General features: G+C 36.7%; 1 protein-coding gene across 1 annotated transcript; it reads right to left on the bottom strand.

The window, feature by feature from the left end:
* Positions 1 to 24318: 24318 nt before the first annotated feature.
* On the bottom strand, positions 24319 to 26493 carry HDGFL1 (HDGF like 1). Its single transcript, XM_019028701.4, has one exon. It carries the CDS (start codon positions 26428 to 26430, stop codon positions 25657 to 25659), a length of 774 nt encoding a protein of 257 aa, XP_018884246.3. The 5' UTR covers positions 26431 to 26493; the 3' UTR covers positions 24319 to 25656.
* Between the last annotated feature and the right edge of the window lie 45596 nt (positions 26494 to 72089).

The following is a 72089-nucleotide window of genomic DNA, read 5'->3' as shown; positions in this document are numbered from 1 at the left end:
CAGGGCAGGGCATGAACAGGTGCTGGTGGGGGCAGGAGAGGAGAAGTGTGTTATAGTCTGAGGGAGCAGAAGGCATGGCACCTTACATAGGAGCAGGCATTTATATGGAAGCATCAGAGCATACAATATGGAGGGATGCAGGAGTATAGACGTAGTTGACAGCTATAAAACTAGAGAAGGAAGTTCTAGCTCATGAAGACCTTGGAAGGGCCTGTTAAAGAGTTCGAACTATAGTATCCCACTAGCAACTGGTAACCATTAAAATGTTTTAGGCTGAGGAGAGATTTGCTCAGGATCACCATTAAGTCAGTGTTACTGGCTCAGGCAATGCTGGAGATGCTAGTAACATTCACTGATGTACAGAGCACAAATAAAAATGACAGTTTGGGAGAAAGTGGTAAATTCCATTTTGAACACAATTTTTTAATCCCTGTATTTCCATCAAGTAGCAGTTAATGGCTGTGAAGTCCAGGGGAAGGTTATGAATGATAGACAGATCTTGGAATCATCAATCATCCATTCAATAGATGTTCACTGAGTTCCTCCTATGTGCTACACCAGGTGCTAAATCTAGGCATACAACAGTGAATAAGAGGAGGCAAGGTTCCCACCATGGTGAATCATGCATGTGGATGTTCATTGAAACTCTAGGAGCACAGGAGATCACCAAGAAGGGGATGCAACTAAAATGCGTAAGGATTTAGATGGTGCTTGGTACACAGGATAAACTAGCAAGCTAAAATCTAATAGTGATAATTGCAAAACAGATAATTAGAATAAGTTGAAATGATGCCAAGTGATCTAATGCACATAAAATATCTCTTTGAAAACTGAATGACATTTTAAAAAAGCTAGCAATGTGAATTATGAATATCAAAGGGGAGGGTAGTAAGAGGCAGAGGGAATGGCTAACGTGAAGACCCTGAAATGGGAGAGAGCCTGGAAGATGATGAGAGAAACAGAGAGGACACATGAGTAACTCCTGTTGGGCTCTGAAAGCTGGGTTAATGCATTGGAGTTGTAGTCCAAATGAGAAGGGAAATTATTAGATGGTTTTAAGCAGGTAAGTGACATGATCTATATTATATATATTTTTACACATCACTCTTGCTGTTCTGTGGATAATTGATTTTGGAAGATTGAAAGCAAGGAGATGCTCTAGGAGCCTATTTCAGTCATCCAGGGAAGCAATGAATGTGTCTTGGTCTAGAAATGATTGGGTTCAGTTTATGTCTCTGAGTGAAAAAGAGCAGATTTGCTAATGAATTAAATGTAAAGAAATTTTAAAAAAGGAACAAAGAGAACTCTTAGATTGAGAGAGCAATGTGGACAGTATAGCAATTCATGAGATGCAGAAAGATATAAAAGAACAAGATACTTGAGTTTTTCAGAAACACTTATGTTTGATAATGTTTTGTTCTCCAATTACAATATTAATTGATGTCTTCTTTCTCCAACTACAATGGAAGCTACTTGAAGAAAAAGACCACAGCTCCTATCAACAAACATTTTGTTTTTTCTACCCTATTTTTCCCAGGTTTTTGATATGACAATCTGAAATGAAGAAGTGTTTACTGAATGACTGAATAAATGAAAGAATATGTTTTTATGTAGAAAATAAGGCACTGTGTTTCTGCTGCTTAATCTTACTGTGTTCCCTCAGACCATTAATCTCTACCATGAAGTACTTGGTCTTTATTCACTGAAATGGCAATAAAGACAAGTCGTAGCTCTTCCCCACACTTTTAGAAAAAGAAATATGAAAAACAAAAGAAAATTTATTTCAACAAGCTTTTCCAAGAGAGCAAATTTGCCCTAGTAGAGGCTATTGATCATCCAAGAGCTATTTGACTCCAAAAGAATGAATTTGGAGTCATTCACATTCCACATTCCATAAGTACGTTATGCTAGATATCATCTGCATGTGATTTAAACCTCACAGCATCCCAAAAGGGAGACGAAATGATAAAGATGATGATGATGATGATGATGACTGCCATTTCATAGATGTGGAAACTGAAGTTTTAGAAGAGGAAGTGACTTGCGTAAGGTCATTTAACTAATAAGGGACATGCATAGTCAGGACTCAAACCTGACAAGTCAGTGTTCATAGCTTTTGCTTTTCCACACTAAGGTTTCCAGTGACAGATATTAATAAGACTTATGTCTGAGCAGTCAAACAAGACCTATGAAAGTCCTATCCATGACTTCACTGGCATTCAATCATTTTTCTCCAGGTTTCACAAATGAGCAGATCAAGGGTTCTCCAGGAAGACCTGCCATGCATAGACACCTCTACATTAGTGCAGTCAAGGATCAGGAAACCCCTTTCTAATTTGAGCAACACACATATGAAGGTAAGGAAGTGGAGTCAAAAGTGCTGTCAGATACTTTTTTCTCCACTAAAATTAAACCCAGAACATTGAGGTGGTTGGCCCAAGGCCTTAAAGTCTGTGGTCCAATAATATAGCTGTGTATCCTTTATCCCAAATGCCTATGTTAGTCATGAGCCTCTTTGCCCATAAGAGGATATGTAGAGGCAGGAGAGAAGTCAGGTTAAAGTACTTAATAAATGGTTCCCCATGAAATTTTCTTCCTCTATCCAACAAACTGGAAAATCAGCTTTTTTTTCCTTTTAATTGATGATGCAGCACGATGTTATGGAAAAAAGATTTTTAAGAAAACCTACAACAAATTTACTCTTACTCCATTATCTTCCTTTCCTGAATCTGCCACGCTGGCTCCCCTTATTTTTTAATTTATGACAGTTCAACCCAACCCATCCTACACACACAGACACATGCACATCATTCACTTTTATGACATCACATAAACAAGGAAATAGTTCAGGCAACTTGGATTAATTTTGGGAATGGTATTGGCATTGAAGGAACCTTCTGGGTGAGGGGTTCTTACTCTTTATTGTGCCATGAAGCCCTTTTCAGTCTGGCAATTTCTACTGATCCCCTTCCCCAGATAATGTTTTTAAATTCATAAAATACATAGAATGAAGAAGAAAGCCAATTATACTGAAATTAAATTTCAAAATATAAGAAAAAAGTTAACAATGTAGTAATTAGCATTAATTATTTACTGATATGTTAAACAAAGAGATTTAGCAGTTGCTCTAATAACTACCATAATTTTCAAGTGGTGATGATCCTAAATAATCTTTAGAGTTATGTATAACAACCATAAGATGTCGTGAAAAATTTCTGTGATTCATATTGGTAACAAAATTATAGGCACCTGTAATATGTAGTTTGTCTACATTCAAAAATGAAGTAAATACTAAATTCTGTTATTGGATCACAAAACTAATAATTTTTACACATCCAGGGTCAATATTTAGGTTAAAAATTCATGTTTTAGCCTCAAAGTATTGGAGTCCTCCTACAACACTAGGAAGATCGTAAGTTAACTTACATATATCTGAACTTTGCAGTCTTCAAAGGGAGTAAGTACTGTTACCTATTTCCCAAACAGGAATAATCCGATGTCCTGCTGCAAAGTATCTTCAGCCAATTTAGACAAGAACAACTCTTAAATTATTTTTGGTGGAGAAAGTTAATCACTGAACAATTTGAGGTGAATGGAAGCTCACTATTCCTCTACAACCTTTTACCAGGTTATAATGAAAGTAAGTTTTCAGCCAAGTTCTGCTACAAATATTGAATATATTAAACTTTTTATGTGCAATCAAACCTGAAATAATTACACAAAATCTCACCTTCTGCCTGTGTAGATGCTGCAACCACCACCCTACATGAAAGTTTCACTCAAAATAGATATTAAAACATTCTGGAGGTGGGAAACTGTGACTTTTATCATACCAAGCAATCGAGAACCAGCCACAGAGCATTTAAGGAATCAAGCATCAGGGCCATCCTTGAGAAAGCTGGTTTTGAGTCTCCCTGAATTCCTACATGCTGTCCATGCAAGTCCTTGTAATATCAACAAAAAGATTTTAACTAAGTCACATCTCTGAGACAATTTTCATGTCATCTAATCAGTCAGAGTGCAGTTCTACCAGTCATGCTAAATAACAGGCCACAGGTACACTGAACAAATCCATGTCTGACATTCACTATGCTAATTAGCATATCCTCAGGTGCTGTTTAAGATATGGGGCTTTTAGTAGCCACCCTTAGAATTAGCCTTCCTCATATAATGCTAGCTACCACCATTGGAGTGTGGATTCTTGATCAGAGAAAGTGACTGGCCCTAGAATTGAAGTTCAAACTAAGTAGCACATGCTTTATATTGCATAGTATGTGTCAAAGTATTTAGAAGTAAATTATTATAGACACCATAACAGTCTCTCATTCACTTTGAATACAGCAAGTGCAACACTTTAATAAGTTCCTGATGTGGTTTGGCTGTGTCCCCACTCAAATCTCACCTTCAATTGTAATAATCCCCACATGTCAAGGGTGATGCCAGGTAGAGATAATTGAATCATAGGGGGAAGTTTCCCCCATCTGCTCTTGTGGTAGTGAATAAGTCTCACGAGATCTGATGGTTTTATACATGGGAATTCCCCTGCACAAGCTCCCTTGCCTGCCGCCATGTAAGTCATAACTTTGCTCCTCATTCGCCTTCCACCATGATTGTGAGGCATTCCCAGCCATGTGAAACTGTGAGTCAATTAAACCTCCTACCTTTATAAATTACCCAGTCTTGGGTATGTCTTTATTAGCAGCATGAGAACAGGCTAGTACAGTTCCCTCCTCAGGTGTTTCTGGATGCATGACTGAATGTTCACATGTCCCCAGATCTGCCATGTTGTCATTTTTACCTCAATTGATCATCACTGAACCTTGATGTATTTTCTCTTATCTCCCCCCATCATTCCCTCTGTCCAATCACTAATGCTTTAAAAACACTGGATTCAATTTCAGGATTGAAATAAAATTCTGCTTTAATAAACTCTTTAGTTTCTATTAATTATCTAAATTGTCTTGTTTAGTAAGAACTCAATATATTAAAGTGCAAGTTATTTATGTATTAGTTTAGTTGTGTCCTTTTGGTTCCTTACAAGGAAGGAAATTAAAAAGGTAACATTAATTCTAGTTATTATGAAAAAGTCTAAATGTTTTTTATACAGGATGCAGTAAAATGCATTAATTGTACAGGAACTAGAAAATATATGCTAGTGGCACTCACAAGTTATTACAGTCTAATTGTAGTTAATTTTATTCTCTGGGACAACTAATCTCTCGATAACATTTGCAGCAATTGATTAAAATCCACTCCTTGCTAAAATCAAGGTCTTTAGGTAATTGATGTGCTAATAGACCTGCAATTATTTGAGACTGTGCTTCCTCACAGAGAGCAAGTCAAGGAATGGATAAAGTCCAAATAATGTACCTATTTTGCAACAGAAGCTATGATAATTGCCAGGAGACAGCCTGCTTATCAGTTGTGAGAGGTTTTCATCCTTCATTAATATGTAGTTCAGTTGGACATCAGAGAAACTGGCCCCCATGGGAATATTCTCCGAATCTCCCATTATCTCATTTTCCATACACTTGGCTTGACCCACTTTTTATCTACATTCGCAGAAAGATCTGGCTTTTCACATATGAGCTTTCTAAACAATCAACTAGCCGTGAACCTGCGTCTCCAAAGCTCCATGCAGTGTCAGCTGCTGTAAATTTGGACAAGTGTGTACACCAATCAAATATTAGTTTAAATATTCCAGACTAAATATTTTAAAAGTAGACAAAATAAATATCCCAAAGTGCTAAGCTGTGAGTTTTCCATTCTGTGGCTTGTGCCCTCATGTGCTTACTGTGCAAGGCTCTCAGTTGGGGCTACACATCTTTAATGTATTCAGGCATCTGAGAGAGCCACACAACAACTCCAGATTTGTTGCACATCAGGCTGAGCTCTCTACTGAGTCTAAACTTACCCACAGAAAGATTGGGAGCAATGCTTTTAAAATTCCATTAGTGAAACAAGAACCGTTTTCTTCTATCCTGGCCAGACATGATCCAGGTGGCTAAAAGAATTGTTGTTTGCGACCAATTTTCTTTTGTTCTGGGGCTTGCGAGGGAACGTCTAAGTGGGACACAATTCTTTGCAGCCTCTGCTCTCTTTCTTTGCTCTCATAAAGAATATTCTTGTCCCTGAGTTTATAATTGAAGTTCACTAAAAATGACTCTTTACAATTATAATAGGAGGGATAAATGGGTTTATCTTTCCACTTCATCCTCATTATGGCTCAAAACAAATATCCAGTGTGGTCAATTGTAGATAAGTAACAAGAAAAACACAGCTGTTCAAGTAAAACACAGTTTCCAGGCACTACAATAATGGTTAATATACATGATGGTGCTCACTGCTCCCAGGCTCTGTGCTGAGTGCTTCACTCATATCATGTCATTTAATTCTTACAACACATAAGTACTATTTCACTTAGATGACATCCTAACAAGTACTGTTATTCTACCCATTTTACAGTTGAGTCCACTGAGGAAGGAAAAAGTTAGCTTCACTTGACTAAGTTCCCACATGGATTAAGCAGCAGACCCCAGACCAAGACCAGAACGCAATCCACTCTGATGAGAACATACTTGGATATGACCTATGCTATTTTGAATGAAATTTAGCAAGGAAGAACTGTCCATCAATCATTTTAACCAAGTTCACATTTTGTTGCCATTTAAGTTTAATTTTGTCCCAGGAAATTCATAGTGAGTGATTGTGATTACATTTTCCTCATTTTCATGCCTCTGACATTCTTGTTGAAGATGCTAATCTTGTATAAAGCTGTCTTTGGAGTTGATGATGCTGCCACTTCTCACTCCTATGGGAAATGGAGAGATGTGGTGCATAAAATAGAATAAAATGTATTAGAGCAAAATAAAACTGCTAATAAGAGTAATCACTCTAATAGATTTTAAAATCATTTTAAATCTAGTTTTAATTACCTAAATCCATCTCAGAATTACTACTGATGTGATGAGAAATTCACAAATTCTGTGCAAATTGAAAACAGAAATTACATTGTTTATTAAAATACTACTTTACTACCCCATCTCTATATTATCATATATGTAAATTTATGCATGTATACATAAATTATACATTTATACATATAAACTTGAATTTATCAGAACTACTCAATTTCATCTCCCGGTTAATAATTTAGTATGCATTAACCTTCAGTATTCACATCAAGATACATTCTCCTCTCAAACATGATAAAACGAAAGCGTTCTAAGATTATACAGAGTGTGTTTTCTAAACAAAATTCGCTTCTCGTTTTAGAAAGTTGATGTCATCAAGGCATCACCATCAAATTTAACTTCTCTACTTTTCTTTAGATAAAAATAGAGAAGAAAGCTTTCTAAGTGTGTCAGTCTAAGAAAAACTTTAATTAGAATCTCTGGCTGTTGTTTAGGTTGCATTCTACAACTTATTTCAGCTTGACAGTAGGCAGGAGACTTCCCCTTCAATTTTAGGTCGAAGCCAGAATAAAAAGTGCTTTAGAAAAAGAAAAAACTGGTTTCTGTTCTCCTAATTCCCTTCTGCCCATAAAACGAATCTATGCAGGATATTTGCAATAGCATCTCAAACCCACCTGGCTCTTCTGTATTTCTTACTTGAAGACATCAGATGGCTGACTCCACAGGAGCCTGTGGTGGATCAGAGTGGAAAACTGCAACCTGAGAGGATTGAGGGAAACCTTGCAGAGCCCCTGGGGTAGTGGTCAGGTTGGAGGTTTCACATACTCTAAATGAGAGTTGTCTTTATTTTGCTGCTCAAATCTGGTGGGCTTTCTTGCCAATGAGTTTGCTATGGACTCAAAACATTGTTATTTTGCCTGAACAATCTCTGTGGTTAATGGTTGTTGTTAGATATTGCATGAACCTCGGGTCTGAAACTCAAGATAGACTCCTGTGGATTCTCAATTTTCCTTTTAGCTAAGAGCAGAGGACCTTCAATTTATCCAGATCTGTGGTTGAGCTGTCAAAATGCCTGGTCTGAAAATGGATAGGCCTATGGCCAGGAACTTGCTGACAAGGAAACCTATAGTTGCAGGGCTCAAAACTTCTCAGATGATAGGCTATGGGAAGAAGTCAGAGGGTTCATTCAGAAGCTCCAGCTACAGATAGAAAACGCTACTCACGAAGAGGTAGATCAACCTCCTAACTGATGTCATTGTCTCCACTGGAGTAATCGTCCTCAAATGCAGTATCAATCACGCTACTCCCTTGCTGAAGATATTCAGTAACCAGACCCAATCCTAACACATTGCAGGGCCTGGGGCAAGAGTACAGATGGATACCCACAACATAGAGTTAAATCTATACAAACTATAAATCAATATAACAAGCTGATAAACAGAATATGTCCCCCTTCTGTGAAAAATATGCCTCCATACTGAAAAAATCTCAACATACATGTAAAGCTATGCTTGTTGCAGGAATGTGGTTAGGGACAAAGTAAAAATAACTAAACTGTATTATTGTACATTTCTGAGTATTCTTTTTAGAGTCTGATGATGTTAAAATGAAAAGTAAGTCACAAAAATGTATTTGTGATTATATATTCTGTAATATCAATTTTAGAAAAATTACTAATTATGTCATGTTGAAGACGTGTATATAATTAATGTTCTAGAGATAATAACGATCTAAAAGATTGAAAGTATTCAAAGTATACAAAACTGGAATATATTTTCATTGAAGATGTAAATTAAATGTAAAAAGTTATTGTTCATATTTTCAGTCTTTTCTTTCAAAATATTCAAAATTGCCTATAAAATTAAAAGGCAAAAGACAAATCATTATAAATCAAAATATTAAATAAAATATTTCAAAGTAAAGTTTAAATTTTTATGTTTAAGAATTAAATCTTTTGATATAAATAAAGCCATTTTATCATTCAACATAAAATTATGTAGTTTTATGTATATATATATGTATGCATATATTGCGTGTGTATGTGTAGGGATATATATAGAGAGAGAAAGAAATATTTTGAGTAATTATAAATATTTAACAGTGTAAAATATTTCTTAATCTTCATATGCAAAGTTTGGAAATACCACCCTAATTCTTGTCTCCTTTTTTCTACAAACTAGAACGTGAAGGGAAACAAGTAAATGGACCTCTTTTTGTCCTGTTTGGAAATTGTTCTTAGTTACGCAAGAATGCACTTCAGGCATGTTATCTGAGAATTGGTGATCAGTTAATATAAATTTTTTAAAATTTTAAATTCTCTCCACTTTTTCCCTCTTACGTTCTTCCTATTTTCGAAGCAGTGTCCATTTCCAGGGCTGGCAGTGGCATATCCATAGACCCTCACAGCGTGCGGACCTCATTCCCTCTATACACAGTGCCAGAGACGTAGAGAAGTGTTTGCCCGGGGACTAAATGTTAGTCACAAAAGCTGATGCTTGAAATGATGTGTTGAACTGGGCCAGCAATAAGTACTAAAACCTGAGTACAGATAGAAGTGGCCTTGTATTCTTTCATAACATTTTCTCCTCTTGAGACTATGAAATGCAGGCCTTCTTAAGCATGAGTCCCAGAGCAAGGGCCCCTGGAGCATGAGGCTAAGAGCAATTATGTCAATAGCTACCCTAGTCTTTACTATAAAACCCATATATTTTAAACACAACATAGAAAGTAAGACTCAATGGACAAACTCTCTCTCTCTCTTTTTTTTTCCATTTGATGCTTTCCTCATTCTCACACCTCCTCTCTAGCAAAAGGGAAGTGCTTTTATTATTATCCTTGCTTTCTCTTACATTTGGTGCTTTGAAAACATTCATCCCTTTGCTTTGAAACCCTTTCACCTCACCCCTCCCTGATGGATTGGTCATTAAAGACTCAAATCAGACATCACACATTACTGTTTCTGGGAAGCTTCCCTCTCTGACCAACCTGGATTAGGGTTCCTTCAGGATACTCCTACAGCACCCTCTGAGCTTCCTTCCACCACAGAATTACACTCAGTTGTAGTGTTCTGCCTACTAATAAGAAAACCTCTTCTAATTATGAGCCTGTTAAGGGCAGAAGCTGAATTTTATTTGATGTTTGTCATCCCTCCACCTAGTACATTGCCAGCTGATACATCATTGATGGTTCGTAATAATCTGATAAAAGAATAAACTATTAAATAAGCAAAGGCACTTAACTGTGTCAGATTGTCACCAATATGCAGATGTTATCAACTCTGTCTATATTCATCTGTTTGTCTCCAGAGAGCAAAACGCACTTGCTATGGAGTAGCACCTATGCCCTGATCAAATCCAACCAAGGCCCTGGGACGTCCCTCTAGAACACACAGAAATCCTCAGACACATATCTTGTTCAAGCTCTTCATGGGCCATCAACAAATACACTCCCCTCAATATACACAGACCTCCTTTCAAATAAAAGCCTAGCTGGATGGCATCAAGTCTTGCATATATTCGACTTACTCCTTATAAGCCTCAATTTCTTCCTTTTGTCACCACGTGTGTGAAAAGACAGCTGATGCTGGCATTCCATGCAGAGTTTTCAAAAAGGTCAACTAGCATTCATATTTCTGCTGGTGAAATTCATTCCTTCTCTTTCAAAAATTTAATGAGAAAGGACAGCTTTGTGAAATGGAGGAGCAAGAACAATATTGCTTAAATAAATTGGAATTTGCACTTTGATTACCCTGCAGTTTCTGCCATACTTTGCTGGAAATGCTCCCTGTGGTGCAGGTTTTCTCTGCAGTGACATCACCTTATGAAGCCATCCTCCATATAATTATTTCCGTCCATATTTGTAGAGGACATAGCAAGAACGTTCAGCAAAGAATACTTGATACATATAGAAAAATTTAAAACTGTGGAGTCACCAGAAGCCCCATTAAAAGGCAAATGATAGCTATTTATGCATGCCTCTGACCCCAAAGGAGGTATTTCATATTCATATTAGAAAAAAAGTCTCTTTCAAACAATGAGACTCTGGTAACAGCAAATATCCTATGCCGTGAAATAACAAACAGCGTGCATAGTTTCCGCTGCTTTTCTTGGAATAACACTTATAAAAGGTGTAGCATAAAGGCAGTAGGCATATTTTAGTCCACATCATCAAATTTAAATCCTTGTGGAACTTAGGCTCTGTCAATGCTAATACCAAGTATTGAGATTTTAAAATTTTATTTTGGCTACCCTGGTTTCCCCTTTTGATGAACTTGATTATTCATTTTAGACTATGGATTTTTTAATCCATTTTAATAAAAGCAAAAACACTAATACATAAAAGTATTAATTTTCTCACATATCAAAATAGCTCACTGAAAGACAGGATTTTTTTTTGATAATTTAAATAAAATTTTAAATGTGAAAGCTGTGGATGGGCTTTCCTGACAATTTGTGATTTACTCAGGCTGACTTTACCCATGGGGGAGACTGCAGCCTCCCACTGCTGTGAGTTAAAGGGCATGAGCAGGCTCTTTGTCTCTTGGAAAATAAAAGCTTCTACCATCTGCTCATTGAGGCTTTGATTTTGTTTTAAATGTGGAAAAACATGCATTTAACACTGCAGTTAGCGATAAGGTTCAAACTCATTCATTCATGCATTCATTCATTCAACACAACCACTCAGGGAAAGAAAAGGGTATTGGATATGAGATTAAATTCCTCACTTAATAAAACAGAAATGTAATTTTTTTTCTTTATAACCACTGTTTTCAAATCAGCTCCAAAAAATCAATCTTGCTTGCTTGTCCATTAATGTGATCTCAGTCAGATTCCATGATTTTTCAACTATAATCATTTGTGCAAAAGTCCCAGCTGACTTCACTCAGTTTAAAATTTAAGTCTACAAGCTTTGCTTTCCCTTGTCCAACATGATTCTCAACCTTGACAACCACAACTGCCTTCTCTCTCTTCTCTCTCTTCTCTCTTCTGGGCTCTGGCACCTCTGGATTGCAGCCCAGGAGGATGACTAGGACAGAAGGCAACAAGTCCTCTTATGGTGCCACTATCAGTCATCTTCAAGCTATTGCCAAAATCCCATATTGCAGGCAAATCAATACTTTTCCTTTCGGGTGAGGGGAGAACACTGTGCCCTTCCAAAGGCCCTGCAGAGGTATTGTTGCCTATGTGGCCCATGGGCATCAGTATCACCTTTTCCCACCACCCTTCCTTGGCTCAGAACCTGCCATAATACAATCTCAGTATCTTAATACTGTGGTCTCCTCACGGGGCAGGCTGACCACCTGCCTTCACAGTTCTCCCTGATGTCCCCCAACTCCCAGGGACACACATCAGATTCTCTCAAGCATGAGCTTCAATGATGTCTATTTCAGCTGCTTAAAGATCTTATTTTTATACATATATATACATTCTTAGGTGCACAGTTTTATTCTGAATGATAACATATTTAATAAAATCTCAAATGTGAAATGGGGTCAGCATTGCATATCTATATAAACAATAGGTCCTGGCCTGTATTGTATCGCATAGCAATCTAAACCAAAGGGCAAATACCCACCTACCTCCCCCCAGTTTATGTTGTGGAGAAACTGCCATTACAGCCAGATTTGTCTGGATGTGAGACACTCTTGGGGCTGAGCTTTCAGGGTTTATAGTGTGCTTTCATTTTCACGTGGCATTAATCAAGTTGACCTTCTATGATAACGCTGTCAAGAGCTGTCAGATACATATATTTTCACTTTTCTCACATTTCTCGTTACCTCACTTGAAATTTGTAACAGTAAGTGGTAGCAACTTGTTCCAGTTCTCAAAATTGGAAACTAAGTTCTGACCTCACTGGTAGGAGAATGAAATATCTCTTTTAAAATATTTTACATTTTCTGTTGTATCTAAAGAGTGACTTGCCCAACTCTGTAAGGAAAGCAAGGTCACTTTGCCCTGACGGTGATGTTTTCTACTCACTAGCATTAAGCCAAAGAGAAACCTGTCACCCTTTAGAGGTCACTATCAGAAACCAGAAATGCTGACTGTCATGGAAAACTCTATTGCTGGGATTTGAGTAATGGGTTATCCCAGTTGTGAAATAAAGCTCTGTTTGCCAGAAAAGAAACCATTACATTAAACGAGACTGCCTTGCTCAATACTTTCAGTATAGCGGGAACATTAGGCTATTGAGGTTAAAGATGTATGTTTCATACCATCACAAGAATAAGAGCCCTTACTGGCCTGTTTGAACAGAAGGGGTTTTAAATAAGTCACTCACACCTTCAGCCTTCATGAATCTTAGGCTTCGTCTGCACATGTTTAAAGAAACTTAACACTTCTTTAATTATACATTGTAAATCATATTGACCAGGAGGCAAGTAAGACATAGATTGTGGGTTAGTGTTTTTCAAATTTGGTTTAAATCATTACACTTTCTTCATTTTTCAATGGGCATTACAGCCACACTCATAATCCATCCTTAGATCTCACTAAATAGGCCTCTTCACTAATGCAAAAATATTCAAATGTTGAGCTTTTAAAATATTTCCTGTGAAGTTATAAATGTTAATCTACAGCTTTCAGAAATTCTCATACATTTCCAATGTAAATTTATAACTTGCCACCACAAAAAAAGAAAACAAAAACTTTTAACTGTTACCATCTTAGAAATGAAGGTGGAAGAATTTATCATAAACCTAGTATTAGCTAAACACTTGTAATTATGCACGTGTACAGAAATATGTCCTTCTCGAATAACAGGGCATAATTTTACATAAAAATACCTCTGTGGCTGATTCTTTAAGATTCATTGATTACTCAATGAATGTTTCCAGCGAGTTTACCTGAAAATGCTGGTAGAGTCAGTTAACAAAGGAGACACAGGGCAGAGAAATAGCTGAGTTGCTCACTATCAGGGAGAACTGGACCTAGCCCAGGGTCAGAATCACTTCCAAACTATACAAATTCTGATCATTTTCCTTGGTTCCAAAAATACTCTTCATACTTTTTTCACTTTTTTAAATGATAATTTCACTTTTATTCTCTTTATATTTAGCTTCAACTTTCATTTAACTGGTCATGAACTAAAGGAAAAACAAAAAGATTTCACGTGGTTGATAATACATTCTATATGCTAGAAAAAAACCAAAGGTATATTTATGGTTATGATAGTAAAGGCTAATTCAAAAACTTATTGATTATCCTTTCTGTGCATATTTACATTAAACTGCAATTTGATTCCAGTCCAGCCATACTTAAATTCCAGATACATTATGCTCGCATATCAATGAATAGATAAAAAAACTGAACAAAGCTTGATTTTTAATACAAGAAGAGCTTATAAGGTACACAGACATTGTCAAATGAAAGTATAAACAATTCATAAAGGTGTTAGTGATTCTACTTCGTCTACCTTAATCTTCAGCTCTGGAATTCATGGCGTGAAATTACTAATTGAGATGATCACATATTACCTTAACACGTTGTTCAATGTGGGGCATCCATTAATTTGCTGTGGCACCAGTGTTCTGTGGTTACACTGCTAAAATGATTTTTGTTTTCCTGAAATAGCATCCCTGTCTATTTCTGGCAAGCCCACTTTTAAAGCAGGGTCCAGTGGCTAATCAGTGTTAATACCTTGTGTAGAGACAATAAAAAAACCTCTGAAATGGGATTGTAGGTAAGGTAAAACTTTTACATGTCTAGATGCTGCCTCCTTGATAAGGAAACCAACACTAAGAAGTCATAGAAATGTGTCTCCCTGAGAAGTGTTTCTTGTGTGTGCAAGATTAGGCAATTCTCTATTGATTAATTTCTTCAGTAAAATAAAGTTGCTGACTTTGAAATGCCATAAGCAATATCCTTTTCATTTAATCATTTATTTATTAATTCATTAGGCATTGATTCTGTGCCTACTAAGCACCAGCCCATATACAGCATTAAATCTTAGGAGTTTATTTCAATCTATAGCTATACCCATGTATCTGAAAGAGACAGAAGACCAGAAGATTCAACTAATATTTGATGCATTTTATCAGGCTTCAGGAGCACAGCGGGGAACCAAGGTCTTTGGTGACTGACTGCATGTATAATGAGCAAGGCAGCAAGGTTAAAAACACAGCCACACAGCTACAATGAATTCAGCAAACTACATCTCACTAACACATTTGGTTTAAAAATTTTTTTTTATGAATTCTGAGCTACCTTGAATCAGTACCAGGCTCCTTCTAATTACTAACAATGACAAGTCTGCCCTCTCAGTTGAAGCTGGATGCCCCAGGCATCTTTATAGCAAAACCAACAAATGATTGGAATACTGTGATTTAAACTCAAAACCAAAGCACAGTTGGAGATTTTTTACAAGGCTGCTGTCTTATATCTAGGGTTTGTGAGATCATAGAGGATGCAGAAGGACAACCCAAGGTCAAATCTACATCTCATATACAAAAAATAAACTGGTTCCCTAATCCATTTGCCGTAGCTCACAATCTAGAGAACAATACAGGATGAATAGTAGGGTCTCTTGCACAAAGACCACGCTAGTGACCTCCAGTGCCCTGCTATGAATAATGGCCATTATTAGGGGGAGGCGGTGGCGGCAGCAGCAATATACTACTGTCTGTCCCCTGAGCCAAACTGGGGAAAGTGCAGAGAGAGCAGCCCTGCAGATATATGGTACATTAATTATTTTTGTGATATAATTCTTGGGGGCATCTATTCATTTTAACAGCTAAAATAGTCCTCCAAGAATAAAGAGGCACCTTGTCATCAACCATCTCTGACGTAGTCTTTCTTTGTTGTTGTTTTTTCAAAATTGATAAATCGGTATCCATCCTGGTCCTACAGGATCAGAAAAAAGGATTCACCAATAAGCAGCTTCTTGGAGGAGGTTCCCTTCCACTCTCGGTGATAACACATATGGCAGGCTATGACTCCATGTGACGGTCTGGGAATCATTGCAGCCCAGCATTTTTCAGCTGTTCATTATTCTTTATATTTAACCCTGAGGGACTCTCTTTAACAAGTTCATGGGGTGACCACAATCAAAGGGCCAGAGGTTTATTCTCTTGCATGGTATAGTATTTGTAGAGTTGATACAGGTGATGTTTTTTCTGAGGAGGCAAGGGTGGGACAAGAGAAAGTAGAATATGTTTTGGTTTTGTGTTTTTTATTCCACACTGAGCACTTGGAAGGTAAAATATCATTGTAATTATTCTCTCTCTTTTTTAAATCCACGGAGTCAAAAATATTATAGTATACCTGCACTGAATTCCATCTGCTTGGCATTCAAACATTTACAATAACATGACTAAAATAAAATATCAACATGACTTAACTATATTGATTATATATTTAATCAATATAAATGAATGATACTTTGTGACGTGCTCTGCTCTGTCAACTACGTAGTCATGTTGACAGTCACAAGAAATATTAGAGGGTGGATACTCAGCTACTTTAGTAATTAATGTGGCTCGAACAGCTCCGATGTGTGTCCATTCTTTTTTCTGCCTCACCACGGGACTTTAGTGTAGATTTTTTTCAAGGCTGTGACGTTCAGTCCTAATGGCAATGCCTGCTCACAGGTGAGCAGTTGGTAGGAATGCTAACAAAGTAGAAATAGCAAAACTATGGGTTTTCTCTGCATTGTGAAAGAAGGCTTTTAGCTTATCCTACATGAATCTCTTTACACAGTCTGCACTATCATTCCAACCCAGGCTTCAATTATTTATCTAAAATATTGGCATTTCAAGTTATATTTTACAAAAACCCAGGACTTCACAAGGCCTCTACTTGGAAGTCTGGATAGCATATCGAGAACACAGTAGATTTATATCTATTATACCAATTCTAAAGTCTGGCTCCTGTCATCAAACAACAATTCAGATTCTGGACCAGAAAAAAAAAATGGAGAAGGCTTCCAAAGCCTAAAATGATTTAAGAATGACAATAAATGTAATAGAGAAGTATCTCTATATGATTTAAGAAAAACTTGACCTTTAAAGGAATTGCAAAATAGAAATTTGTCTTTAGAATATTCCCCACCTGCACATACATACTTCCCTTGCTATGCATACTCCAATGTCAACCACTCAGTTTGCATTTAAAAGTCAGTGACATCAGCTATAAAGATGGGGATGGGGCAGGTGTTCAGGCAAATATGTCTACTCTGCAAAGCTTAAACTGTAGCATGCAATAACAACATGCCTCATGAATACTCCATGACATCCAGCTCATTGGCATCCAGCTACTACTAGGACTCCTGTCTCACGGGAAACTTATCTCACATGTGCACATGCTCTCAGGATGCTGAGGTATGCTGTTAACATGTGCCTAAATTGTGTTGACTTCATTACATTAAGTTAGTCAATAAAAACAGATGATGATTTGTGACGCGCTCTGCTAGGTATTGCAGAAGATTCAGAAAAACAAATTTCATGGTCCCTGTGGTTGAGTATTTTCTATTTGAGGAATTAAATGCATGCAAAATGGTAAATAAAATAAAGGTCAAATATGGTCTATATCACAATGCAAAAGATGCCACACAGGTATATATAATAAACTGGTACCAAGCAATGGCTTTCATTTCAGATGTTATAGGAGTCATGTCTCTCTCTTGGCTGGGAGGTGTGCCACTAGTAATAATTTATAAATAGTAAAGTATTTGAGATTGTGGATTATTTCTATTTTACCAATTATAATGATTCAAGGTAATCTTTATAAGGATGCCACTCTGTTTACTTACTTTCTCATGTGATGACTTACGGAGAAGGGAAAGAGAAAGCCCCAGGTGTTCACATAAACTTGGCCACCGTTATGGCTGTGTTTGAAATTGCACCACCTCCGCCTACCACTCTCTAGCCATTGCTTTGTTTTTTCCAATGGCATTTACATCTTTCTAACATCAACATAATTTCCTTATTTATTAAGTTTATTTCTAATTGCCTTTTTCCATCTGCTAAAATGGAAGCACCAAAAAGCCAGGAACTTTATTTATATTGTTTAGTAATGTATCTCAAGCCCCTAGAAGAGCATGTGGCACATAGTAAACATTCAGTAAGTGGGTGCTGTTATTATTGCTGATGCTGCACACACAGAGAAATGTTTACTGGTATGAAAGTGTCTGGGATCCTTTTCTATGCATTAAAAAGATGGAGAACCACTAATATAGGCAATAGAGCTATAAACTCACAGTACTGCAGAAATACTTTGTTCTACCAAAATGGTTGAATTTGAAATGAGCCACACACTTCCTAAGAGCAGTCTAATATACAAAGTTTAATTTTAACATAATTGAAAATATATATTCCTCACTTATTCTCTGTCACACTCTGATATGATCACATTCTGAAATGGTCTCATTTATTCATTGTCTGTCTGTCTTTCCCATGAAATATGGGCTTCAGGAGGGTAGGTAGCTTCTCTGCCTCATTCACTGCTCTGTCCCCATCCTCACAGTAGGCCCTCCTGCAATGCAGGCACACCCCCTTCCTTGTGGCAATGCTTTCTCCTCCAGTTTTCACATCTAACAACCTCCAAAATACGTGGAAGCAAAGTTATTATGTTTCTAATAGTTCAGCAGATTTTAACTTTAAAAAAAAATTAGATTCATAAAATAGGACAGTTATCTTTGTCTTTTCCTATTTCTGCTTTTCTTTTAAAAGGCTTATTGAGGCACTATCATCAAAGTATTCATTGACTAAAATCAGTGTGATGTCCCAACATCAAAGGGTAAAAACAAGGACAGAAAACAGGAGGAAAAAAAAGAATGGCAGTTGATGGGAATGCAGCCTAGATTGAAATACAGATGTGCTGAGGGTGGGTGTGTGGAGAGACTGCACCAAAAAGAGGACTAATGATTGACAAATTCTGAGCACCAGAAGAATCACAAGTGAAAGGTGGAAAGCAGGTCTTGTTGACATGTGAAGAGTAGGAAGAAAGGAGCTGAGCTGAACATATTTTTTAATGAAATGTTAAGCAGATCACCAACAGAGGTGGATAATGACTGTGATGAAGAGTTGGCCAGGGTGTGAAAAAAAAAAGAGAAAGAAAAATTAAGTGACACTTGGTAAATCACAGGAGGACGTAAAACCAGAGAGAACTTCTGGAAAGAACGGTCAAACCCTTGTAATACTCCAGTGCCTTTTAGTAATCGAGTTGGGCAGCTCATTAAAATTATGTGTGAAAGGAAAGGTACATTAGAAAAAAAGGCCAGGAAGCCAAGAAATAGCTAGAACAATATAATTACTATTTATATAGTTGGAAAAAATCAGGAATAATACAAAGCGTTCAAGGAGACACATTTAGGAAATGCCCCCTGGAAAACAGTGAATGGATCCTAGGGAAATAACAGGAGGAATAAAACTGGCCACAGGAGGGATGAGTCATGCCAAGAAAGAGGAATCTTTAAAACCAGATGTGTCTGTATAAAGTAGCTCAGCTACCAGTGAGGGAATTTAAGAAGATATTGAAGAGCAATATGAATAATTGGGAGGATAAGATTTTTAGCTCCTCTCTGCGTACGGACAGACTAAATTTAGAATTATCATATATATATATATATATCAAAACGAGGGAGCTGCTTGCATCTGGCAAAGGCTTCCAGTGTTTTCTAAATAAAGGTGATAAGTTGGGCTGCAATATATGAAATGGTAATATTAGTTCTCTGGATACACATGGAAGTGACTGGAATTAACATGTACATAGTGCCTATTTTGTGCTGGATACTATGCTTGATATTTTAACATACATGAGCACATTTGCTTCTCACAACAAAGCTGTCACATGAAAGTCATTATCACAGCTTTTAGTTCAAGGAAACAGATCACATAGCTCTTAAATAGTGGAGCCCAGGATTTAAATCTAAGATTGGATGACTCCAAAGCCAGAAACCACCAAGATGCTTCCTATATTAAAGGAAGTTGATGATAAAATATCAGAATATTAAAGAGAAAAATCACTAAAGCAGATGAATGTTGTGTTTGACATGCATATTCACACTCAGATTCAGAGGGCAAACTTGGATAATTTGATTTATCCTCCTTAGGCTTCAGCATTGCTAAGGTCTGCTACTTTGTGAGACCAACACCTATTTATAACAAAATAATCTTGTTTAATCAATGGTGCAACGTGAGTGAAAAACAATCTTTGGCTCCCCTTACCATGTTTTACTAGGCATGACAAGATTCCTCAAACTTTCCTCTTGGGGCTGGAGTAAGGGTGGGTGAGCCCCAGGATTTAGCCATGCATTCATTCATTTTCTTATTAGCAACCATTTATTGAGCGCTTAATATATATATGAACCAGGCACTTGGTTTAAATAAGCAAAATGATACAGTCCTCTCCATACAGAATGTACAATCTATTACTTCATAAAAACCAATAAATGGATAACTATAGGTGAGTGCAGTAGATACTATAAAGGTAAAACCAAGGTCTTACAGGAACACATTAAAGTGATACCTCATTTTGACATAGTACTTCAGGGAAAGTACTATGACACAGTACTTCTACATCAAGAGGAAGAAGAGAAGCTTTCTGAGCAGAAGGAAGAGCCTTCTCAAATTGATTAAAAAAAAAAAAACAGAGGGAAGAAAAGGGCACTCACCAAATGACTCACAGTTCTTGGACAATGACCACACATCAGGCCAATAAAGTAGGATAAATTTGTTTTTCTTTGGTCCCCATGCAACGGCTTGGCCATTCTATGACTAGGGCTGCCCTTGGTCAACATATGCCCCAAGGTGCCTCTGGCCATCAGAGCCTTTTGCTATGATCTTCTCTGTGTATCCTCTGGCATTCTCAAGACCATTTCAGTGAAATTGAAGTTTACATGTAAAAACAGACTGCATAGAGAAAATCGCCTGCTGTCAGAATTACTCTGGAAAATCACTTAGAATGTCTCTATTTCAGATATCTCAAGGTTTAATACAGTCAGTTTTTTCACCAGTAGTGGAAAAGATAACTATTTATATTCAAGACAGATAATTGGCTTATAAGATTCAGGCCAACCATATTGTGGGGTGAACAGATCCCCTTCCTTCAAAGATATTACATTCTGAGAAGTGTCTACAGCAAATGAGGTGTCTACATGACAAGAGGCTGAGAGAATGGCAGATACAAGTTCCTTTTGGCATACTTACTCTTTATTATTGTAAATTTTTGGCTGAATGGTGAATACATGGCTCCTGCCTGGAAGCAAGCAGGATGCTCCCTTGTCTACCTGGGGCTCAAATGCACTATAGAAGGTTAAACTACAAGTGACCCAGATGGAGGGAAGATCTAGATAAAATAAATAGCATTACCTTAACATTAAAAGGGAAATTTCTCTGGGTCTGTAAGAACTGTCAGTGTCATCAAGTCACCTAATCTAGGCAGCTACGACACAGACAGAAAATCACCCCAACTCACACTTGCCATTAGTATACTGGCCAGTTTACCCTGCCTCTCTGCTTTCAGAATCGGAATGTGTTCAACATCACATGACTTTTACTCCAGCACCACGATTATAAGGAATATTTGACAACAGACCTTCAAGCATTTAGAACATTATCTATTGTGTGCTTATTGTGACATGTTTGGGAAGTGGGAGTAAATATTAATGAAACACATTTCCTTTATCCTCCAGTCTAGTGGAAGAGCAAGCAATACACAAGAAATTAGAACACCATCAGTGCAAGTATAGGGCTCTACAGGAACACAAAAGGATGGATCTTACCTTGAGCCAGGCTCAGAAGAGGGAGGCAATTCTTTCAAAATGCAGGGAGCTGCATGAGTCTGTAGCATGAATAGCAGTTTTTGTTTGACAAGTGTTGATGATGAAGTGAATAGAAGATGCCTATGTGCCCTGAATACATACTATATTTTCAGGAAAAATAAAATGTAGGTATGATCCACAAAGAAGAGTCTGCACCTCTGATGAGAATCTACAGAGCAGCTGAAAGCTCAATCCTGCCTGAAAGAAAAAGAAAACAGAAAAATTGACAGCCCTCAATGGCATCTCAATCCCTTGCTGGAGTAACGTTTGTGTGAAATATCAAATACTTTGAAAACCTTATAGGAAATAGTATGCTAAATGTGTCTGCAAATCACTGGCAATATCACAAGCATACATTTACATGCAACTTTTAAACAAGATCTTCCAAACACTCATGGACACGTTTGGACTACTGACAACACAGCATCAGCAAAAGGTTGAGCAGCACCCTTGGTTCAGTTAAGTAACTAGTCATTGATCAGTAATTTTGTCACTGAGGCACACGTTATTCAGACGAAAACAAAAACAGCACTGGAATTATTGGGAATTTTCAATAATCAAAGAAAATATTAAAAGCAGCATATTTTTCAGTCCACACAAAAGCATCTCTTGGCCACCAAAGCATATAAATGGGGTATAATACCCAGGAAAACAGGGCTGAGAATATAGATTTTTCTCCATAGTTCCTTTTATTAGGTTTAATTGTATTTAGTAACTCAGTGTATCATTCATTAGATGTACTACTAGTTGGACTATCTTTTTTTTTAAGCTTCTTGCTTGCTAATTGTGATCCATGCCGAATTTCTTGGAAGTGATTTTTTAATTTTAGATTCAGGGGATCCGTGTGTAGGTTTGTTACACGGATACGTTGCATAATGGTGAGGTTTGGGTTTCCAGTATTGGATTACTGTTTTCACTTCAATACCATCATCATCAAGAAGGCAAACGTGTGTGTCAAGTCCTAGTAAACAACTGTTTCTATCCCCAATATTAGAAGCACAAAAAGACGAAAGAAATAGTGCAAAGAAATAGACACAAATGGTAGTAATTTCATTTTCTATACTTCACATTATTGAATCATTTCAGAAGATGTGCCTCCATAAAACCCTTATCAGAATCATATGCCCGCCTGCGGCGAAAATACCAATCCATATTCGAACTTCCTATAGTCACATCCAACTTGAAAAATACTGAATGTGCAGTTGTCCTCATCATTTTACCAAGTCATTTAAAGACAAAACAATTGTCAGGTGCTGCCCCAAATGATGTTGTTTAAACACCCACTAGCAACATCTATTAATATATTTTTTGCCTTACAGATTTCTAAATGTTTGCTTCAAAATAGTAGGGGAGAATAAGTACTCCCATTGTATTCAGTAGAAAGTTTTATTCAATGGGAAGCAATAAAATATAATGAAACAAAGCACCTATGATTCAGAATGAGAAAGACCTGCTTTTGAATCTTGGCTTTGTCATTTACTAGTTGTATGACCTTGGGAAAATTGTTTAACATCTCTGAACCCCAGCTCCCTGAGCTCTAAAACAGAGGTATTAGTAGCTACCTAATTAGGTAGTTTATTGATAAAGACATCACATGTAAAACATACTGTACTGCCTGGCTCGCTTCAGAGACTCAGTAATAGCTACTAACATGATTTCTTGTTATTAATACTAAAAAGGCTTTTATTGACTTCTGATTTCATTGTTAGTGCTTTTCTAAATGTGCCCTTCAGGAGAAAGAGCGCGGGTTCTGGACTAGTAAAACCTGTGTTTGAATACTGAATGTTCTGTGGAATGCAGGAAAGGCCACTTAACCTCTGAACCAGAGCTTCTTCCAATGAAAAATTTGAGTATTAATGCCTACCTTGCCAGATTATTACAAAGATTGAATGAAGTCATCTTCAGGACACAGAGTAGACATTCAGTGACTAGTAACTTCTAGTATTAATATTATTGCAATAACAGTAATTGAAAAACAAGGAATCATCTGATTTATATATCTTGAAGTAAAATAATACCATCTTTTCAGGGATGGAAAACACGGTTGTCTCCAGCTGCCAACCATGCTGGTTAGTGATGTCACAGCATGTTCTATGAGAAGGACTACAGTATTTACTGAAGCCACGTATGCATGCAATGTTGATGAATACAGAAATTAGGATGCCCAGTACGTAACGATTATTATATTTAAATATCCTGAGATATCTGCACAAAGCCACTTGCAAATGCAAAAGTCTACAAATACTATTTATTTTACAAACTGGGAGTATAAAGCAACTGTCTTATTTTCATGAGTAAGGCATTGGAAGAAACAGTATTACACGTGGGGAAGCAAGAAAAAAAAAAAAGGCCAATCCCTTCACCCTATTTTTCCACAAAGCAGTTCTTTGGCAAAGCACTGTCCCAATTTGTCAGCATCCAAACATTCTAAGTTAGCTTGTTTCCATTTATTCAAATCAGTGGTAGTGACTATTACAGATGAAGTGAAGGATAGAGACCTTAAGATAACAAAGGTTTCTCAAAGGTGATTCTAAAATGTCCCTGTATATTATAAATAATTGCTTTAACACAAGATGTATAAAAAATAAGAGGAGCATTCCATTTAAGAACCAATTATTTAGAAGCCAAAGGAACAGGCCGGAGAAAATTTGCTTTAATCAACTGGTTTTATTTCCTAGAACTCAAATATTCTATGGTTGGTTCTCAGATCAAACTTCTGAAACTGCAGTCAACAATTTTTCACCAGAGCCCAAGGGAGAGGGGAAGGGGTGAAAGAGACAATAGATGGAGAAAGGCATAAAGACCATTAGGAAGAGGGTGGGAGGAGACACATCTTCCTCTGTTATCAGTGGGCTACATACTAGACCTGTTGATAGGACCAGGTGATGGTACCTGAATGGAAAATGACACTGTGACGAACAGCAAAGCCTGACTACAAGTCATAAAACTTCAAACAGAAAGGGAGCCTTCCAGTTTGTCTCAGCAATGGAACAGCAATGGGAAAGCTAGGGCCAGCGTGGAGGCACACCTAGGGGTAGTTCTTAAAAATTTTTTTTGGAACTTCCTTTTATTAAAAAGATTTTATAAAATATGTGTCTTTTCTTCTACGCCTGAGTGATATATATGACCGTAGGGTGGCCTTGAGGCTGTGGGGAGAGAAAGCGGCAGCCAAGGATCTTCCCAGGGCATCCCATCAGTGGCCCCAGAGATCTAAATGGGACAGATATTTCTCACGGTCCCCAACCAGGATATTGGGCAAAGTTAAGTTTTCAGATCTCACAAACAACTTGGAAGCCCCCAAATGTTTTGACGAAAAACGGCAACTCCCAGAACTTCCTGGGTCAGCAAAAGGATTTGTGGAAGGGGCGGGGGGCATTCCTCACATGCTGCCCCTTTTCCCTAAATGTCTGAAGCTGGCAGGTATGGCAGGCATGGACAGGAGCTCAGGAAGATGTCGCTCTCCTGCCCGCTAACTACCACAGCTTGAAGACTGCTCATCCCAGGCCCTGCAAGTGCCCTCTGCTCTTTATCTGCCAGGCCTTTCACTCCTACCCATATTCCTAAGCAGAGGTTCATAATGCCTGGGGAAGCAGGAGGGGTGGAGAGGGGTGTCTAGAGGTGAAAACAGCCTGCCTGAACCCCAAGTCGGAAACGGAATCAGGCAACGAGTGGGCGGGGGTGGGGTGGGGGTGGGGTGGCGGGTAGAGGGGGGAGAAGAGGGAGCCGGAAGCTGGGATGGTGGCCTCACTTTATCCCAGGGAGGGAACTGAGGCCCTGACTCAGATCACAGAGGCGTGGGGGCACAGAGGTGAGAGTCAGGTGGCCTGCCATCCTGGGGCCCGGCAGGGCAAAGGAGCGCGGGTTGGAGGAGGACGGGCTGAGGAGAGGGAAAGGCAGTCCCAGTTTGCAGGCCGTGGCCAGATTCCCCAAGAACGGCCAGGCCGCAGCAGGAACGGGGCAGGGGCTCTTCTGGAAACGCTGGTAACTACAGGCTGTCGCGATCTCCGCCGCCCGGTGCCTCGACATGCCACTCCTGGGAGGCCTCCTCGTCCGCGACTTCTTCCTCCCGGAGCGCCTCCTCCTCTGGCTGAGGCGGCTCCCAGGCCAGGCCCGGCTCGCTAGGGGCGCTGCCGTTCTCCACCGCCACGAGGAACGGACTCTCCTCGTCGACGGCCGTCGCCGCCTCCGCCTCCGCCGCCTCCGCCTCCGCCGCCTCCGCCGCCTCCGCCTCCGCCTCCGCCTCCTCCTCCTTCTCCTCTTGGTCGGGGGCTGCCTCCTTGGGTCGTTTGGGGGCGTCCTCCGGCGGGTCCCCCGCGCTCCTCTTCAGCGGCCCCTTCTCCTCCTCAGTGGGCTTGTCGTCGTCCGGCTTCCCCAATTCGTCGCCGCCGTCACCAGCGTGGGTCGGCTTGTCCTCGTCGCCCTCCGCGGGCTCGGGCTCTGGCCAAGGCCCGTCTCCGCTGCCCTTCTCTGAGGCTAATGGGCAGTCGGAGGCCTGGACCGTGGGGTTGTTCTCGATTTCCCACAGCCCCTCGCTGAAGCCGCGCCTCTTGTTGGGCTTGCCGAACTTCTCCTTGCACTCCTTGTACGGGAACAGGCGTTTGGGACTCAGGAAGGCCGTCTCGTGGGTCCCGAAGAAAAACACCTGGTAGCGGTTGGGCTGGGTCATGTGCTCTATCCTCGCCGGCCAGTGGGCATAGCCCTTTAACTTGGCAAACACCAGGTCGCCGCTCTTGTACATGGGCATGCCGTAGGCCGACATAGCTGGTTCTGCGGACCCCGCCTGGGCCACACCGGAAGTAGACGCCGAAGTCTGCGCGCGCGCAGTAAGGGCGGCTGCTGGGCGGGAGTTGTTGAGCGACCTGCTCGAGGGGACCGGCGCCACCTAATGGGCGGGCAACGCTCGGGGCCCCGAGAAGATCCACTGCGAAGAGTGCATTATCTCCCGAACACGCGAAGCCCGTTGGAACCACCCTCGGACGCCATGATGTCTAGAATGCTGGAGGAAATAGCTGGGATGGCCGGGTGGCGGTTGTGCTTGTGGTGGCCTTGTGCTACTGATCAATCTCTATAGCACCTGGGCCAGATGGTTGCACAGTTTAAATAAACGGTGCCAGAGCGGCCTAGAAAGGGGGCAGTGTGACAAGAAAACACAGTGACACAATTAGTACATATTTCCATGAAACTAGTAACAGCCCAGTGCAAGCATGCAGTGTCCCTGTAGGCCCCGATCTGCTCACTACAGGAAACTACACCTGCGTTAGGAGCAGCTAAAGAGATGGCTGTGTCAGTGGTTTCAACCCTTTTCTGATTTCCTCCGGGACTAGCACTGGAGCCTGCAGTGAGGCTCAAGAACTACGTGAAAGTCTATTAAAGGGTTAGAGTCAGCAGTGTGGTTAGGATGTCTAAAGTCCACATTACTGGCTAACAAAAATGTCAAACATTATTATATCTTTAGGGTCACAAAAAGTATATAGGAACACCACCACCACGGCAAACAGACATCTAAATATTTCCTACTTTCTATGGAAATGTTCACCTTGGATGCCAGACATGAAGTTTAAGCTTTGTTGGTGATTGTACCATATTGTGAAAGATGAGGCTACATGATTGTAACATTGAGATCACGGCACATGTTTTCAGTATCTTTCTAGAAGAGATGAAAATTGGGTTCATTATGCATAAGAATTAGGTAAAGATCTGCTCATATCGAACATGCTCTTGGTAACTAGAACTTCCTGTGAGCTACACACTAAAAAAGTATAATCTCAGCTGAGAAACTATTTTAAAAAGAATTTTCTTCAGATATGTCTCTTCTAAACATATGAATGAAAGTGTCAGTGCAATTGCAGTTGTTTACACAACTTTCTGCATCTTTTTTGGATCCTCCTTGCTAGCTGTGAGCAAGCACTCTGAAACCTACCCAAATTTATCATACCAGTACTCTTGACTATTATAACTAGACAGATGTCCCTTCCCAGTGTAACCAACACACTAGACGAGAATTAGAGCCCTTAACCCATTTCAGTACAACTCAAATTTGTTTCCCATTTGCTGGGCTGGAACAGCCATTTTAACTCTGAATGGTTGAGACATGCTCCAGGCAAAAGGAGATATCCTCTCCCTAACAAGGTGAAATGAACATGAAGCCCTTTGATAATTCTAAAATTCTAAACAAGTTCTTTCAGCTCTTCTGTCAAGCCATTTTCTTAGAATGCCTATCTGCCCTGCTAATATCTATTATACCTTTATTAAATAAGTAACATCAACAATGCATCAACACTTCGTTTACAAATCAACATCCTGCTACAAAGATGAATCTGACAAGTTCCCTCCTCTCAATTTTACAGGGAAAGTGCTAGAAAACTAGAAATGTTTAGTGGCTGTAGAAGAAAATAGGAAATAATAGGTAGCTATGGAGCCCATAATAGGAAGGAATTTAGAATTTCTGTAAGCAGAGATATTGCTATATGTGGCCATTATTTTTCAGGTAAGTATGCTGTACCAATGCACATATCATGTATGAAGGTTGCTGAAGTAGGAAAAAAGTCTAGCTAGATAGCATGTCTAGAAGAGGTATTTAGTTGTACCATCAGCTCAATCTGAAGGAAGGACCAGTTCTAAAAGCCAGCTGCTGAAGCTGAAGGTGGCAAAGGTGCCTCACTAGAAAAAGCCAACATCAATAGTTGGGTGGTTGAACTACAGCAGGTGAACAAGTATGAGGGTGTGAAGGCAGGACTGGGGATCTAAGGGTTAGAGCAATAACCAACACCTATGAAAAACTGAGATAAAAAGTATAGCAGGAAGCAAAGGCAAAAAGATCTAGTAGAGAAGGATCTACGTCTGCAAACAACAGTACAGATTCTATTAAGCAAAGAAGTGTTGTTCCCCAAGTAGATCTTGTGCCTGCACCCTTGCCCACTAATACAGTGTGATGCTGAAAGGCTGGCACAAAAGATGTTTACCTTTGAGGAGATTAAAATCTCATTTAAGAGAAAAAGCCCGGACGAGTTCATTACAGAACAATACAAGCTAGCCTTCAAATGCTAAATTGTGTGTTCTTAAATACCCAAAGAATTCCAGGAGAAATCAATGAGAGTGTGGTTATTAGGGCAGGCCTATGGAAGGGGTAGTAGGAGATAGGATAAAAACAATTCTGGCATTTCTCACTTGTTTGCCAGCTTTGTAAGGCCAGGAGTTAATATAATCTTTGTGAACCTCTGCTACATGATTTCAAGATATTTAACTTAATACTCAGAATTTCTTTCAGGATTATTACAAATATTAATGGGATTATGGACATGAAAGCCCAGACAATGGCTATGAAGGTCTATGATGTGCCAATAAGTGTGAAGTTGACTTTTATTATGGATTAGGCTATTATTATCATTAGGCTAATTGAGGAAAAATATACATCCAAAAGAATAGAGAGTCATGAATAAGGGCACCGAAGAAAAGTCCCCACCAGCTGAATTACATATTATATACAGAATTATATATCCAGCACATCTTTTGTATGAAACTGACATAAAAGTTTTTGTTACTTGGAAATATGATCTTGTAAAACAGTGTTCTCTAATTAAATTTATCACCTAATGGTAGCTTATTCTACCATTAGAAAAGGGAAAATGGGAGGAAGGTTGAGAAGAAGCAACCATTTAAATAGTGTTTCATGGAGACCACTTTCACAGATACATCCTTTCTTCTATTCCTACATTTTCAAGGATGCAATTAAGAGGAGTGATCTTGGCTTCTTTTACCTTTGAAACCAACTTGCTGTTAAAGCTATCGTTTCTCTTGCTCAAAGTGAGGAGAGTAGAGAGGATACATTCATGATGACTTGGTTTGGTTTAGATTTAGCTAGTATATAAACAAAGTACTCATGAGCCACTGCAATGATTAATTTTCAGTAACTAGAACTCCATGAGTATAACTGTTCTAATAGGTAAGGATGTTTTAAAAATCATGTGTACCAGGAACACCTGTTTGTCAAGAGGACCTAATTTCAGTGGCAGCATACCTATCAAAACAACACCTTACAGTCCAAAACATATAACACTTCTCATTCCCCTTTTCTGGAAAACTAATGATAGGATTTAAAAGCTGTTTGGCAACAATTATGAAACATGGGCAATAAAACAACGTAATTATACAAGAGAGAGAATAGATATCTAATTGATGTTTTCTTGTTTAGTTACTTTTAAATTCAATTAGTTTGGTGTAAATTATGATTTAAGAGAAATGTGATTGTTTTCTGTGTGCTTTTGTCTTCATTAAAAATATTAACTGCCTCTGGGTTTATGCAATAGAATGTTTATACATGGTTGGTATTTGAGATCAAGGCTTTTCTTTTTAAAATGTTCTAGCAGACATAATTGTACAGGGTAAGTCCTCCCCTCCACCATGGGTAGAAATTCCCCCACTGTTCTTTTTTAAAAAGTCGCAGGATGTCTGCTACCTCTATATTTTGTCACCTCTACATTTCATCCATGTCCACTTAGCCTAGCCTTTAAAGCCTCAGGGATTTCTGCAATACAGGCAACTGCTCAGAGTGGAAATAAATTCAGTATCAATGAGGATGTTCTAGGAGCCAAAGAGTAATTTAAGGGATGTTCCCAAGGAGCTATATCATCATCAATTTTTAAATATTTTTCATTTTTATTTTTAATTTTTGTGGGTACATATTATCATCATCAATTTGAAGTGAGTAAAATCTGTACTTGCCTTTGATAATGGACTTTGAGGAGGGAGACATGAGAGTGCAGATTTTCCAGGTGGTATATGTGTGCAATTGGGCCCCCCTTGGCCAACCATGAATGTGATGACTTGGTTTGGTTGGTGTGTAGGAAGGGGGCCTTTGGAGAGATTGGAATTGTTTGCAAAACTTCTGTTTTATTGGCCATGGAAGGAAAATCGGCACTCCAAGATTAAGAAAAGTGGCTGGTAATGAATAATTCTATTTCATTATTCTTATTTGAGGGCTTAAAGATTCTGAAACTTATTCTTTGGGAAAAAATTTAAATAAAGTGTGTTTAAATAATATGAATACTTTGCTAATTTTGTGTGATGATATTTATTCAAGCCTCCTACATGAAAATGTATGAGTTATTTATATAACTAGCAAAGTTTAAACAAATAATAGTTATCAATGCTGGTGAGTATTCAGTAATTGGGGATTAGATGCAGATAACATCTATTTACATAATAATTACCTGATTAGATAGCCATACCCTGTAAGGTTTTTAAAGTAAAATTTAGTGACTTGGAAAATGCTTGCAATTCGAATAAAGAGACTGGATAAAATATATAGCATATGTAATTTATGCACTTATATGAAATCATGTTCCTTAAATTTAACGTGTGGCTAATTCTAGGACCCATTTGAGAGAAAGACTATTTGAAATAAACAGGACAGTGGGTGTTAAACATGATGCTTGCGACTATCAAGTGCTAGATTACTATTAGCTCTTAAAATAGCCAGTACCTGCTCTATTTTCTTAGTTTATTTTTTTTCATTACGTGAGATATATTTTTGTTGTTACTATTTTTGCTGTTGTTGTTTTCTACAAATTGTTTCTGGTTCAGAATTTAGCTTGTTTCTCTAATTTTATAATAGGCATATACTTTTTTCTTACTTTTTGGAGGGGCTGTGTTGTTGCATTAAAAGCACAGTTTGAAAGACCCAAGATCAACAAAGTCATGTTTACAAGGAAATATGAAACTCAGTTTTGCAATTTCAATTTTGTATTGCTTGCCATTACATTAAGTTGTCATGTAAATGCTTAAAATGATCAAAGCTTTTAGAAAGCCATGCTCAAGTTTTTGAGGATATAACCTCAAAAACTCAATTGTCTCAATTGTCTCTTACTCTTCCAATAGTTTTCTAGCTTTCGAAATAATTACCAAATTATTAAACTTCAGAAATAAGTAATTTATACTATTTCCATTTAAAGAAATCATCAACAGGTGCATGATAATGAAAAGGTGGGAATTTTTAACTAAAATGTCTAATTTTGAATTACTGAAAATGATATTTTGAAGATAATTTTTACTAATAATTTTTTTCTATTTTATTATTGGAAATCTCTTAAATTTTTAAGTAACTTTGGCTTAAGGATATAGGCATTGAGTTGCTAGTTATCTTTCTGTCTTTACCAAAAGTTTATTGAAGGTAAATGGCTTTCTCTTGTCAAACATTGTGAGGGAAAGGCTGTTTGTAGCTTTCAAAACAGTTTAGGATTGTTCTGTAGTAGGTAGCATGTATATTATTTGTTGAAATAAATACTTTAGGAAGTTTAGTACTTTTATATAAATTCAAAAACTCATATGTAATAGACTAGAGACGAAGTAAAAGAGAATCAGAGAAGTAGAAATTTAAAATAACTGTGCTAAATCAGCATTGAGCTCAGTGAAATCCTCAACAACCAATGCCTCTCTCTTTTAGAGTTTGTTCATTTTTCAAATGAACCAATGATGAACACAAATTTTTAAGTCCCTTAATAAGATTTTCTAAATAATACAAACAGTGACTTTCTGAACAAATATTGTAACCACTTCTCATTTTGGTCACTCTTGATGGTGAAAAAACTTCTTTCTTAGAAAAAATGTAGTATGTTTGATGCTTGTAAAACTGAAATACTGAAATAAAACATTTTGGATATAGTCTTATAGTCTTTGCTATTCAACAATCAGACATAACCCATACTCTGTTCCTGCTTCTCAAAGTCTAACCTTAATGAGAATATATCATAATGACTGAAATTACAATAGAGCTGATAATTTTTGACTATCATTTATTAAGCATGTATTATATGCTGCAAACTTATACAAGCATTTTATATCTACTTTCCCAATTAACTCTTGAAACCCTTTGCTATACTGCCTTTGCCTTTGCTCCCCCCATTTTTTTTGCTCTGCCCACTTATTCATTATAAGCATAATTCATTGAGGAAATACAGCCAACCAGAGACGTTCATTGAGGGAAGAATGAAGAGAGAAGAATGAAGCAGATACAAAAAACGTAGAACTGTCAGGAGCTGTAAATTACTATAAGGATCACAAAAGAGAGGAGAAAACTGTCAGTCCCTAGAGCAGCTTTCGTTTCCAAAGTTTTTTCAGTTATAATTTGAGTTCAGCATATATACATCTTTACATTAAAAACCTTTTGTCTTAAGATGTGTGAGTGAGCCTCTGTGTCTTAGAATAAAAAGTACCAAGTAGAACAATAATGAAACTGACAATATATGATTGGCATAGGATTTATAAAGGCAAAATGATGTTAACCACACATCAAACAATGTTGATGTAGACATGAAATCTCTCCAATGTAAACATTGTAGATAAAATGTCGAATTCATTTAAAAATGATCAGCCTTTCTTTTTCTCCTAGGCTATTTATAACTGTAATCTGTAACCATGTAAGATAATTTTTTTAAGTTCATAAAGTGACATATATTCTGAGATTTTTTTACCAGCCACCATCTGGTTTCATGATAGCTGACCATGCTTTTTTCCCTTTCAGTAACAACAAAATTGATAAAAGTTTTTGTTGAACAGATAAATAAAAACTGCTTACATATTAAGTTGAACAATTTGATATTAATAATGAATAATGCTTTGGTCAATTACAATTTTGAAATAGTAAATTTAGTTATTTTATCTTTACTAATTTTAGTTGCCTCCCACATTTTCAATAAAACTGAAAAAAACTGAAAGAATAAAAGCATATGGCTTTTTAATATTGTGCAAGACTAATTTGGCTTTGTTCAGTTTTCTCATTTTTTCTTCAGTTTGCCTTGTAAGACTGCTATAAATTGACAAGAAATCTTTGGCTATGTGCGTAGAAAACAGCAAAAATTGAATGAAATCTAGAATATAATGCATTCTTTAGGACACCACTTCAGGTTATACATTAACATGTGAGTGCTTATGTGCTTGATAGAGACTTAAGTGCTATGGGAGAGACATCATGAGTATAGAATATTTTAAGCAATCATCATACCAAGTGGTCTGTGTTATGTCAATTCTTTATTTTTTAAAAACATTATTGATGATCTGCTATGTGATCTATTTTCTAATTCATTCATATTATTTTCAAATTTATATAATCAATAAAAATCAAAAAGCTTATTATTTTGTTAGATACTTCTGTATGCCTGCTGATTTTTAATCTGCTTTATCTATTTCTGATATAAATGTTAAGATTTTAGCAAAATCCATAATATATGTGGATTTTTTCAATTTCCTTTGAATCGGGTTTGTTTCTGTTTTATGCATTTCAAGGCTATATTGCTAAGTAAATACATAGTTTTTATTATTGTATTCTACTCTCTTTAGATTCTTCATTTTATTAGAATGAAATAATTGTCTCAGCAAATGTTTTTGCCTTAAATTCTACCTTGTCTGGTATTAATGTGCTTTAGCAGTTTCTTGTGATTAGTATTTGAGTGTTATGGATCCTTAATTTTAACTTTCTAATGTCATTTTTAAAAGTTACATTTCTGAAACCAATACATAGGAAGATTGCTTTCAGTATAATCTCTTATCAGGAGAATTTAGTCTTTTTAATAACATTTTGTGATAAATTCAATGTCTACCATCTCATTTTTTGTTTTGGTTCACCATAACTTTGTAGGATTTTTTTTCTCCCTGCTTTCCTATCTTCTTGTGTATTGATCACATTTCTTTCATCATCATTACCATTGTTGCATTATTATTATTTGTGCTTTTCCTTTATTAGTTTGAAGGGTATAACTTTCTTCCTTTAGCAATTATATTCTTTAACATACACACTTAACTATAAATTTTTCTAGCTAACTCTAAAGACTTTAGCTTTTATAAAATAATCCCAACACCACACTCTTTGTCTAAAATTTTATTTTTTCTCTTTTATATTACATAACATTTATTTTTATAATTAGTTTATTAAATTTATTCACAATTTTATCATTAATTTATTATTATTTCTTACATACCCTTCTTTTATTTTTGATGAAGGAAATATATCAGTAACTGTCTTCCTGAAATTATGGATGGCTGGGCGTGGTGGCTGACGCCTGTAATTGCAGCACTTTGGGAGGCTGAGGTGGGCGGATCACCTGAGGTTGGGGTTCAAGACCAGCCTGGCCAACATGGTGAAACCCTGTCTCCACTAAAAATACAAAAAGTAGCCAGGCATGGTGGCGCATGAATGTAATCCCAGCTACTCTGGAGGCTGAGGCAGGAGAATTGCTTGAATCCAGGAAGTGGAGGTTGCAGTGAGTTGAGATTGTGCCACTGCACGCTAGCCTGGGTGACAAAGCAAGATTCCACCTCAAAAAAAAAAAAAAAAAGAAAGAAAGAAAAGAAAGACAAAAGAAATTATGGAGTAGTGGAATTCACTTAGCCTTATGTGGCTAAAAATGTATTTATTCTAACTTCACTCTTAATATATCAGCTGAGTATATAACACATATTCAAAATGTATTGTTTTAAGCGTGTGAAGGAATTATTCCACTGTCTTCTAGCATCCTTTGTTGCTGCTGAGAAGTCTATCCTCAGTGCAACAGTTATTCCTTTTCTGGTATTATGTCTTTCAGTTTTCCAACTATCAAGCTTTTCTTTATTCTTAACATACTGCAGTATATCTAGATATTTACTCAATTGTCTCCTTTTAGAACACTTACATATGTATATTAAATTATCTCAATCTATAATTCATGTTTTAACCCTCTCTATATACTGCTATATATAGTAGAATTTCTCAAAACTATATTCCTATTTATTTATTCTTTCCTTCTTAGAGGTTGTCCCATTTATTATTTCAATAACAATACTTTTCACTTTAAGAATTTCTATTTTTATATCTACCTTTTATTATTTCATTTAATCTGCTTTAGTTCATAATTTCTTGTTTCTTTTATGGATTTATTCATTTTTTACCCTTTCAGATTTTCTAAACATATTTATTTTAAAACTACTATTGATATTTTTCTCTCCTTTTAATTTAATCTATCATTTCATTTCCTGCTGCCAACTGATAGCTTGGCTCAAGGTTCCCTGGCTGCAAGATTGTCTGCTTCTTTGTACCTCTATAAAAGGTAGCACTGTAAATGTTGTACCACCCAAAATTAGTAAATCAGGGCTTTTTTCAGCCTCCTCTTCAGTGTCAGAAAGTTCCACACTGGCCCAACATGAGACCAGCAGTGAGGCCAACTCTAGTTCCCCTCTGCATGTGAGGGACCTTATTTCTTTCTATCCTATAGAATCCAGAACACTTTGTCATCTCTGCTTGATTCCAAGCTCTGATACCAACAGACCTTGCAGTATTAGTTTCTCTTAACATTTTGTATTTCATTCCATTGTAGCTTATCAATACGTTACTATTTCTAAGTTATTTAATTGTATCTTTTATATTTCATCTGCTTTTGCTATGTGTTGGATCAGAAAGAGAATGTTGCAAAGCATGAATTTACAACATCTTAACTAGGCAGCAGGTAGTTATAAAATGTCATGCATACCCCTTTCCTTGTCAGTTTGCAAGTTGAGGACAAAGATTCTATGCATAAAATAATTAGAGAAAACAAAACAGATTCTCGGAAACACAAAAACAGGCACATATTTACACAAAAATAATCAGGGAGACTTTAGATGTGTCAGCAATTGATATTTTTCTTAAAGAATGTGTAAGATTGAAGACAATGACTTTATGCATTTTATTAATAATAATTAATCTGCTATCTTCTTTACAGATTCACTTTATTGTGTGCCTTGAAGATGTAGTGTATGTACCTATCATCAGTGGTTTTTGAGGGCTACAATGACAGTATGTCAATCATTTGGGTAGCTGTAACAAAATACCACAATCTGGGTGTCTTACAAACAACAAAAATGTACTCCCCACCGTTCTGAAGGCTGGGAAGTCCAAGATTGAGGCACTAGCAGATTTTGGTGTCTGGTGAGAGCTCACTCCATAGACTTCTGTCTTCCCACTGTGTCTGCACATTTTCACATGGCAAGGGAGCCCATGGGGGACCTTTTTATAAGGGTAATAATCCCATTTACCTACCAAACCCCCACCTCCAAATAACATCTCCCCAATGTCCCTACCTCCAAATGTCATCGTATTGGGGATTAGATTTCAACATATGGATTTAAGAGGGCATAAACATTCAGTCCATGGTATGCTAAATTATAGTGCTCCTAGTACAAAATTAAGTGGCAATATTGAGAGAAAATAACCAAATGAGACTGCTCCTTCCTAGCAATCTTAAGTAAATGTTTGTCTGAAGAATCACCCAAATTTGAAGCTAGTGCAAAAGGTGAAAATGTATGTATGTCTGTGTCCTCTAAGAAATATTAAGACTGCAAGTTGTGTATATGGAATTTAAAGGAATATTCTTTGAGGAAAGTATTAGTAACAACTAATTGGATCAGTATTGACTCATTACCCACAGATCTTCAGTATCTAATCTAAGTGTATTTTACCTTCCCTCTGTGCCTGAGTTTGCAGCTTTAAGCTACTTCATAAACTTTTCATAGCTTTGGAAAAGTCTAAAAATAATTGCACTGCATAATGTTCTAACATATCTCTGATTCCTGCTACTCAGGGCACTTCCTAGGGGTTCATCATACATGCCAAGAGCCAGCAAGTGAATAGTGACAAAAGGCAAGACATTCATAACTAGGCCCACAGTTTACTTAATGCCTCTGTTTAAGTTTCTCTGACTCACACTGCACCTTAGTCCATTCAGCCATTTTACAGAAATAACAGTGGAGATAATTGCACCTGTGCCTTATTAGTTCTAATGTTTAGCTTGACTCAGACTAATAAAATCTCAAACTGAAGAAAAACATTATAGCTCTTCTACTGCATGGACAAGAGCAACTGCAGGCTTCTGACACAGGTTTTGGCAGGGTCTGCAAATGGATGACTGAATAGCTTCAAAGTAGGTGATGGAAATCAGGAGACAGGATTAACCCACAAGACATGTCTGTTTTAAGTCAGCTTGACTTCTATTTATTGCAACTCTGACATTGGAATAAACCTGTTAAATATATTTTGAAAATGCAACTAAGTGTAAAACATGATACCTCTCTTTAAAGCGCTTTTAATTGAATGCACCTGGTGCTTCTCTCTATCAATTTACGTTAATGCCGCACACACGAGCAAACAGGACCTAATTACAAATTAAGCAATAAAGCTGTTTGTAAGAGCAAGTGTTCTCTGGGTCAAGTCCATGAATTACGTGTGTGTGTGTGTGTGTGTTTGTGTATGCGAGAGAGAGAGTATACAAGTGTAAATGTAAATATATATACACTATATTTCTTGACCTTTGTTATAATTGGCAACTTATTTTATTGAACACTAGTTTTACAGAGACACCTTCTGTGCAGTGACTCGATTTTCCTAAATAATCAGAGGAATTCCCTAATTACCTAAAGTTCTGGGTCATTCTAATATTAAGATTATTTAAAGTCCATGAAAAATAACTCTGTTTCTTGAGTGATCATTGACTGAGTCCTCTCATTCCAGATCTGGCTGCTGTAGATTTGAAACACTGCTCAGAGTTCTGACTCTGCCCACCTCACCCCACCCATTCAGCCTTTCTCCAGGTAGCCATGTAGAAGCCGGAGCTCAGGAAGCAAGCCGATGGCCAACTTTATGTCCCTGCACTTGACACTATCATTGTGGAAATTAAAGCACCTGAAAAGCTGGCTTTTCACTGCTCACTATCCACTATTGATGCAGTAGTGCTAACAAGAGAGACCTGAGACTGTTTACGATTTACTTCAATTTATGGAACTTTGCTCCTGGTACCTAAACTGTGGTAGAATGTAGGTTAGTTTTTGTTGAGTTCGGTTACATATAAATTTATTGAGCACCTATAGGCACAGGAACGACAATGATTAATTAAATAAAATCCCTGTCTTCAATGAGCTTACAGCTAAAAATATTCTTATCTAATCCTTCCTTTTGATTCTCACTGCCATGGGCACTGCCATGGTCTCAGATCAACCCTGGACTCAACCAACAGTAGACAACAGTTCCAAAGTGGATGCCAAATTTCAGTTCATCGCGTGTGTGTGTTGCAGTAGTGGGCGGCGGGGGCAGGGGGACGGGGTGTGGAAGCGTGAGAGGGAAAGAGACTGAAGGTGAGGAGAATTTTAGCCCTCGGTTGATTGCGTCATTATTGTTGGGCTGTACAAGGGGCAGCATCCACACTTGGTCCTAACTCCCATCTGCTTCTCTCTGATTGATACACCATTACAATGTACTATGCTACAGCTTCCTTGTAAAATGTGCAGTATTGTCTTGTCTGTCTTCATGCTTTCCTTTACTTAAAGGTAGTGTACTATCAATCTCATTTCATCTCTTGTTTTCACTAAATACTACATCCTTATGATACATCTGAGTATATAGGTATAGTGTGTTTCCAGCTGATACATGTATCACTACACACGCAATGTTTTACTTAATTCCTCTAGTGACAAACACTTGGATCGCCTCCAATTCTCTACTAACACACACATGCAGGCACACACAAGTGCTCTAATGAAAATTCTTCTTGTTTACCTCCTATGTGAAAACTTCTTTGGGATACGAAAATTACTTGAGGTACTATGAGTAGAGAGTGATTTAATGCAGAAATTAGGTGTTTAAACATCATAAAAAGGGCTAGAGGAATGACAACAATCTAGTGAATTCCTCCACTAGATTTCAGGGAATCTAGGAGCCTGAGGAGCTGCAGCTCTTTCCAGACCTGTGGTGGGAGATTTTCAGTGAGACATTCAAAGGCCACTGTGAAGTCTCAATCCAGACCCAAAAACTTATTAGCCCTTATAATAATACAGGTCTCAGCAGCCTGCCAGATCATGGGTAAATGCCTCTTGCTGTTGAATCTAATCCAGAGTTTGGCTGGCAAGGACTTCCTGAAGCAGGCCCAAGTTTCCAGCCCTTGCAAGACAGGGGAAGGATTTAGAATGCTCTAAATCCTCCTCTAAATCCAGAGCCCACCTAGGTCAACTTGGTCCATGGCAAATGTCCAGGCATCTGCTGGAGTAGAGGAAGGATGGTCACTGGACTCATAATTCTAGACAGATCATCTGGGGGTCGAAAGGCTTTTTTATTTCAGCCTTTCATCTTTCTCCCTGGTTACAGCCCTGACTCCCACCTTCAGCTATAGGAGCTGCATCTAATCCCTGAGCATGCCTGGGATTCTGCTGCAATACCAGCTTTCTTCTGGGCCTCCTTTCCTCCCTTGCATCCCTTCTGCAGGCTTAGCTGGCTTTTCTGTTCCATAAATCAGCTAGTACATGTCTATTTCCCCATGCTTCTAATTTCTATTTAGTGTTCTGATGTCTCCTTTAGTTCTATTTTTCCTTATGTATTTGTGCTTCTTTTATCTTTTTAAATGTCATTTTAATGTACTTTAAGGAGAGAACAGAGATTAACATTAAGTTCAACTTTTGCCATGTTGGGAGGTAATCAGTAAATATGCGAAATGAGAATCCCTGGATGAGAATCCTCTTATATTTAAAATAATAAACTTGACATAAAAATGTATAAATACCTAACTTTGTCTAGTTATACATTCATCCATCCATATTCTTTTAAAAAAAATATAGAGACATGAAGTCCCCGCCCATGCCTATGTCCTAAGTGGTATTGCCTAGGTTTTCTTCTAGGGTTTTTATGGTTTTAGGTGTAACATTTAAGTCTTTAATCCATCTTGAATTAATTTTTGTATAAGGTGTAAGGAAGGGATCCAGTTTCAGCTTTCTACATATGGCTAGCCAGTTTTCCCAGCACCATTTATTAAATAGGGAATCCTTTCCCCATTGCTTGTTTTTGTCAGGTTTGTCAAAGATCAGATAGTTGCAGATATGTGGCATTATTTCTGAGGGCTCTGTTCTGTTCCATTTGTCTATATCTCTGTTTTGGTACCAGTACCATGCTGTTTTGGTTACTGTAGCAATGGCAACAAAAGCCAAAATTGACAAATGGGATCTAATTAAACTAAAGAGCTTCTGCACAGCAAAAGAAACTACCATCAGAGTGAACAGGCAACCTACAGAATGGGAGAAAATTTTTGCAATCTACTCATCTGACAAAGGGCTAATATCCAGAATCTACAATGAACTCAAACACATTTACAAGAAAAAAACAAACAACCCCATCAAAAAGTGGGCAAAGGATATGAACAGACACTTCTCAAAAGAAGACACTTATGCAGTCAAAAAACACATGGAAAAATGCTCATCATCACTGGCCATCAGAGAAATGCAAATCAAAACCACAATGAGATACCATCTCACACCAGTTAGAATGGCAATCATTAAAAAGTCGGGAAACAACAGGTGCTGGAGAGGATGTGGAGAAATAGGAACACTTTTACACTGTTGGTGGGACTGTAAACTAGTTCAACCATTGTGGAAGTCAGTGTGGTGATTCCTCAGGGATCTAGAACTAGAAATACCATTTGACCCAGCCATCCCATTACTGGGTATATACCCAAAGGATTATAAATCATGCTGCTATAAAGACACATGCACACGTATGTTTATAGTGGCTCTATTCACAATAGCAAAGACTTGGAACCAACCTAAATGTCCAACAATGATAGACTGGATTAAGAAAATGTGGCACATATACACCATGGAATACTATGCAGCCATAAAAAATGATGAGTTCATGTCCTTTGTAGGGACATGGATGAAACTGGAAACCATCATTCTCAGCAAACTATCGCAAGGACAAAAAACCAAACACCACATGTTCTCACTCATAGGTGGGAATTGAACGATGAAAACACATGGACACAGGAAGGGGAACATCACACACTGGGGACTGTTGTGGGGTGGGGGACGCAGGGAGGGATAGCATTAGGAGATATACCTAACATTAAATGACAAGTTAATGGGTGCAGCACACCAACATGGCACATGTATACATATGTAACAAACCTGCACATTGTGCACATGTACCCTAAAACTTAAAGTATAATAATAATAAAATTAAAAAAAATATATAGAGACAAGGTCTTACTCTGTCACCCAGGCTGGAGTGCTGTGGCACAACCATAGCTTACTGCAGCCTTGACCTACTGGCTCCAGCAATCCTCCTGTCTCAGCCTCCCATGTAGCTGAAACTACATGCACATGACACCACGTCCTGCTATTTTTTTTTTTTTTTTTTTTTTTTTTACCTTTTGTAGCAACCTGGTCTCATTATGTTGTCCAGGTTGGTCTGGAACTCCTGATCTCAAGAGATCCTCTCTCCTCGGGTTCCCAAACTGCTAGGATTACAGGCAGGAGCTACTGTGCCTGATCTATATTTTATTTTTATGTGTTCAGCCATTATATGATGACTTTGGATGATGATTATCCTTTAATATACCAGAATGTTGATGCTATTTTCAACCTCTGTGAGTAAACTATATTGAAATTTGCTCCAACAGCTGAGAATAGTCATCTTCAAGGGTGTACATTGTTTATGAAGAAATAAGCAATGGAGTGAGTTTCTCATTTATTCGGGTCATGTTATTTAAATGTATTAAAAATGGTTATGAACTGGACAGAAGTCTATTTTTGATTGAGAAGAGTCTGCCTGTGTCAACCAGGAATGTGCTAAAATCTCACAAATATTGTGGGTTAATTTCAAGTTTATATTTAAAGGATTCTTATTTCATCCAAATATTGTTCACACTTCCAAATGTGAATTTCCATACTTTCCTTACGAATTTGCCACTGAATGTGGTATTTTGATTAGTGTTGTCAGGAAGTACCTAAATATTTTTCCCTCTTGATTAGTAGTCAACTTTCTTCAACAAATTCTTTATTAGTCACAGGCCAATATGGCATGTGTAGGAAAAGATACTGAAATAAAGACTCTAGATCTTGCTCTGTTTCCTATTCTTAAATATAGGCCTCCATGTTTCTTGTCTGTATGAGCAGCTGGGCTAGATCACTGATTCCTAATAGGGATGGATATAGTAAAATCATCATTAATACAACCCAGTCATGACTGTCTACAGTGGTTTTAGGGATGGAACCAGAGTCACACATACCTGGTTTCAAATCCCAGCTACTCCACTTATTCGTTTTGTGATCTATTATTTAATTTTTGTGAGAATCATATGTTATATGAACAATTGGGATAATAATAATAGTTTCTCACTCATCTGCCTTTATGTGAGTACACTCATCTCTGGGTATACCCAGGGGATTGGTTCCAGAACCCCCGTGGATATCAAATTCTGCAAATGCTCAATTCCCTTACATAAAATGAAGTAGTATATTGGTGAAAATTAAATGTAATAAAGTTTGTAAGACACTTAATTCATGCCTCAAATGTAACAAGCACCCAGTAAACATTAGCAACAGGTATAAAACAATATTACCATGGCACCAAAATAGTGCATAAGACTGCAGAGATAAAACCAGTCATATAATTTATTCTTATAATCAACATTTGTTGAGTACCTACTAAAGCCAGATGTTGTTCTAAGCACTAATGAAGCAAAATGCCTTCAACCCCAGAGCTTACTTACATTCTAGTAGAAAATGTAATAAAATAAAAATATGATATGTTATGGTATATTATGATAACATACAGTGAAAAGGCCTCAAAGAAAAATAAAGTAGGGCCAAAGAATTGAGCATGATATGGCGTAGTGTGTGTTCTTGTATATAGTGCAGCAGAGAAGCCCTCTCTGAGGAGGAGACGTTTGAGTAGAGACTGGAGTAGGCTAGGCAGGTATCTGGGGGAAAAGCTTTCCAGCCAGTGGGACCAGAAAATGCAAAGATGCTGTGTGTAAGCAAGCTTGTATGCTCAAAGAATAGAAAGCTGGCCATGTGGCTAAAGACAGGAAGGACATAATCGTAGAAAATAGAGACAGAGATATAGACAGAGACCAGGCAATGTAAGTCCCTATAGAATACAGTAGGGACTTTGAATTTTACTTTCCTAAGTGTTACTAGAAATGATTGGAGTATCATAAGCAGAGAATTAACATGATTTGACTTAAGTTGCAAGCACACATGAATTTAAATACTCTATGGAAAAGTTACTGAAACTCTGTGGCTCATTTTTTCACTTGTTTGAGGGAGAGTTAAAAGAGATAATGCAGGGTAAAGGACAAACGCAGTGCTTGGTGCAAAATGCATGCTCAATAGCCTTAAAATTTGAAATTCCTCCTCTTCACCTGAAAGTCTGGAACAACAATAGACACAAGACCTGTCTCAATCAGTACTTTCTTTCCCACTAGTTAATCCCAGCTCTGACATTACCCTTATTACAGCCACTCCTTTCTATGAAACCATTTTTCCCCTAAAAGATAATAATTTTTTCTCCTAAAAGATAATAATCCCCTTCTACAATAATGCTTGTTTTCCCTTGAAAGGATTTAGTTACCCTGGCATTTACTAACAGGGTCCATTTAGTTGCTAGTTGATGATACTTTGAGCAACCAGGGCACAATACTTGCATTGCAATAGAAATATTCATAAAAGTAAGTGTATATCAGATGGGGTGCTCCACAGAGAGAGCCCCACAGTGGGCCCAAAGAGAGCAGTGTGGTTTCTGGTCCTGGGGTTGAAAATATAATAAAGTTAGATAATGGTAACCTGGAGTGGGCTGATGAACAAGACATTGTCTTCAGACAGCTCTACATTTCAGGCTGCAGTTTCTTTATTTCTCCACACTTGAGAAGTATATGTCCCATGGAGCCACCCAGAGAGTAGCAGACACATTCATACTAGAAGCCAAGGTTTCAGAGCCAAGCTCTTCTCAGGTTCAAGGTTTGACACCCCAGGCTTTCCTGGACTAAGTGTTTCATTTTGAAAAGAACATTTTCCATTTGATCTTTGCTTCTTATTTAGTCCTTCTTAGCTTCATCTTTTATTACAATATTTGTATTGGGCCATTGCCTTTCAGTGACTCAGTGAGTGGATATTCAGGGGTATGTATTTCTTTTCTATCTAAAAGAATGAATTGTGAAAAATCTAAGGGTAGAAAAGGGCCTGTACAAAATATATACTTTCTTGTCAATGATTCAAAGAATGCCTTGGACATTATTTAACTTGAATATTATATTAAATTTTGTGTCAGGAAAAAATATTCAAATGTAAATTATACCTGAAATGTTAGTGAAGTCTGTTGCGAAATCTAATCATCAGTCTTTTCTGGGTCTGGCCCATTTAAGAATTCTTACATTTTTCATGACCTGATTTAGAATCTTTGCAGCAGATGTGGCACCGTGTATTGAAGTTTCCCTGTACACTGAAATTCAACATTGAGTCCCCGGGTCTCCACATCTGGGAAAATCAGGCAAAACTCAGTCTTGACTCTTGCCTCCATCTAATTAGAGGGACAGAGATGCTTCCACTCAGGCCTCAGAAGAGACTCACAATTTTTGCCTTCATATCTCAAATCACAACTCCTAACAAACCTAGGATAACCTGGTAGGTGTTACTATTATTACATGATGAAAGACTAATGTTATGCACTTCTCAAATGGGAGTGCTAAGTGAAAATAAATGAGAATCTAGATATTTTCTTTTGAGTCATATGGACCTATTCCCCAAGCCTTTTTCTCTTTGTTATAGTTTCATACAGAATTCAATGTTAACTATTTATTGCTATAAATTTTCTTGCAGCTGTTCCAATTAAGTTATTCAGATGCAGTTTCTTGTCATTTTACCAATGTTCCAGCTGCTTCTAATCCTTTTTATGTAGTGCTTGATAAATATGTTATACATAAATGAGAACATAGTTCCCAACAGGTAATATTTTGCTCAACCTTTCTTGCCTCTAACTCTTAACTGAATTATGGGTCCACACAATCTTTCTTTCTCTGTTCTGTTTTGAAGCTAACCATTCTAACTATTCTCGTGATCTCGTATTTTTTCTACCTCCTCTCTGAACTTGTTCCATTAATTACTAATTCTTCCTCTAGCTTAATTTCTCACTCTTCATTGGATCTGCCACTCAGCTTGGATTAAAGATCTCTCATATTACATTTTTTCTTATCCTTCCTTGTCAAGCTCTCATCCTCATCATTGTTACTCCTTATTTTCATAATATTTGGAAAAGTTACTTTACCATTTAACTTTTACTCCTCCACTCACCTCTTTATATACCTTTTCTCTCTACCACCTTTCAGAAAGTGTTCTTTCAAAATTACCTTCTAACTTTTGTGTCCTATGACCTGTCTTCATTCTTGGATGCCTTATTTCTCCTCTAGATTTTAAAACGTTGGCTACTCACTCCTTTTCAAAAATTGTGTCAACCATGGTTCCCCCAACTACTCTTTTCAAAGTCTGTGTTGAGACTAAAACACAGTCTCAACCTGGATAGAGTTTATAGTCTAATAGGGTAAACAAACCTGTGCACAAACAGAACCCACAAGTTCTTCCCATGATACCTTTTCTGGTAATGAGGCAGACTGGATTTCCAGAAACTTTGTCTGGAAAGTTTTCCAACAACTGAAATTGATCCAAAATGATTTTGTTTTAAAATCTCTTTAAATGCTCTGCTTAGCTGACAGGAAGGAAAGGAAATCTTTGAGGGCAGAAAAAAAGGTGAAAGTGTGAGTCAATGGAGGTAAACAAACTCTGGAACTAGCACCTTCCTTGAGAGCTGCCAGATCTAAATTGTAATGGCAGACAGAGGCATAGGAGGTAAAAACATGGCACCCAATCCAAATGGGATGTCGGGGCAAAGCGGGCCCTCCTCCTCTCGACTTTCCACCACATTCTATCCTCCAGCTCTACAGAAAACATAAAACTCCTGAAGAAAAAGCTCCTGAGCAATACCTACATTTTAAAAGAGGAAGACCCGTAATACTCAGATTCAGAAAGCCCAAGCAGAATAGTTGCAGTGAAAGAATTATATACCAGATAAATTATATTTAAAACGGGATGGTAAAGACATTTTAAAAATTGTATACCCAAAAAAGGACCTTCACAAATGTATCTACTTATTGGGTAAATATAAACAAATATAATAATAATACCTACTCTGGAGAGATAATAAAAACAATGGAATCAAATGCATATAATAACATAGCATATAAATCAGAAGGGGGTAATTGGGGTTAAAGTATTTCACTTTATCATACTTTAGCAGAATAGTCAAAATTTTAAATTAATTTTAAACATCTGAAAGTTTCTAGATTAAAATAACAATGAAAATAGTAGAAGTTTCAAAACCAAAATACCAGTAGAAGAGACTTCTAATTCTGTTCAAGATGGTGTAGCAGCAACCAGATTTACCCTCCTACCATAAACAACAACTATATAGATAAAACGAGAGAAAATATACAAACAGAAGTTTCCAAAACACTGCAATTCAGGCAATGAAGTACAGTGATCTCTGAGAGATACAAAAAAATGAGATTAGCCTTATGAAACCCCAGCTTACTGCTCTGAGAGAGTTTTCAGAATTCAACATGGGGAGGAGAAACACAGGTGTAACTTGACAAAGCCCCTGAATTGAGGAGAGAGAGCTCAGGGTCTGGGGAATCAAGGCAGCCAGAGGTCACAGGACAGAGTAATGGAGAGAGCTGCCAAGACAGAATTCCAGGAATCTGCAGCAAATTCCCTTTGAATACTGATCAGTGCATGAGTGTGAGGAAGCAAGGAAAGAACCATCTGAAAGGAATAGAGGGAAGAGTGCCTGACATTTACACAGGGCGGGGGATAATGCATGTGGTTAGCCAGATTAGAAAGCCTCATGTTTTATAGAGCATTGGGTAGAGTCCTCATAAGGGCTTTGCCTCAGTAGTGGGGAACAATTTGTGCTAAACCGAGCACTGTTCTGGTCCTGCCCAATGAATCTTGAAGCAAGATTCCAAAGGATCAAAGTGATTTTTAAAAATAACTTAATTGCATCCCAGAGCAAAGCTCAAGAATATGTGTAAACATAAAAAACTCATTACCCAATAAGATAAAAATACACAATGCCCAGTATCCAATTAAAAATTAATGGGTATGCAAAGAAATAGGAAAATATGACCATATTGTGTAGAAAAATCTCTCAATTGACACAAACACAGGACTGATACAGATGTTATTATTAGCACACAACGACATTAAAGCAGTTATTAAGACTGTATTCCACATGTTCAAAAAGTTAAGGAGAAACAAGGAAGATATTTTCTTTTAAAAAAGATCCTAATTGAACTTCTAGAGATGAAAACTACAATGTCTGATACAAGAATGCATAGGATGAAAATAACGCAGATTATGTGTTGCAAAAAGAAAGATTAGCAATAGAAACTATCCAAAATTAAACACATGGAGGAAAAATAATTTAAAATAGAGAATCAATGAGTTGTAGGACAGTTTTGAGCATCTTATTATACGTGTAATTGGGGTCTCCAAAAGAAAGCAGAGGAAGCAGAAAAGAAATTCTGAAAAAATAATGGTAAAAAAATCCAATTTTATAAAACTATAAATTCATCAATTTGAGAAGCTCAACAAAACCCAAACACAAAGAAAGATTTTAAAAAATATACTAAGGCACAGCATATTCAATTGCTCAAGACCGGTAATAAAGGCAACATCTTCTACACCATAAAGTACAAGAATAAAACCCTACAGTTAGCATCATACTTAATGACAAAATACCAAATGCTTTCCTCTCTGATATGAGAGTGTTTATTCTCACCTTCCATTCAACATTAATTGAAGGTATTAGCCAATGCAATAAGGCATGGACAAGCAATAAAAGACATCTGGATTGGAAAAGGATAAATAGAGCTGTCTTTATACACAGAATACATGATACTTTATATACAAAATCCAATGAAACTAAAAATAGATAATGTGAGCTTCTCAAGGTTGCAGGATAAAACAATCAACAAATAACAAACCAATTGTATCTCTATATACAGTATTAGAACTGAACAATGGAAATTGATTTTTAAAGAAAACATAAGAAACATATTTAGGAATGAACCTGACAAGTGGTATGAAAGACCTATTTACTGAAAACTACAAAGCATTTCTGAGAGAAATTAATAAGACCTAAATAAATGGAGAGATACATTCTGTCGTTTGGAAGACTGTATATTGTTAAGATATCAATTTCCGCCCACACTGATCTATAGATTCAAGACAATCCTAATCAAAATTCTAGCAAACTTTTTTATAGAAATTGACCAGGTTTTTATAGATTTCAAATAATAGTGCAAAGGATCTAGAATAACTGAAACAATTTTTGGGGAAAAATGATGACAAACACTACCTGATTGCATGATTTGACTTAAACCTATAGTATCAATACAGCCTGGTGTTTTAGGTCCACAAAGGTAATTAAATTAACAAAACAGAACAGAGTCCAAAAACAGGCCCATATATACAGAGACAACTGATTTTTTAAATTATAATAAAAAACTCAAGACACCACTGATTATAATAAAAAACTCAAGACACCACTGATTATTGACCAATGTGAAAAAGGAGAGACTTTTCAACAAATTGTGGTGGAATAATTTATGTATTTACAGAAAGAAAGAAGGAAAGAAAAGAGTGAGAGAGAGAGAAAGGGGGCAAGGGAAAGAGGGAGAAAGAAAAATTATTTTAATTAATTCCTTGAACCATATACAAACTTTAACACAGATCATAAACCTAAATGTAAAGCATAAAACTATAACATTTTCATAAAGAAACATAGGAGAAAATTTTTTGTGATCTTGGTTAGGCAAAAATTTTATTGCTGTGATACTGAAAGCACAATAAAAAGGAAAATAATTATATATTAGATTTCCCCAAAGTTAACAATTTCTGCTCTTTGAAATATGCTGAGAGTGAAAAGGCAAATCAGACTGAGAAAAGATATTTGTAAATCATATATCCATTAAAGGACCTGTAGCTAGAATATATAAAGGATATTTTCAACTCATAATTAAAACAATAATAAAAACAATTTAATAAAAGATAGGACAAAAGATTTGAACAGACATTTTAACAAAGAAGACATACAGATGAAAAATAAACAGATGAAAAGACGTTCAAACATTAGTTATTAGGGAAAAGCTCATTAAAATTGGAATGACATATCAATACACACCTGTTAGAATGGCAAAAATTAAAAAGATTGACCATATCAAGTGTTGGTAAGTGTGCAGAGTAACTGGAACTCTCACAGACTACCAATATGGACAGGAAATGATACAACTTGGAAAAAATTTGGCAATATATTAAAACTTTCAATATATACCTTTCATATATTCTAGCCATCTCACACCTAGATATTTCTGCAAGAGAAAATAGAGTTTATACTCATAAAAAGACTTGTACAGAAATGTTCATAGCACCTTTATTTGTATGGTCAGAAAGTGACAACCCAAGAGTGTATCAATAGGTGAATACATAAACTGTAGTATAACTTCTTAATGGAATACTACTCAGCAGTAAAAAGTAACAAACTCTGACATGCACAACAATATGAATAAATAACAAATGCATTATGCTGAGTGAAAGAACCCAGTCTTAAAATCCCTATATATTTTATTATTAATTCCATTTATATAAAATTTAGATTGAGCTTAATTCAAATCTATATATCAGCTCATGGAGAAATACCATTTTAAATATATTAAGTCTTCCAATGCATGAAATGTTAATTTCCTCTGTCTTTCTAAATATTAATTTTTCTCAATAGTATATTGTAATTTTTATGCATCTTTTGTTAAGATTCCTTTTTAAAATGTTATTGCTTTTTAAATTTTATTCTCTATAGTTTTTTACTGCTAAGTAATATTTTTTATTTTTATAACACTATCAAACAACCATTTAAGTTCACATATTCATTCTAATGGTTTATAGATTATTTTGTAAAATCTAGATACACCATAACAACACATGTTTTAGGTTTATTAAGAGTTTTCATCATGAAGTTGTTGATTTTTATCAAATGATTTTTCCACACTTTGAGGTATTCTTTTGATTAAGATTTCAGCATCTATTTTCATGAAGGAGATGGACCTAAAAATTTCTTCAGCTTCTGGAATGATCTCTCTTGCTTTTTTTATTCTCTGGAAAATTATGTCTAAGGTTTTTGCTAGTTATTAAGTATGACATTGTGTATATTGGGAGGCAACCAGAGAATAAGATTTTAATTGTAGATTTTATTATATCAGTATATATAATATATAGTAGTTGCATTTTCTTCTACTTTCAGAGGTGATAAACTGTATTTTTCTAGTAATTTATCCATTTCATCTAAATGTGTATTTTTTCAAATAAGGTGTCTATAATATTCTTGTATTATATTTTAAATATCTGAGGGATCTTTGATGATGTCTTCCCTTTTATTCTTGATATTGATCATTAGTTTCTTCTCTCACAGGTTCACATACACATTGTGGAACTTTTTCTTTCTCACTTAGTCTTTCTGTAGGTTGACCAATTTTAATTACTCATTTCAAAGAATCATATTTTGGCTATTGATTTTTTTTAATTATTGTACTTTAGTCAGTTCTGCTGTTATATATTCTTTCTTCCTTTTGTTTTCATTGAGATTAATTTATTGTCCTTTTTCTAATTTCTTGAAGTAGCTGGTTAGTTCACCAATTTTTGGCTTTCAATTTTCTAATACATGAATGCAAGACTACACATTTTCTTCTCAGCTTCAGCTGCTTCAAAATTCGATATGTCTTTTTTTATCATCAACTAGTTTTAAATGTTTTTATTTCTTTTTAATTTCTTATTTGACCAACAGCTTAACATACAAAAAGTTACTTTTTTTTTAAATTATCTTTGGCTACTGATTTCTGTCTTAATTAGGGTCTTATCTCCACAGGATTATAATTTTATCCCTCTGTTTCCACAGATTACCAAAATTCTCTCCTCATTGTTCTGTCTCTTGGTAGAGGTTCTCTACACAAGGCTTTGGATTCTAAGCTACAGTCAGCAAATGCCCTGATTCTTCACACTACATTGTTCCCCTTTCTCAGAGATTGTTTTTTCCCCCAAGTCTTGGTTGCCACAATAGTTCACCAAAATCTTTAAGCAGATCTTTTTTCTGACCATATTCTTGGCTTTAAAAGTTGTTTTCAATGAGATCCTAGGTCTGGCTGAAATCTTAACCCAAAGTGGAAGCATTCCTGTTTAATTTATATTCATAAATGGGTGTTCTTTTTTACAAAAGATTAACCTCAAAATTACATATGTTTTACCCCTTCAAAACATAAAACTCTCTTTTCTAATTACCTTTTTGTTGTTAGTAATGGTGGATTTTATACTATTTTTCAACTAGAGTGCAAATTCTTGAAGTCAAGGTCCAGCATCTCATTATACTTCCCTGTAGACTGGATGTAATAGAGGAGGTTTTTGTTTTTGTTTTTGTTTTTTTGAGGTGGAGTCTCTGTCACCCAGGCTGGAGTGCAGTGGTGCAATCTCAGCTCACTGCAGCCTCCGCCTCCAGGATTCAAGCGATCCTCCTGCCTCAGCCTCCCGAGTAGCTGGGACTACAGGTGCATGCCACCCCGCCTGCCACCACGCCTGGCTAATTTTTTTGTATTTTTAGTAGAGACAGGGTTTCACCATGTTGGCCAGGATGGTCTCGATCTCTTGATCTCATTATCCGCCCACCTCGGCCTCCCAAAATGCTAGGATTACAGGCGTGAGCCACCACTCCCGGCCTGAGGAGGAAATTTTAAAGTGGAAAGAAGCACTGGAAGATGGATAGGATAAAATAAACCCAAATGAAATTAGGAAAACATGACTTACTTGCAAAAGAATAGTTTAAAAAAATTTTATGGAGGAAAACAACTCTGATCCCTACAGCCCTTCACAGTTTCCTATCATGCCATTGTGCAGGTTATCACACAATGCCTGGCCAATGAGAAAGAGGTGACATACCCTCTGATTATCTTTTCTCTGTGTTTTATTTATCAGCAACACTGTTTTCTCTCATCACTATATGTAAATGAAAAATAACTCCATTATTTTTCCTACCAAAAAACAGGTTTTACTGGAATATTCTCACTGGGAAGCAGGGATTGATAGATTTTTATCAGCACTTCCCAACTAGTTACATCACATACATTACTTTGTATACTGTTCCCATTGACAGTGATGTTATGAAAAGCCCTAGTGCATTCTGGGTAATGCAGACTTCAAGCATTCACACTCTATTAATTAATTCATCACCTAAAAGCTAAGTATTGATTTTTTAATGGTTTTACAAATCTATTTAAGCTTCTGTGATGTGATTAAGAGGATGTGTGTTTACTGTAAATTATCCAACAAGTAGAATGGTTTTACTCTCAGAAATAACAAACAATTTAGCTTGTGAGAGAAAAGGAAAAAAGCTTCATTAAAATATTTTCCCAAATAATGATTGTTTATATAATAGCTGTCATAAGCCATTAAAATATGGTTTTTAAAAACCCTCTAATTTCAAACCATGGGCTCTATGTTTCCTGATTTGTAGTAAAAATGAAATCATATAGCAACGATTTTTTTTTTCCTCATCCTACTACAGATGATAGTAGGATATATTCTTTAGCTGCCAGAGTTGGTCAGTAGGGTAACATTTGTTACCCTACTTCTTTTTGTGGAAGCTGTGGAATTATTTTGCATATTTCCATTTTCAGTCCTAAGAAAATTGCTCAAAAGCCTTTTAGAAATACTCCCATGTGTATTCATTTATAGTATTTCCTCTATCTTTTATAATACTGAGAACAAAATGATGCAAAGTATTCTTAATTCTTAAAATAAAAAGGGTTTACTGCCAGGCAAAGTGGATCACACCTGTAATCTCAGGACTTTGGGAGGCCAAGGCAGGTGGATCACCTGAGGTTAGCAGTTCGAGACCAGCCTGACCAACATGGTGAAACCCAGTCTGTACTAAAAATACAAAAAAATTAGCTGGGCGTGGTGGTGGGCACCTGTCATCCCAGCTACTCGGGATGCCGAGGCCGGAGAATCACTTGAACCTAGAAGGTGGAGGTTGCAGTGAGCCAGAATTGTGCCATTGCATTCCAGCCTGGGTGACAGAGTGAGACTCTGTCTCTAAATAAATAAAAGCGTTTACCTCATACATCTACTAAAGCTAGAAGTTGTGTTATTTATCTGATAAATTGATTTTCAGTAGCAATATAGAAAATTAAAGTACTTTGAAAATGCTTGGAATTGCATTCAGAAGACATGATTTTATAGGTAGCTTTGGAAAAGATAAAAGTCATTTACATATCTGCACAAAGTTAAATATGTCATCTGATAATATTTAGCATCAACTGTCATCATCGATGACTGTGGGCATGCACGCTGTGGCTTGTCCTCTCAAAGGAATTGCACTGCAAAGTCTATAAAGCCTCTTGGAGACATTTTAGCAAAAACTTTACATTTTTTCCTGCAGTTCCTTTTCCAGCTCCCTTTTGAATCTATTATAAGCTCAAATTTGGGGTTTAGAAGAAAGGAGTACACTACAGTGCAGTACAGCCTAAAAATCAATTCTCCTTGAAACATTTCAGGCAATGCTAACATACATGGCTGAGGAATGCAGAGATTGTTTCTTTCCAAATTCAAAATGGTGTGCAATAATTGTGAATATCTGTGTGTCCATGTGTACAGAAACAAATAATATGAAAATATTTACATAAAAAGGGTTTAACGAAAACGTTTTGTGCTTTCTGTCAAAGCAGAAAAACATTCTGGTACTCCTTTCCCAGCTAATTTTGACCTTCCAACTACTTTGGAAAAAAACTGATCATTAGATAATTATGTAGCTGCTTTTCTTTCTGTACTTCATACTCTGAAGGAAGAGGCTGCAGTATTTTTACCAGGAACAGTTGCTGCTATTACTCAGTTTTGAGATGACATCCAACTGGCAATGAGAAATGGGAGGCTATTTGAAGCCACTCATCATACAGAGATAAAAAGGCTGCTGAATAATCCTGCTAGGCCTTCTGATAACATTAATTACCAGCAGAGTTAAGGTTGGTATATGTCTGTGACTTTCTTTTAATTTTTTATGCTCAGTGTCAAAAAAAGAAAAAGCCAAGATCAGAATACCTCATATTTTATGGATAAGAAAAAGAGACCCTTTTTTTGTAGTTAAAACTAAATATGTGCATGCACACTCAGTTTTGACTTAGAGAAAGTTACGTACTTTTCGAGGTTTGGCTCCTTCCTAGCTCCTTTCAAATAATCACCATTTGGCGCTTCTTAAAAAGTGTGCATAATTAGGATTTTAAAAAAGCTTCTGTAGGTTATGAAGAAGTCCTCTCATTTATAGTTAACTTCGGATAGGTATTTGGACCCTCAAAATGAAATTAAACATTTATTTATTTGCATATTTCTGTACACAGCCCATCCTTTCTGCACCTGTGTACTTCACATAAATACAAACCCACAATTCTACTTAATTATGCCACCAACAATGTGTAGTCAGAGACCTCCACTGATTACACTCCCATTTCTGAAAATGTTCCACTCCACACCATATACATTTATCAAGGGCAAATAGACTTGGACAGCCATATAGGATGAGATTTGATCAAGAAAATGCCAGAAAACAGAGATCTCGGAGAAGAGAAGATAATAAAAGGTTATTTTTAATATCAAAACGACAGAAAGACTAATCAGCAGAAATTTCTCTGATGTATTTATTACTGCTAACAAAGTTTATTATCAGACTTCAGGCTACTTTTTACTGAACATAAATACAGAAAAAAAGTCATTAGTCCTGTGTGAGTCTTACTACAGTATAAGCAGCCAAAGATAACACTTTCTGGGATTCTTAAGGATAAGGATCTTGGTAGAATTAGTTAATATTTATTCTTTCAACAAATATTTGAAACATATGTCAGGCGCTATTCTAAGTACCAGGGATATGATGAAAACCTCTGCCTTCATGGAGCTTCCAATCTAATAAGGAGAGAAAACAATCAATAAGTAATAAAAGGGGGCTACGAAAGATGGCAGAGGGAGAGAGACAAAGGAGGTTGGGGCAAGAGGTGGATTATCTAATTTACAATAGAGTTGCCAGAAAGACCTCATTAAAATTATATTGAAGAGATGAATAAGCATTCCTTTGCTGAAGAAAAAAACCTCCTTCATACGATGAAGTATTTCCATTATTCATACAGGTAGCCTTTGGTCTAGTCATAGTTGGAGAGGAAGGACCTCTCCAGGAGCCTATAATCATCCACCCAAAATCTGTATGGTGAAAACTAACATGCAAATCCCTGAATAGTCTTTCACAAATGGTTAGTTCTTTACTGTGTGGCCTTAGGCTAGTTACAGAAGCTGTCTGATTCTTGGTTGTCTCATCTTTACAATGGAATTGATAATACTTACCTTATGAGACTCAGGAGTATTTATGCTGAAAACTTGCTGGGCTCTAAATAAGTAGTAGTGATTGTGTTTCATGATTATTTATAGTATAAAAAGGTTAAATGTTCCATTGAATATTGTCCACTTTTCATAAGAATTGCATGGTCTGATTGGTAAGCTTGAGGAAAGACAAATGCTGTAATTGAGATATAATTAGAGGACTGGAAGTCTTCTTCTCCAAGTAATTTTTCACCCTTCTTCTTAAACTCAATGTTGCCAGTGAACAATTTATTCAAAAATAAATGTATGCCACATCTCAGCATTAAGGAACTGGGGTTCTGGGTTATTAATAAGGTTGCAGCTGAATGTCAGGCTGTGTTCGGGATCCTGGAGAGTGCAGTGCGGTCAGGCAGAAAGAGCCATTCAAGCAAGGAGAAGTTTAAATCCTTTCCACAGAGAAACCAGAAACCTGAAAGATGGAAAGTATCCAGGGACAACATGGCTTGTTAGTTTGCAGCCACTGTCTTCTGTGTGATCTTCTGAGTACTAGAAGACTAATCAGTGCTCACGCATCCTTTCCCTCGGTCTACCCGTTGGGTTTGGCCAACTGGAAGAACTGATTAAGACCCTGGAGAGCAGGAAGAAAGAGAGCTGGGGGTATTTAATCTTCACACTCTTCCCATGCTTGGCTGATGTTCTGGCAACAGTTGCATTTCTGTATGGCTGAGACTGTGGTCAGGAGATCCAGCTTTCACCAGGCTCTGGGAACCCAGTTCCGTCTCCTTCAGGCCTAGGTGACAATGGCATTATTGCTGGTGTCTAGATGTCTCACCATGTAACATCCTATAGCCCTAATCACGCCTCTGTAAGTGGTTCATTTAGTAAATTTATTTTCAGTAAAATCCTTTTGGAGATGTCATCTCTTTCCTGCTTTGGCCCCCATATGATATATCTACTTTGTGCAGAAATGGTACTGGATCTGAATGCAAACCAACCGGCAGGTTTTTGTTTTGTTTCGTTTTGTTTTGTTTTTTTGAAAAAGGGTCTCACTCTGTCACCCAGGCTGGAGTACAGTGGCATGATCATGGCTCACTGTAGCCTCAAACTCCTGGGCTCAAGCAATCTTCTTGCCTCAGCCTCCAGGGTGCTGGGATTATAGGCATGAGCCACTACGCCTGGCCTCAATTTCTGACTATTGGAACATATTTGTATTGTCATGGGTGTTCAGTTGTATCTGTCATCAGAATCCCTATCACCTACGTTCACAAACATCTTGGCTAATGACAGCTTAACTCAAAAGGGGCTTCTAAACAGGGCTCATGCCTCTTGGAGCATATGCATTTGCCTCAGAGCATTGTTCTCTGGCTAAAGCCAATGCCCCAGCAAAAGAAAAATGAGAATGAGAAGCTTGGTCCCAAACTAAAAATGTTCCTAAAGAGAAAGGGTTGTGTGATGTGAGGCAAACTGGATTAGATATATGTAGTGTTGATTCTTCCTGCTCTTGGGTCTTGGTTAATTACCTAAGCTTCTGGGAACCAACAAAGACAGTAGGAAGTAAAGACAGCCATAGAGTCTGAAAGGTCTGCTAGACAGCTGCCAAGGCTGGGCTTGAAGACTTCTCTGCAAGATCATTAGGGTCTGGATGGGGGCAGTCAGCAGCAGTCTATCTAAAGGCTCCTTAACAGAAGCCTGACAAAAATAAATCATTTATTTTGGATATTTTAATAGGTCCACCATAATTTTAACTAACCCAATAAAAATTTGTAGTTGTTAGTGTTTGTTTCTATCTTGGTTTTGATAGTGCATGACTTTAACCAGATCAGTTTCTGCCGCTTCTCAATTTCCCCTCAACTAGAAAACTTTGTTGAAATGAAAGACATTTGAGAAAGGCTGTAAGTATTTGACATGTCTGTCAGATCATTCTGGCTATTTGGATTGAACCCGACAGTCCTTATTCATTTTCACTGAAGACCGCTCAACATTTTGTCAGATGCTAAGTGTTGACCACATCACATTCAGAAGAATGTAGTCGGAGAGTCTTAACTTGAATAGTAATAGAAGATGCTTTTTAATCAATCTCTCAATGCACTCTGTATTGGGAAAGATTTGTTAATGTTCTGTTGAAACATGTGATGATATTCCTAAATATTTCTAGTAATACACGATTGGTTCTTTGAAAGAGTGACAGTAAAAAGTCAATCTCTTGGCAATGAAGTAATTTAGGAGACAGTTCAGTTCTTTTGAGAAATTCTGATAGTCTTGTGCTTAAACCCATAATGGTTTGGTTCTAAAATATTAGGTTATATTACTCAGAATCCTGAACATTCCAATGGCATCATCATTCACCTGAAAAAAATGTTTTTAAAGTAAATATTATCTTTTCTCCTTTCAGATACTCATGTGAGTACCTACTCTTGATAGCATATTCTAGCATGGATGTGCAGACCATGCAGAAAAAGCATACCTTTAGAGGCAAAGTGTGATTGTATTTTAAATTTTAATTATTTTCTTCATCAGTGACTCAAGATGAAGAGATGTATTTTTGACTTCCAACTGTTTTCTCTAATCAACGTGGTAAACAGATTATCATTTTTGTGCAACCTCTTTTGTTCATGTGGCAATACCTTTCTTTGTTGATCAGACAGTTTAAATAACCAAATGTTATTGCCAGTTTATATTGTGTTTTTCAAAGTAATCATTATTTAAACCAAAAGTCAGTTTCTCAAATGTCAATATAAAATATCCGTTAGTACACAGAAAATAATTAAACCTCCATATTGCATGCCACTGATACAATATTCAAGTCTGCTTTCAGATTAAAGAATTTTATGAAATGATCATTTTGCCCTTTCTCTGCAATAGTTTTCATGAAGTAGGTGGGTTTTACAACTTCTTAGCAATACTGGGACTTTTACCTGGTTTTGTACCTTTGAATGATGTCTTTTTACATAGAAATGCATTATTTTACCTTACTCTGGGAAGATTATTGGAATATAAGAAAGGTCACTGTACTTTGAAAGTGACAAGAAATCTTTGATGAATTTATGCTGCTCATTGACAAAGCTTCATAATAAACAATCCTCTGAGGACTTAGGGAAAATGGATTGAGTCTCCTGTAAAACTTCATTTTCAAAACATTTGTTATAGATTCCTTTTATATTTTAATGGCTAGCTTTTGAGACAATGGTTTATTTTTATAACATTGTGATACAACAGAAAAAAATAAAACAAAAATTTAGAAAATGTAAAGAATAGCACTAGAATTTTTGAAAATTACTTGATGCAAACTCTATTCTAATAGTATGTAAATCAAGATAAACTCACCAGGTTAGTCTTTGTAGTCCTTATAGCTTTAAAAATGCAACAGGAGATGGTATCTGTGAAATGTCATAATTAATCTTACATTGTATATTTGCGAAAGGTATACAAAAGATTCTAACATGTTTTCCAGTAGAACTATCAAAATACCAGCAGACTACTTATACAAATGTTTCCAGCAGTGTGTTTCCAGCATTCAGAAAGACCCCTAGAAAAGATGGCAGCTGTTTTATTCATCAGTGTGTCCTTAGGGCTTAGCACAATGTCTGGCACACAGTAGGTGCATAATAAATAATATTTTAATGACAAATTAACAAGTAAATGTAAAACTGCATGATACAGAATGCAATATTATGGTCACTAAAATGAAAGCTTTCTACAACTTGTCTTTCATGTGAGTAGTTGGCCTGGACTGAGTGAGCTTGATGGGTTCTGTCGAGTTTGTTATTTATTGTGCTGATGGTCCTGGAGTTCATTTCCGGTGTGGTATAATTTTGGCATTGTCCATCATATAGCTATGAGCACCTGCGGACTTTGAAACACTGAAGAGAAACAGAGAAAAGACCTATTGGTAGGCCGGGTACAGTGGCTCACGCTTCTAATCCCAGCACTTTGGGAGGCCAAAGTGGGCATATCACCTGAGGTCAGGAGTTGGAGACCAGCCTGGCCAACATGGTAAAACCACCCCCCTACTAAAAATACAAATATTAGCAAAGTGTGGTGGCACACTCCTGTAGTCCAAGCTACTCGCTCCAGCCTGGCAACACAGCAAGACTCCATCTCAAAAAAAAAAAAAAAAAGAAAGAAAAGGAAAGAAAGAAAAGAAAAGAAAAAAAAAGACCTATTGGTAAAATAGTCTCAATATCACAGGATATTGTTTAATTAAATCCTAATAGAATCATCCAGTTGAGCAACATGTTTTTTGAGGGGTGTGTGAAAAATACCACACATGTACTACCATTACAATTCTGTTGAAACATATGTACATATGTCAGTAACAACACATAAAATTTGTACCGCATTTTTTTGTTTTGATGGTGAGCATACCTTTTATTTCTAATACTCCTTAAGAGCAAAATATTAACCAGACTATGCTAACTGCAATAACAAACAACTCTTAATTTGTGGCTCAACACAATTAAAATTAGGGCTACCTCCCATCACAGTTCAATGTAGTCATTGTCAATGGGGTAGAGTTGAAGGGTTCTGCTTAAATAGTCCTGCAGAGAGTCAGACTCTGCCATCACAGCTGCATCATCTTTACCACATGGTCTCCAAGGGGAAAAGGTAGCATAGAGGGTCAGGTGGGGGATATTTGTGGGCCAGGCCTGGTAACGGCATATGTTACTTCAGCACACATAAGCCACAACCAAGCCACGGGGCCCAATCAAATTGCAGGAGAGACAGAAATGTCTTCTGTGCCCCAGCTGGAAAATGAAATAGGTTTGGTAAACATATAGCATTATTTCTGCCACATCTTGCCCTCTTGTCATCAAAAACATATTTTAGTCTTCCTCCCATGCATAGAACCCGGTAACTCCTCACCTTCCTAGAAACAACACCCAGAGTTCCATCCAGTTACTACATTCAGCTCAAAGCCTTCAGATAGTGTAAAGTTCCTCTAAGGCCAGAGACTTGTGAACTGAAGAAGTAAGTTATTGCCACTCCTCCCCGTGTACATGCCCGATATTTCATGGATGGACAAAGGACAGGAGCTGCGATAAAACTCCTATCTGAAAAGGGAAAAATGGAAGACATTCAGCAGTTGCTGGTCAGAAATTTTTATACAGTGTAGGCATTATACAGTTTTCTGAACTGGCAGTGGGAAAGTCCTTTAATTAGATCCCATCTTCCATGTGTCTCTGTAGTTTCTGGTTCTGCCATCACTAGGGAGGGGATCTTTATTCATTATCCTCCATGGCTGTATCTGAAGTGGGCATTAGGGCATATGCCCTCCTCATGAAGGTAGCATTGTGGAACATCCTCCTGCTCATGGAAGAATAGGGGACCCGAGTCTTTTAATTTTGAACAAAGAAATTTGTAGTCCAAGATTTTGGATTTTTAGGCAATATGTTTCCCACAGAAACTTAACAGGCTGATGATTTTTTCTTCTAGTTACTTCTTTTTTTTTTTTTTTGAGACAGAGTTTCGCTCTGTCACCCTGGCTGGAGTGCAGTGGTGCGATCTCGGCTCACTGCAACCTCTGCCTCCCGGGTTCAAGCGATTCTCCTGCCTCAGCCCCCTGAGTAGCTGGGATTACAGGCATGTGCCACCACACCCGGCTAATTTTGTATTTTTAGTAGGGATGGGGTTTCACCATGTTGGCCAGGCTGGTCTCGAACTCCTGACCTCAGATGATCCGCTCACCCTGGCCTCCCAAAGTGCTGGGATTACAGACGTGAGCCACCGCGCCTGGCCTCTTCTAGTTACTTCTAAATACCAATATTCACACATAAAGTATTTTTTCCAGATGTAATTCTCAAATCTGCTTAATTTTATTGTATCCTCCAATCCCACCACACCTCTCTCTTTAGTCAGTGGTAGACACTATGAAGCTACAGACTTATAAGACCACAACCTCAGTTCGACATTTGCCACAAGGCTCAGTTTCAAATATTTTTCCTGTGTTATTTCTTATATCTAGAAGTAGTAAGATTGTCTAATTTTTCAAGACCTCAGAGTGATAGACTTTCTCCATTCTTTTTAATTTCTGCTTATAAAGTGACCATTTCTCTTCTGATCTTTTCTTTTTCCTGCAGTCTTCCCAGATGAATCTAATAGTAGTCAATAACCACTAAGAGTCTGAATCTTTTCAACTACATTTTCTAGATGCCTATAAAGGGTAGCATGCCTGGCTTCAGTGAGCTTATAATCTAATTGGAGAAAGAGAATATGTACAAAAGCAATTATAATTAAAAATATTAGTTTCTATATATTCTAACAGACTGGTGATTAATTCAGAAATTGAGTCTTATTCTAGTTTGAAGAAAGGAAAGATTCCCCCTTTTAATTCAAACAGTGGAACCATTACAGATTTTGGTGTGAAACAGCAGGATAATCAGAAAAGAGTTTCAGAAAACCTCCATGTAACTAAGCCTATGTATAAAAGATTTTTAAAAATGTGATATGGACAGTTTCTAAATGTATGCTGTGTCCCTGCTGAGGCTTTAGTGCTGTTTTGAGATCATGTTGGAACTGACAATATCAACAATACTTCACAGGCAGAGAAGATCCATGCGGTGCTCAGCTTTCTCATTTAATCTCTCATTAGCTAAGAAATGTCAGATACTCTGCTCAGGAAAAAAAATGATATTTCTACACCCTCTATGTGTTTATCAATATCTACTGATACTTTAAGTTGAACATTGAAAATAATTCACTAAATGATAACTGTAATGAAGTGTGAAATAAATTACCGTTTTTTGGTGATAAAGATTATTGTGCTGGGCGAAGATATATTTATCATGTATCCTTGACAGTTCAGACCTGAAATAACAGGGTAACTAAAAAACAAAAAAGCAACAATCCAAACACGTGAAATTAAATTGCTATTTAAATCCATGTGGTGGTAATGACTCAGACACCTGCCACTGGGGTCAGAGGATGCCTTTGGAGCTATTTGGATTCCCAGACAGTAAGTAGCTGAGGGATTCAATTTAGCAATGCCAGCTTTCAGCCACTTCCTAGAATCTGAGAAAGAAGATTTAAATGGATTTTCTTAAGACTTGTGTCCCAACTGTGTCCAGCATGATGATTTGGCCACACTTAACATCCAGCTCATCAAAAGTTTTCCAGTGTTTTAGGTTCTCATAAAAATTCAATTATTGGCAGGCAAAACATTAGCACACCATATTCAGAAAATTTCTTATAGTCATTTCACATGACATCAATACATCTCCTACCAAAAGTCTCTCTCACCACACATTCTTCCTCCAAGCATGTTTTTGCCTCACAAAAGCAATATCCTCGTATTTTGCAAAGGGAGGGGATTGACATCATTTATAACACTTTTGAAATAGGTCATTATTTTTTAGCATTTCTACTCACATTAATTTTAGTACATGCTAAATTTATGAGTAATATTTGTATAATTAGTGAGCATACTATTCACAGCACTATATATGTGCTGTTCATATTTATTTTGAGCCAAATTGACCTAGACTGTGTTCTGTAAAGTGTTTTTGACTATTTTACTACCTATTGAGTTTTGAATTAAAATTAATTTAAATTATTGCCATAAGTCTTGGTTAATTTGCAAATTTTTTATTTTAGGAACCTTAAGATAGGAAAATTTTTGTGCAGCACAAAGTTCTCCTAAGACAATCTCTCCTAAGTTCCTCTTAGGGAGATCACTGTCTTTGTTTGAGAAAATGCTTTGAACGCATGCTTGGTGTAGCATGGTGATACTTTCCTTCTCCTTCAGCAGAAACTGCATGCTGTCTGGCACCAAGATGTCAGAACATGGGTGTCTTCGTTAGTTTGTGTTTCTATAGAGGAATGCCTCAGATTGGGTAATTTATAAAGACAAGAGGTTTATTTGGCTCATGGTTCTGCAGGCTGTACAAGAAGTATGATACTGGCATCTGCTCAGCTTCTGATGAAAGCCTCAGGCTGCTTCCACTCATGGCAGAAAGCCAAAGGAAACAGGCATGTGCAGAGATCACATAGCAAGACAGCAAGCAAGAGCAGGACAGTTGTGGGAGGGAGGGGGGCAGTAACAGGCTCTTTATAACAACATGCACTCATGGCAACTAACAGAATAAGAATTCACTCACTCCCCCCATCCCTGGGAAAGCATTAATCTATTTATGAAGGATCTTCTCCTGCACATCAAACATCACCCATTAGAACCCATTTTCAACATTAGGAATCAAATTTCATCAGAAGATTTGGTGGAGACAAACAAATCTTATCTAAACTACAGCAAGGGGCCTAACCTATCTGCATAATGGAAGAACGGATAGTTGCTGGGAAAATTCAGAGGAGAAAATAAGGAACTAGGAGGTTGAATATAATCTAGAAAGAGGCTAGAGCAGGGTTTCTCAATCTCAGAACTACTGACGTTTTAGGTGATAATTCTTGGTTTGGGAGGCCTCTCTGTGCATTGTAAGATATCGAGCAGCATCCTTGGCCTCTACGCACTAGACACCAGTATTCCAACCCCCCACACACTGGTTGCACTGAATGTGATGATCAAAAATGTCTTAAGACTTTGCCAGGTTCCCCTAAGAAGGCAAAACTGCCCCACTTGAGACCCACTGGACTAAATTATGGCATCCCAAATGGCAGGATGGCCCTAATGGGATTTGGGAAAAACAAGAATGTTTAAAATCAGATTAAAAAAAAAATCTCAGCCGGGCACAGTGGCTCACGCCTGTAATCCCAGCACTTTGGGAGGCTGAAGCAGGTGGATCATGAGGTTAGGAGATCAAGACCATCCTGGCTAACGTGGTGAAATGCCGTCTCTACTAAAAATACAAAAAATTAGCCGGGTGCGGTGGCGGGCGCTTGTAGTCCCAGCTACTTGGGAGGCTGAGGCAGGAGAATGGTGTGAACCCGGGAGGTGGAGCTTGCAGTGAGCCGAGATCGCGCCACTACACTCCAGCCTGGGCGACAGGGCGAGACTCCATCTCAAAAAAAAAAAAAATCTCTGTGTTGGCACTTACGAAAGCCTAAAAAACATTATGCCTTTCTTCCCTAATCTGAATTTTTAAAACAATTAGGAAATAAGCTCAGAAATCTGGCAGATGGATCTCAAAATATTAGTTTGATCATTAATAAAAGCAAAATTAAATTATATACACTATAGGGTAGGCATATTTTTAGACTTGTAGAATTTGCACAATGATGAGATCACCTAGCAACACATTTCTTAGAATGTATCCTTGTTAAGATTCATATGATTGTATTATACATGTATAAATATACATGTATATTATATAGTATATAGAAATATACCTGTATATGTAGATATACATATATATTATACAGAAATATACCTGTATATGAATATACGTGTATTATCTATTACATAACATATATATCACATGTCTATGTCATATTATTTTTATAATCTTGAACTCTATTCTGTTGCATTGACTTATTTAATTATCCTTATACAAATGCCATACTACCTTAATGACTAGTTTTACAGCAAGACTTAAAGGTAGTTGTGCTGTAATTCCTCCACTTGTGCTTCTTGCTCAAATTATCCTGGCTATATTAGGTCCTTTGAATTTCCATATACATTTTGGAATCAACTTGTCAATTTCTAAAAAAAAAACCCTCCTGATAGGGATAGCCTTGAAGCTATAGATTAATATGGGGAAAATGGCATCTCAAAAATATTGAGTAGTTTAATCTATAAATATGATGAATAAACTTCATTTATTTAGATCATTCATAACTTCTTTCTGCATAGTTAGTACTTTCAGGTGTATAAGTTGTACATCTTTTGATACGCTTATTTGTGGGTATTTGATGGTTTTATGCTATTATGAGTAGTATTGTTTTTAACTTTCATTTTCCATGGCTTGTTGTGAGTATATAAATAGAATTGATTTTTGTATATTGACTTTGTATAATGTAATCTTGGTAAACTCACTAACTACTACTAATGGTTTGTTTTTAGATTACATTTTTCTTATTCCACTGCCTAGGAGAACTAGTCCAATATTGAATAAAACTGGTGACAACTGTCCTACCTTAGATAAAAAATCTTAATATCCACCAATAAATATGATATGAGCTGAAGATGACTTAAATATTTTTTATCAAACTGATGACATTCCCTTCTATGCTTGGTTAGCAAAGGTTTTGACTATAAATTAGTGTTAAATTGTATCAAATGCTTATTTCACATAGATTGAGGTGATAATATTTTTATCTTTTATTCTGTGAATATGGTCAATTTCATTAATTGATTTTTAATCTTCATCTGACTCTGCATACCTGAATAAACTCTACTATGCTATGATGACAGCTGTAATTTCTGATTTGATTTGCTAATGTTTTGTTTAGGATTTTTGTATTTATATTACTGAGGGATCGATTTAACCCAAATCACATTATTAAATTATATTAAATGTAAATGGGATAAACACTAATTAAAAGACAGATTGGTTGATTGGCTAAAATCACACATTTCTATTTTCATGAGATAAACATTCTTGAACACATTCATATGGTATTCTGTTCCTCCCACCTCAAGAAATAAGGGATTTTGTGGTGAAATCTACTACCACCTAAGCAAATATAAGTCCATTTAGAACGTATTTAATAGTATACATTATTCAGCTGTATTTCTGTTCTTTAGATAGAAACAACTGTCTTGTTGGAATTCACTATTCTCCAAGTCTGTCTTTATCACAATTTATGTTCTACTTTCTTCTAATATAGACCTCTAAGTTTATTCTTCATAAGAATTTAGCATCCCTGTTGACATATAACCTATGTGGCCCCTATATAAAATATTTACTTTTAATTCGATGATTTGCCTATGCTATTCATAATTTGATTATGTTCTCATCATTAAACCATGTTCCTTCTGAAGTTAAAGTCTAGTTCTAGTTCCATCTTTAGTATAAAATATTTCCATTAAAATCAGGCATCACTGAATTTCAAAAATTTTTTGGATTAGTTATCTGAATTATCAAATAATAAGTATATTTTCTTATTTTTCACAATATTTAATTCTGTACTAGCAGCTCTTTTATTGACTTTTTGAAATGTATATGCTAACAAAAATACCACAGGCTTAGGAAAAGTTATGGTACTACAGCGTTCAATATTATGAAATAATGCATTTACTCTACTGCTAAGTAAAAACACACAAAGAAGCATATTAAACTATATGTGTAGAGTTATCCAATACATTTCAAAATATAGAACAAGTTGAGTAGAAGAAAATAGTTTACATATGTTCACAAAGGTTACCTTAAATGATGAGATTAGATGATTTTTCTTTTTAATTTTTGTTCAGTTTCTATGTTTTTTTAAATACGCTTATGTTATTTTGAAATTATTCACAAAATATTAACTATCAACAAGCTGGACAAAGTGCATGCATATGTTGGGTTTGTGTAGTTGTGTGTAGGCTTGTTCTGTGTGTGTGTGTGTGTATGTGCTCATGTGCACTCACCTGCATGTTCCTTTCCCAAATTTGCCACACACTATGTATGTGACCTGGAAAAGAGTTGTTTACTTTCTCTGTGCGTCAATTTTTTCTTCTATAAAAAGTTGGATAATATGAACACTATTTCATTCAGCGAGATATTATGAAGATTAAATGTGGTTAATATTTTAAAAGCATGTATGACTGGGTCAGATAGATAGTAAATGCTCAATAAATATTAGCTTTTATTACTACTGTAATTATTATACTTATTTTTATATAGTGTGGTTGGTAGACAGACTAAAAGTAAATAGAATAAGGCATTAAAAGTGAATAACACTCAGGAATAAAATTATAGGAAATCATTTTTCTTCTATATATAACTTTTTGCTATTTCCATAATAAATATATTCCATAATTAGAAAAAAATAAATTGTTTGAAAATATAAGAAGTTTCTTTTCTTTGAAGTGAATATAGTATTTTGTTTGCCTGAAATGCTCTACTACATCTAAGGGACATATTTTAGGAGCTAGATGCTAAAGAATAGGGGAAATATCATACATATGAAGATTCTTTTTGCTTTTCACAATTTTTTTTTTGCTTTTTCTAAACTATTTAGGAAAGTTTTACATTTTTGGATGAACTATCTTACCTCCTTGATTTGTTAGTTTGGTAGGAACAGCCCATTCTTTTTGCAATACTTACTTGCAAAAGCGAAAAATCTTATGCCTTCAATATAATATACTTATATTAAATTGACTGTGTTCAATTTTGTTTCCAAATTACAGGGATACTTTAAATAATTTCAAAGTATGAAGACAGCTGCCTGTAGAGTAGTGGTTTGCTCCTAAAAAAATTAGTTTTGATGGGGCTATATCAGATGAAGTCAGAGAAAGAGGTGCCTTCTGGGTTCAAAGTTTCTCATTCAATGAAAATTCTACGGTCATGAAGCTGTTGCTTGCACACACCAAGGCCTGATGGGAGGTTTGCTAAGCTATGAGGTAGCCTTTTCTGCCTCCTTGTCAGCACCAGAGAAGCTGTGAGGTATTTAATAGCTTATGAGGTCTTGAGAATGTTACTAAATGCTTCAGATGAACTTCAGGGCTAAGTTTAGCCATGGGATACAGAGAGAAGAATGCAGACACAACATTTCTCTAGTCCAGAGAAAAGTTCCATAAATCTTAAAATGTACAAAGTATTTTGATGTGTGGCTACTTATTATAAGGTTACTGGGTTTCACTAATGGATTTCCAAAGAATGACTGCCTTACGAGATATGGTGCTCACCTGATTATTATTAAATAATAATAATAATAATGCAGATTTTCGTTCATTGAGAAAATTGTAATAGCATGCATCTTGAACTACCAGAGTCTCATTCTACCCTTAGCAATCAGAGGGTTTCAGAAGATAACGTGGAAGATTTAGTAATAATTTGCATCAAAATAGTATTTCTCTTCCCTACAAAGGATTCTTATCTGTAAAAATAACGGAGTTGATAGACAAATGGCTTAATCCTTAGCAGTATCCAACTGCTTTGATACAAATACATTCAGTCACATTAATGGGGAAGCCCAACCTAAGGCTATCAGCAAAAGGAACTGAAGAATTTCCTGGAAGACAACTTCATGCGAATAGAAAGTCCAGCAGATTCTATCAGTTGGGAGAGCTGATTCTGAGGCAATGTGACTAAGCTGTTTCTCCCAGTCTACTCTTAATGGAGTAGCCTGAGCCACAAAAATGTTTGAAGGAAAGGGGCTATACATATTTTTCAACAAGCTGGTTTTACAATAACCACTTTGGAAATGCGTAATGCTATGTACTGTCCAACGTGATTCTCTAAACTACTGCCTGAATATGAACTGCCCTTAGCACTTTGACAACTCCAGAGAACTCAACAATGTTTTGACAACAAGCAGAATCTGGATTCTAACAGCACAGGAGAGAAACTGAGCAGGAGAAGAGGAGAACAGTGGGAATATTATATAGCAATTGGCTGGACATATTTCATGGAATATCTAAGGCATCCTCTGGGTACTATTTTAGAATATTGTAGTTCTAGAAAATATGTGTGTGTGTGTGTGTGTGTGTGTGTGTGTGTGTATTGGTAGAGGTGGGGTGGAACACAAAATTTTCCAAATGTAGGTTATAAAAAATTAAAGTTCTATTAGGTGCCTCACAAAACTTATCTCATCCTCAGAGTTTTTGAGTTGTCACCTTCACATTCTATCTACTGCAGAAAAAAATGGCAAATTTTAATTTATTTGACTTTACAACAAGGGAAAATTATCAGTAGGCATGACGTCTCAATATTTAAAATGAGTAAGTCCTAGAGATCTGCTATACAACTGTCTCTATAATTAACAATGCTGTATTGTACACTGAACAATTTGTAAGAAGGTAGATCTAATGTCACATTTTTTTTGCCATAATAAGGTAAAAAAAATCTTAAAATAAGAGAAAATTCCACCATTTTTATTTGTTAAAGATTATATAACAAGATATGTTGAAGATAAGTATCTGAAACATTGCCTTTAAGGAAATTAAACCAAGAATCACTATAAATCAATATTTATATCAAGGAATAGAGTATTAAAGAACCTAGCTATTTTCTTTGACACAAAAAATATGAAAAATAATATTATAGTAGCCCAAAAGGATCCTATCTTTTATAAAATCAAGGTGGCAGACTGACCCATTAATTGAAATTAAGGTACATCTTGAATCTTCTACTAAGCTCAAAGTCCTTTAGCTTGCTCAGAAATTATCGTGAATAGACAGAGAGATAAAAGCAAAACACTTAGTGGTTGAGTTCAAACAGGGACTTGATACCTATCTGTCAAAGTCCTGCTGTCTAATTCTCCATGGCTGTTCAGCTCAAAGAGATTATTTTTTCCAATAACAATTAGATTGCCGGGCACATTAACCTGCCCCCATCTTGCAATCTTTTAAGTGCAATTCTACTCACTTATAATAGTTTACTAAAAGCTACTCATTTTTAAGCTATTCAATCATTTACACTTAAAATTGATCAAAATCAACAGAGGTCCAGCATGACACCATAGGTGATAGTATCTCCAGCCACTAATGCTTCATGTGAGTGGTTCATCAGCAACACATTCGTTTCCAGACAGAAAAGTAGAATCAGAACATTTTTAAAGACTCAAGAAATCTTTCAAACTAAATTGCAATTATATATTCCATTTTGCACAGTACTCTTGCAAACAGTTTAATAAATAGATATTTTTCTTTCTTGTGAAAAGTTTTCTACAGCTTGTGATATTTTATTTTTTGTATTGCAAAGTCTTATGTTGCACTGTCCCACAGTTCCTGTCTTAGCTCATGGCAATGTCTCATGGGTACAGCTCATTTTACATTTTCTGTAGTGTGATAATATGTTTTCAAAAAAATTAGGTGTAATTCCTTCAAGACGATGCAAACTTTACCTGAACTTTATCTCTAATCTCCTGAGAAACCCTATCCATCTTTAGTTCAATGGCCTGGATCCTCAGTGCTGGGGCTGTAATTCTTCAAGACATCAGAAATCCCTGAGAAATTCTTTGTGACATCAGAAATTATTTGAGACATCTATGCGTTTACATAGAAGTTTAATGAAAAAAAAATGGCAAACCATTGTGGTTTTGTGATGTGAAAACATCATCTTTTGTTTATTTGACTCAGAAAACGTCATTCCAGAGATTCATTATGGATGTTCTAGAAAAAAAAAATACACATTTAACATACTCGAGACTGTAAGATGATCATTTGTTGGGTTTTATGATCTTGGGAAAGCAGACTAGGCTGCATAGGAAACATAAGAACAGTTAAGAGATAAAGTATTTTATTACATTATTGTACTGTTACCAAGTTTTTGTTCTCATCAAATTTGATTTTCCTTTTAATAAGAATAGCGGTTGAAAATATGGATTGCCCTCCAGGAGGAATATTCTATGAATAGACAAAGCCATGGAGCCTAGTTTCTGTTCTGAGGATGAAAGGAATACACTGGGTATTTCCCAAGGTGCATAGCTCTGTTTGGGCATCAAGAATTGAATAAAAGGAAGATGTTGGGGGCTATGTTGTATACTCCAGGGCTCTGTTTATATCTGTATGTGTTTTCCTAAGGTTTAATAGTCACAGCACAGAAAAAAATTATTTGTGCATCCATCAGTTTAGCATTAATAGCAATAGGTTATCTTTCATATATCTTAGCTAAGTCACTCAGGTATTATGAAGACGGAAGAACATTATATATTATGTTAATAGTTCCAAACCTCTACTTTCAGAAACATGTAGTATAGTTAGGATGTCCAGTTGCCTGCCGTCAACTTCAGCTTTGATCTTGAGCATAACACTTAAAAATATGCCTCAGTACTTATTTTCCTAGCTTTAACTGCAATGTCAGCTGGCCTGAACTTGGTTGAATCCAAGTAAATTCTTAACCCTAGTTTTATATATGTTTTTATATACCTTATAAAAAATAATGGATTTAAAAATTCACAGTAAGGATATATTTTCTAACTCCAGAATAATTTACTTCTGGAGTAAAGTAGACATATATGTGTGTGCATATATATATATACTTTTGTCTGTTGTGTCAAACTACACGAAGGGACTACATAAAATTTTCCTCATTGCCATAAACAAAAATGAAATCTAAAATATGTTTCACTAACCCCATCCTGATTTCATGTAATTTTATCTTGAAATACGTCTATTTG

This window comes from Gorilla gorilla, chromosome 5 (genome assembly GCF_029281585.2).
Source record: "Gorilla gorilla gorilla isolate KB3781 chromosome 5, NHGRI_mGorGor1-v2.1_pri, whole genome shotgun sequence".
Lineage (NCBI taxonomy): Eukaryota > Metazoa > Chordata > Mammalia > Primates > Hominidae > Gorilla > Gorilla gorilla.
This window is presented reverse-complemented; position numbering and strand designations above follow the sequence as displayed.

What these genes read in the sequence shown, in the direction of transcription:
- HDGFL1 (XM_019028701.4), bottom strand. Translation starts at nt 26,430, where the DNA reads ATGTCGGCCTACGGCATGCCCATGTACAAGAGCGGCGACCTGGTGTTT.